The sequence below is a fragment of the Ipomoea nil genome, unplaced genomic scaffold, assembly GCF_001879475.1.
Source record: "Ipomoea nil cultivar Tokyo-kokei standard unplaced genomic scaffold, Asagao_1.1 scaffold1562, whole genome shotgun sequence".
NCBI classification, from domain to species: Eukaryota; Viridiplantae; Streptophyta; class Magnoliopsida; order Solanales; family Convolvulaceae; genus Ipomoea; species Ipomoea nil.
The window spans coordinates 1,472,565-1,544,653 of NW_017617990.1; the positions used below are offsets into that span (position 1 = coordinate 1,472,565).

The window sequence follows — 72,089 nt, forward strand, 5'->3', positions numbered from 1 at the left end:
TTATTTTTTTTTATTTTTACATTCAGATTTCACTATAATGATATATAGAGATTTCTATTTATAAATTAAAGGTAAAAATATAATTATATAATCTTGAGGTAATTTTGTGTCCAAATTTAATTCATTTGAATTTCAAGTTATTGTATTTTATAACAAAAAAAATGTAACAAAAAATTTATGTCAAAATATACTGCATGAAAATTCAACAAAGAAGACAATGTAATTCAAAATTTAATTTAAAAGTCTCATTTTTTGTGTATATTTAAATGCAAAATTACTCACTAAAATTTCAATTTCAATTCATTCAAAATTTTTATTTTCAATTATAATTAAGACTAATTTATAAAAATTTAAAAAATAATTATCAAGTATATAAAAATAATGAATTATCTATAATTTTCTTTTTCTTTTTTTTTTTTTTAAATAGGGCCTCCAAAAATTAGGGGCACTGTGTCATCGTATTCCATGAATTAACATTTACGAAAGGCATTCTCTCATCCCTTGCCCAAAGCAAACGCTGACAAGTGTGTCCAAATTATACCGTGCTATGAACGGTACGTAGTGCTGTACTCAATTTGATGAAAGTGACTTAGACTTATTTTTAATTTTTTAAAGACAAATTATTTAATGCGTTAGAATCTACAATATGTTTCTCCCTCCCTTGCCCTAAGTAGACGTTATGTTTACAATGATGTTCACGTTATACTATCATTTCTATCTCAGTTTTATTATCCAATATATTTTTTTTTGGTAGGGGAGTTTTATTATCCAATATATTAATGTATGCTAATACATACTATGCTACATTAATTATGGTCATTATTATGCATGTGGCATAGGTAGAATCGTAAAAATTGGCTTAACTTGTCGTGCTAATTCGTCGTCTCGCCCTGTCTTTTTCTTTGAATTTTATGACTTGTATTTTGACAGAATTTTATGGCTGTTATTTTGACAAGCTTTTTGACCCTACTAAAGTTACGTTGGTGATAATTATGAAACTGTCACCACGTTTTTTTTTTTTTTTAAAATCAAATCTAATGCGTTCAATTTTCCAGTTGTAAGATTGTGATTTGTTTTTAATTTTCCTACGGACTTGTTCTCGATCCAATATTTACAATGCAACATAAACCCTGATCTATGGTATAATTTGTGATGAAGAACAAGTTTAGAAGTATGTCGAAATTATAGTATGGAGTGCACACACTACTGGAAATTATGAAATTTCCAACCACCTGAAAGTGATCTTAAATCAAGTTGAAAGTAAAAAGTGATTGGAAATAGCAACAAAGGTTTTTCTGGATACCAAAAATGGTTGAAACAAAACTTTCGACTTGATTTAAGATAATTTTTAAGTGGTCGAAAATTCCATAATTTCCGGTAGTGACATTAACAGTCCTTATATTACTTTTACTCCCAATTCAATGGTCCACTGTCGTGTGAATTTGTCAGAGAAGAAAGTTTTGCATTGACTCCACTTCAGTTGTGTACTATAGCATTTTCCAAGAAGCTTGTATGATATTTCTAATAGCTCGCTAAATAATGGTCTTAGAGCAACATCAATAGTTGAGATTTTTCGTTATTTTTTTGTGGTTCCTATCCACTTCATTATCTATTATCTCACTCAATCTTAAAAATTATTCTCTCCCCTACTCAAGCACAAAGAGTCAATATTGTCCTCATTGGAGATCGAATCCATGACCTCCCATTTGAGAGTCACTTCGTGCTACTAGACCACACAATCATTGACAATTATTTTTTATTTATTATCATTATAAAAATTATAATTACAATTATTATATTATTATTTTTATTATATGTGAATTAATCATGTCAAAATTAAAACAAATATATAATTATAAAATTTCAATTCAAATAATATGGTATCTGTTGTAATGTTGTTGCTTGTGCTCGTTGGCCTATAGCTCCTAACCGGTGAGTTTCAGGATTGAATCAACAATAAGAAGTAATAGACAAAGAGAAGGGAGTGATATGATTTCATTTCCATGGCTTCCTCTTACAAAAGGATTACACACATATATAATATAGAATAATAATGGCATACATAATGAGACATTAATATGTCTGTTACAAAATAATGGCCACCATTAATATTTAATTACAACACTCCCCCTTGGACATTATTTGTCCATGATCTTGTCTCGTTAAAAACTTGCTAGGAAAACCCGGTGGGAAAAACCTATACAAGAAAAGAGTACAAGATATAGTATATTTAAATATATTCATGCCTCGTTAAAAACTTCACTAGGAAAACCACATGGAAAAAATCTAGTTTGAAGAAAAGAGTACATGATATTTATAAACTCATATATTGTACTGATTGCCTCGTTAAAAACCTTAACTTAAGAAAACCTCGTGGGAAAAACTTAGTTAAGGGAAAAATAGCACAATTGTAAGCCTTCAAGGCATAATCTTCAGGATATTTGGGGTTTGTTTACTTAAGTATTTATATACAACTTCCCCATTAATATACCTCATTAAAAACCACATGGTATGTATATGCTGCAAAAGTATAACTATTAGTCATTTTAAGACCCAATCTACAGGATTGACTCAATTGAATATATACGCTGCAAAAAGTGCAACTATTAGTCTTTTTAAGACCCAATCTACGGGATTGACTCGAGTGAATGTACTTCATGTCTCCCCCTGAAGATAACAATCTTAAAATATTCTACATTGCCTGTAAAATCATTGTTTCTAAAGGGATTAGAGAAGGGATATGGTACAATTTTCAGGATTGTCATTAGAATTTATCATATTTTCTCATGATTATCTGGACCAATAAAATTATTTATAGTTTATATTTTTTTGCTCCCCCTAAATATAATAATTTTTCTTTATCTACACATATCAATCTTATGGATATTTTGTAGGTATATATTTGCTAACTTGTCAATGGAGCAAACCTTCTGAACAAATATTTTTTTCACTCTTCTAGAGTTCATGTGGATCAAGGTATTTTATATCATGAAAAACTATATACATTTTTATCTGTAACAAGTATGATGACTTCATGCCAAAAAGCATCAATAAGAGTATTTGTACCTTGATTTACTGTTCGTTATCTTATCTCATAACTTAACATCATCAAGCTCTTTATATATTTCATTGATGTTTACACCATAAATATTGACTGAGATAATAAATAAGTCCATTATCAACTCTTTATTGAGCACATAATGGTACATATTATTCCTTCTATATGAGGATAATAATCTCATTCGCAACTCTTTAAAGAGTAAATAATGACACTTAAATAAATCCTCATTTCGGAAATTATAAATCCATTAGGGATTTTTCAAGATGAACTAGAGGATATATTTAGGATATTTTCAAGAGGAAACAATATTTAAGTTTCCTAATCACATATAACATTACTAGGCATGTTTATGATAATATGTTTTCATAATTTGTTATGGGGGAGAAAATACCTTTAGTCAATTTATTTACTATAAGAAAGATCATAGTTAGTAACTTACTAACTTTTATACTTCTTATTTTGTGATTTTCATTCATCACATTTTAAGAAAATCCATCAAGGATTTTAAATATAAGTAACAAGTTACCCATATAATTATGTGATAACTATAACTATTAGCTACATATCTAATTTATTTACTGCTAGTTGTATTGAATAGCGGAATATAAAGTCATGACTAATATTGGGTCTCTGCGAAAACCCTCAACTCGCCTTTTATTAGCGAGTTTTGATTTGTATGCTTTAATTGCTCTTTTCTATCAAAACAGTTAGCACGTTGCAGACGTTATGCTACTGTTTTCATTTCTGGATCCAAATTTAAGTATTTATGAGCAATAGAGGCAAAATATGTTGTCGACAACTGTAACAGCTTTGTAAATATCTTTTATACACATGACAATTTTGTATCAACCAAATATATGGCATTTCCCAAGAGTATTTGGATTTGGTTATTCCGCTTCACCAGTATTTTAGTTGTTTGGTGCACCTACAATTTTACTGGGGGTTTTCGCCTTCTAGACGAATATCTTCAGGATAAAATTTCTATATTTCTGGAGTGACGAAATTTATATACTAGATCTAGTTTTGTAAATTCTTAAACCAATATATGCTTCCTGCATAATGGTAGAAATATTTAGTCCTAGTTGGGGATTTCAACTCTTAATATATATGAAATATTTTCTATGGACTTAGTCACTCTTTGAGATTTCTAGCAGATAATTTGTTTAATGTCTGAACTTCTGGTTCTATAAGGCTAGTACATGGGTTTGAAGATTTTTACCAATTTCTCGGCATTTAATTAATTAGAAATTTCAAATCTCCCCCTAATGTCGAGAAAAGATCTTAAAATGCAACCAACATCATTGTTGATTTCTCATGATGGGATATAGCTAGAAGGGTTGCATACTAAAAACAATTGAACGCAGATAGGGAAATGCATCTTGTACTAGCGTATGTGATATGTAGTGGATCAGGATATTGGTTATTCAATTTTTGAAGGTCCCCAAAAAAAATATTTCCTCCAAAAATGCTTAATTTGCTTTCCGAACAAAACTCTATTAAGATTTAGAGCTTTGGTTAAAAAATATGATATTGTTTATCTTAAATATTTGTTTCATGAAAATTAGAGAAACAAGTGGAGTACTCAACATACTATGTAGTATGGAGTGAACTAATCAAGATAACATGTCATAATTTCGTCTATGGATCATGTTTTTTTATCAATTTGGATTCATGACAAATATCTTTTTGACAATTTGTCATAGTAAAATATCACAGTGATATACACATGCATACAATTGCCAATATAAGAGAATTATAAAATATTGTCTTTTGAGAAAAAAAACACTTATCTGGTTTGTTTTAGAATACTGTTTGACAATTGTATGGCCATCGCATGATCTCTTCTAATGTTGGTAATTGCCAATGTTGCTTCTTACATGTTTGATAAGGATAATCAAACTATCATAGATTGTTATTACGATAAACATTGCAATCAAAATGAAATGTGCCAATTATTAATCTTGGAGTCTTTATGAACGTACATGACTCCAATTTCGCAATATAGTTTCTTAAACAAATTGCCATAGTAAAATAATGCATTTGTTATCTTCAAAAGAAAAACCTTATCTAGGCTCATCCAGGGTGTTATGCTAGTAAAGCATAGAGTACAATCAGCTCATATCCAAATAAATTGTATAACATAATCACAATTTGATGTCTGAACATATTCAATAATTTGAATGACAAATATAATATTTACCAAACTAAATTGCAGGCCCAAGACATAACAATAACATGATCGAATCATTATTGATCTTATAGTTATTTAAAGAACAGGCCAAAAAAAAACATGTATATGATTTTAGTCCATTGTAATAAAGATGGTCCAACAAAATAAGCCTAACACATTTTTTTTTTAATTTTTACAAAATAGGCCTAACACATTTTTTTTTTAAAATTTTTATAGTGGACCAGGTCTGGCAGAATTGGGCCAGACCCGGCTCAACACAAATCCATCTCAAAAAGACTCATCAGTCAATTCCATCAAAACCTAGCTGCTACACCCGTCGCCAGAGCTTCGCAGCCAGACAAGGGCAAAGACAGAGAGAATAGCGCCACCGTCCCCAGAACACATATCGGAGCAGATCGGGGACAAAACGTGGGCGGGATCCACCGTCTCCACAGCCTCCCTGAGCCGCAAGATTGTGAACGGTAGCGGAAACCTCGCGGAGGAGCGTCGTCGATTGTTGTCCTCCGCCCAATCGCCGCCGCCTGCCTTCTCCAACCGAGCTACGACCACCCGGGACGCAGATCGAAGGCGGATAACGGCGACCAAAAAACGAAACAGGTTTTTGTTTTACACATTTTTTTTTTTAAAATTATGTATGCCGAAATATAAATATATATGAATTTCTCCATTCTTGTACTGACGATGGTTTGTATAGACAAGATTTCAAGTTCCTTCTTACTATTCACAGAGAATACATACAGGATAATATATGTATATTATAATATAAAATAAATTCGGTTTTTATTTTTGAAAAAAAAAATTGTATGCAAAAAAAACCAGTTTATGCTGTCAAAATTGCGCACTGAATAATGTTTCCAATATGCTAGAATGAACAATGCATATGTAAATTGCAGAGCAAGCATACAAGTCTGACTTAATACAGAAGAACTAGATGGAGAATTATATGTAAGCATTGGTATCATGTATGCCCAAAATTTACTACTAAAAGGTCTCATGCATTGTATTATTCCTGCTAAATTATTTTAAACAGCAATTCGAGATAGTAATAATAAAAAAAAAAAATCCCGAACGCCAAATACTAATATAATATGCATAAAAAAAATGCATAAAATTATCGTTCACCGCTGATAACGTGTTGTAATGTTGTTGTTTGTGCCCGTTGGCCTATAGCTCCTAACCGGTGAGTTTCAGCAGGATTGAATCAACAATAAGAAGTAATAGACAAAGAGAAGGGAGTGATATGATTTCATTTCCATGGCTTCCTCTTACAAAAACGATTACACACATATATAATATAGAATAATAATGGCATACATAATGAGACATTAATATGACTCAGTGACGGAGCCACATCCAACTTGCAGGGGGACCTTGCCCTCCCAACCATTTTTTTTCTTTTTTTTATAATTAGTATTGTAGTTTTTTTTTTTGCCCCCCACACTAAATATTTATTATTTTGCCCCCCTCCAAGCAAGCTTCTAGAATAACTTTGTGGATTGTTAATTTGTTATCTAGTTAGTTTTTTTAATTTGTAAATGAAATACAATCCAGTTGTGTTTATTATAATAATAAATTATCATTTTGTTACCAAAATCTTTAAATTTCTGCTACTTTAATCTTTGTCTTTTTAATTTGCAAATGAAATACATTGCAATTGTGTTTATTATAATAATAAATTGTCATTTGACTACCAAAATCTTTAAATTTCTACCACTTTAACCTTTGTCTTTTTTTTTTTTTTTTAATTTACAAATGAAATACATTGCAATTGTGTTTATTATAATAATTAATAAATTGTCATTTTGCTACCAAAATTTTAAAATTTCTACTACTTTAATCTTTGTCTATTTTTTTTTTCCAGTTTTTAGTTAATTCAATTGATTTGTAACAAAAAAAAAAAGAAAAAAAAATTAACACTGTGAACATCGGAAGTTTGAGTTGAAATGAAAAAAGACACAAATAATTTGTTGGAAAAATTAGCTTAAAATGGCATATTAAGTGGCTATTTTGTGGTACAATTATCAGTGGGGTCCACTTCCGATTTGGGTCGGGTCAAAGTGGATTCGGATTCTTCGTAGTAAGACGAAGAGATTGATATATTGTACGCTCAAAACGGATAATGGGTGAATGAGATATTGATTCTCAAAGTAGACCCATTTAAGTTGGGAAATGAAGGGAAAATGTAGGATTTTGTCCCACATTGGTTTGGAAACAAGATTTGCCCCCCTTATATACATGAGCTCTTTTCAAGCTTGTAGAATTGTATAGCATAGAGGCTCTCTCGCGCGGGGGGGGGGGGGGGGGGGGGGGTGCAAATCAAAATCCAACTATAGGACCCGAGCTCGCGTGCGCCGGCACCTGCGGGCACGAATGTCGTCCGGAAATGGGCTGGCCTTGCGGGCTGAGTTATGCCTAACTTCGGTATCATTTTCCATCTGTTATAGTCACTTGGCTCGGCCAAAACCGAGAACACCACTCTCGTGCTACAGAGAGCACGAGAGGTTGTGGTGCACCGAGAGCAAAACTCTCGTGCAACGGTGAACACGAGAGGTGTACTCTCGTATTGCACCATAGCACGAGAGGTGTACTCTCGTGGTGTACCACAGCACGAGAGTTCACCCCAACGGTCTGAAACCCGAAAGTGCAGAAGATTAAACTCATCTGTTACGGAATTAATACTGTTTTAATTCCAATTTTAAATTCTGAGTTTAATCCTACTTAGTGGTGACCGTTACAGGTGTTACACAATTGGTTTTAACACCAATTTAATGGCCATGTTGAATGCTATCACTCCAACATCCCTATATAAAAAGAGGTAGAGCAGTAGCATTTTACACACAGTGAGAAACAAAGGAATTCCAGTAGCTTTTCATCTCAAAACTCTGCTTCTACTCTCTTCTTTTAGCCAACCAGTGTTCTAAGCTTTGCTTTGTTTGCCGGGTTCCTTGTTTAGGTGCTTAAACAAGGAATCGTAGCACGTTTTATCCTGGGAAACCTAGGCTACAACGCTCCTAGCACTTGTGGGAGGTAGCAAATAAGGTTTTAAGGAAAAGAACCTTGTGTTCGAACTCGTGCTAAACCTATACCCCAAACACTCAACATTTTCCTTCCCAATTCTTTCTGTTTTCCCATATAATATTAATCTTTTCGTAGGATTATTATTTTTGGGATTTACAACCATATTACCCAACAATCTTAAAACCTTATATCCGTTTCCCGTCGGTTGTTTATCTCTAATTTCCTAGAAGAAATGGAGAATCCAGTTTTGCCAGCTCTCGGGGAGGAGAATGTTGTTGAGAACAACAGTGGTGGGAATGGCAATAATGTTGCTAATTCCCAGGCTACACCAGTGAACGTTGGTTCACAAGATGGTGGGAGCACCGAGGGATATATTCCCATGACTCGGGTACCTACGGTACCGAGTGGTTCGGCCGAAAGACCGGAGAAATTCACCGGTATTGGATCGAATTTCAAAAGGTGGCAACAAAAGAGGTTGTTCTACCTAGCAACTCTCGACTTGGCGAGATTTTTGACCGCGAAGGTTCCCGAACTAAGGGAACAGGATGCCCAATCCGTGATGGCAGTTGGCTATTGGAAGGATTCGGACTTCCTATGCCGAAACTACATCCTAAATGGATTGTGTGATGCGTTATACGATGTATATCGCAAGATTGGCACAGCGAAAACGCTGTGGGAAGCTTTGGATCATAAATACCGAAGTGAGGATGCCGGCGCAAAGAAATTTGTGGTTGGCCGATTCCTTGACTTCAAAATGGTTGATTCCAAAACCGTGCTAAGTCAGGTTGAAGATTTACAACTAATCTTTGATGAAATCCGTGACGAAGGCATGACGTTGAGTGAAGCCTTCCTAGTGGGATCTGTTATCCACTTACTGCCTCCAGGGTGGAAGGACTTCAGAATTACCTTAAGCATAAGCGAAAGGAAATGAACCTGGAGGACCTGATCCAGCGACTCCGAATTGAGGAGGGGAACAGGACGAATGATGGAAGAAATTCTGTCACTATTGGTGCTAAAGCCAATGTTGTGGAGCATGCTAAAAACTCCAAGAAGAACAAGAAGGACAAGCAAAAGCTAGGTCCGAAATGAGGCATTACCAAGAAGAAATTTCATGGAAAATGCTTCAATTGTGGCAAGACTGGCCACAAGTCCTCTGAGTGCAAAGTTCCAAAGAAGAAGAACAAGAGTTCTGAAGCCAACATGGTTGAGGAAAGCAATCAGAAGGAGGTCGAGATTAGCCTTTCGGCTATGGTGACCGAGGTGAACCTCGTGGACTCTAACCCACGAGAGTGGTTCATCGACACTGGTGCAACAAGGCACTTGTGTTGCAACCGAGAAATGTTCAACACCTTTGAGACCGTTGAGGGCGAGAAGGTTTGGATGGGAAACTCTGCTCAGTCTGCTGTGGAAGGCGTGGGCAAGGTGGTTCTGAAGATGACTTCCGGGAAGGAACTGACGTTGAACAACGTGCTGTATGTTCCAGAGCTGAGGAAGAATCTGGTGTCTGGCTCACTGTTGAACAAGCATGGCTTTCGCATGGTGTTCGAGTCAGACAAGGTTGTTTTGTCTAAGTTAGGAATGTTTGTAGGCAAAGGATATGTAACTGATGGGCTTTTTAAGCTCAATGCAATGCCTATAATCATGAATAAAAGCAAAGTTACTTCCGTTTACTTGCTTGAGTCTTCCAATTTGTGGCATGGTAGACTAGGTCACGTTAATTATAATTCTATGCGTAGATTAATTAACATGAACCTTATTCCTAATTTTCAAATTAACACAAATAACAAGTGTGAAATTTGTGTTGAGGCAAAATTAACGAAAGTACCTTTCAAATCGGTTGAAAGGGAAACTGAACCACTAGAATTAATCCATAGTGATTTGTGCGATTTTAGATCGATACAAACTAGAGGTGGTATTAAATATTTTATCACGTTTATCGACGATAGCACACGTTATTGCTATGTGTATTTGCTTAAAAGCAAAGACGAAGCCTTGGAAAAATTCATTCTTTATAAGAATGAAGTTGAAAACCAACTTAATCGTAAGATTAAGAAAGTTAGAAGCGATCGAGGTGGTGAGTACGAAGCACCTATTGGTGACTTCTGTGCGAGTATAGGTATAATACACGAGCGTACTGCACCTTACTCACCTCAATCGAACGGTGTTGCCGAACGAAAGAATCGTACATTGAAAGATATGATGAATGCGATGCTTATAAGTTCGGGCCTACCTCAAGACGCGTGGGGTGAGGCTATTTTGACAAGTAACTACCTTTTAAATAAGGTACCCCACAAGAAGCTTGATAAGACTCCTTATGAGCTGTGGAACGGTAGGAAACCTTCCTACCGGTACCTGAAAGTGTGGGGGTGTCTTGCCAAAGTTTTGGTGCCAACACCTAAGAAAGTAAAGATAGGTCCTAAGACGGTGGACTGTATCTTTATTGGCTATGCACATAATAGTAGTGCTTATCGGTTCTTAGTACACGAGTCCCATAATCCGGACGTATACGAGAACACGATAATAGAATCAAGGAATGCATCTTTCTTTGAAAATGTATTTCCTTGTAGGTCCAATGAGGGACCGAGTTCGTCAAAACGAACGTTTGACGAAGCTATGGATAATGATAGTGGGGAATCCGAGAGAGAAGCCGAGCTCGAGCCAAGACGCAGTAAGCGGGCGAGAGTTGGAAAATCATTTGGTCCTGATTTTCTAACTTACTTGTTGGAGTACGATTCTAGTACTCTAACTTGTCTATTAGAAAATGAACCCGATTTTCTATCTTGTTTGATAGAAAACGAGCCTCGGACGTACGGAGAAGCCGTGACTTCTACAGAAGGACCAATGTGGAAAGAGGCTATTAAAAGTGAAGTGGATTCTATTTTACAGAATCACACTTGGGAACTTGTTGATCTTCCTCCGGGTAGTAAACCCTTAGGATCCAAGTGGGTCTTTAAAAGGAAGATGAAACCCGATGGTTCCATCGAGAAGTATAAGGCTAGGCTTGTAATCAAGGGTTACAGGCAACGCGAGGGCCTTGATTACTTCGACACGTATTCTCCCGTGACGAGAATAAATTCCATTAGAATGATACTTGCTATAGCCGCGCTGCGAAATTTGGAAGTTCATCAAATGGACGTTAAAACCGCTTTCCTAAATGGCGAACTAGATGAGGAAATCTATATGGAACAACCCGAAGGGTTCGTGGTTCCGGGCCAAGAAAGGAAAGTGTGTAAGTTGGTTAAATCGCTATATGGTTTAAAACAAGCGCCTAAGCAATGGCACGAGAAGTTTGACCATGCGATGTTAACTAATGGGTTTAAAATAAACGAAAGTGACAAATGTGTCTACGTTAAAGAAACGATAGACGGTTATGTCATTCTTTGTTTATACGTAGATGACATGCTCATCGTTGGTAGTAACGATCGAATGATCAAGTCTACCAAAAACATGTTAAATACGAGATTTGACATGAAGGATATATGGGTTTGGCTGATTTAATCCTCGGGATTAGAATCATTAGAAGACCTGATGGTCTGGTGTTAAGCCAATCACATTATATTGATAAAATCCTTGAAAAATTTAACAAGGATAATCATCAAGGGACTAGGACGCCATTAGATCGAAGCGTTCATCTAACCAAGAACCACGGAGAGTGTATTTCTCAAGTAGAATATGCTCGGGTTATTGGTAGTTTGTTGTATCTAATGAGCTGTACTAGACCGGATATTGCCTTTGCGGTTAGTAAACTCAGTAGATATACGAGTAACCCCGGTGCCATGCACTGGACGGCAATAGTGAAGGTTCTGAGATACTTAAGGTATACTCGAGACCTTGGACTGCACTATGGGAGATATCCTGCTGTACTTGAAGGGTATAGCGACGCTAGCTGGATATCCGATATTAAGGACTCCAAGTCCACAAGTGGCTACGTGTTTACACTAGTCGGTGCAGCCGTTGCATGGAAATCCTCTAAACAGACCGTGATAGCTAGATCCACGATGGAATCTGAGCTGATAGCCTTGGACAAATGTTGTGAAGAGGCTGAATGGCTACGCCATTTTTTAGAGGATATTCCTAATTGGGAAAGACCTGTACCTCAAATGTGTGTGCATTGCGATAGTCAAGCTGCAATTGGACGAGTACAGAATCATATGTATAATGGTAAGTCTAGACATGTGCGTCGTAGACATAATACCATTAGACAACTTCTCACAACTGGTGTTGTCTCGATTGACATAGCGGATCCGCTAACCAAAGGGTTATGTAGAGTAGCTGTGGAGAAGTTGAGACGAGGAATGGGTCTAAAGCCCTTGGTATAAAGTTCTATAGTGGACACCCAACCTAGCTGGCACCTAGGTTCAATGGGACAACTAAATTATGGAACGGAGCGTGTCACTGTGGGGGTCTCGGATTCCCTACCACTCCTCGTTAGAAATAGTGGCTCCCGCACAAGGTTAGCATGTTAAATGCTTTAGTGATTCGAATGTCGGTTGACATATGTGAGTATGCGGGATACTCGAGAAAGAATCACCTATGTGAGAGAGAAGTGAGGGTCACTTCAAAGGAGAATTGACGGGCACAATTCTTCACAAACTCTTGCAGAACCAAGAATGGTGACCCACGACCAAAATGGGCACAATCATGAGAACAAAGCATGGTTGGGAGGTTCCTGTGTGAGATATGTCATCGTCTACACAAACGGCAGTCGGTTCAAAGACATCGCGTTCTACCGTACAGTCAGTAGAGTAAATGTATCTTCACGAGGGAAGGTTCAAAGGGTGTGACCCTACCTATCCTATGCAGGGATCGACCGTTGTACACAGTTGTTTCCGTTTTAAAACTACCCCCGAAAATCAATTTTCATTCATGTGGGGGATTGTTGGAAAAATTAGCTTAAAATGGCATAAAATGGCATATTAAGTGGCTATTTTGTGATACAATTATCAGTGGGGTCCACTTCCGATTTGGGTCGGGTCAAAGTGGATTCAGATTCTTCGTAGTAAGACGAAGAGATTGATATATTGTACGCTCAAAACGGATAATGGGTGAATGAGATATTGATTCTTAAAGTAGACCCATTTAAGTTGGGAAATGAAGGGAAAATGTAGGACTTTGTCCCACATTGGTTTGGAAACAAGATTTGCCCCCCTTATATACATGAGCTCTTTTCAAGCTTGTAGAATTGTATAGCATAGAGGACATGAAAATCAAAATCCAACTAGAGGACATGAAAAAGGCTTGAAATCAAGCCCGAGCTCGCGTGCGCCGGCACTTGCGGGCACGAATGTCGTCTGGAAATGGGCTGGCCTTGCGGGCTAACTTATGCCTAACTTCGGTATCATTTTCCATCTGTTATAGTCACTTGGCTCGGCCAAAACCGAGAACACCACTCTCGTGCTACAGAGAGCACGAGAGGTTGTGGTGCATGGCTCGGCCAAAACCGAGAACACCACTCTCGTGCTACAGAGAGCACGAGAGGTTGTGGTGCACCGAGAGCAAAACTCTCGTGCAACGGTGAACACGAGAGGTGTACTCTCGTATTGCACCATAGCACGAGAGGTGTACTCTCGTGGTGTACCACAGCACGAGAGTTCACCCCAACGGTCTGAAACCCGAAAGTGCAGAAGATTAAACTCATCTGTTACGGAATTAATACTGTTTTAATTCCAATTTTAAATTTTGAGTTTAATCCTACTTAGTGGTGACCGTTACAGGTGTTACACAATTGGTTTTAACACCAATTTAATGGCCATGTTGAATGCTATCACTCCAACATCCCTATATAAAAAGAGGTAGAGCAGTAGCATTTTACACACAGTGAGAAACAAAGGAATTCCAGTAGCTTTTCATCTCAAAACTCTGCTTCTACTCTCTTCTTTTAGCCAACCAGTGTTCTAAGCTTTGCTTTGTTTGCCGGGTTCCTTGTTTAGGTGCTTAAACAAGGAATCGTAGCACGTTTTATCCTGGGAAACCTAGGCTACAACGCTCCTAGCACTTGTGGGGGGTAGCAAATAAGGTTTTAAGGAAAAGAACCTTGTGTTCGAACTCGTGCTAAACCTATACCCCAAACACTCAACCTTTTCCTTCCCAATTCTTTCTGTTTTCCCATATAATATTAATCTTTTCGTAGGATTATTATTTTTGGGATTTACAACCATATTACCCAACATAATTGATCAATTGTGTTTATTATAATAATAAATTGTCATTTTACTACCAAAATCTTTAAATTTCTACTACTTTAACATGTCTTTTTTTTTTTTTTTTTTTTTTTTTAAAATTTACAAATGAAATACATTGTAATTGTGTTTATTATAATAATAAATTGTCATTTTGCTACCAAAATCTTTAAATTTCTGCTACTTTAATCTTTGTCTATTTATTCTTTTTTTTTTTTAAAAAAAAAGTTTTAGTTAATTCAATTGATTTGTCAAAAAAAAAAAAAAAAAAAAAAACACTGTGAACATCAGAGGTTTGAGTTGAAATGAAAAAGACACAAAGAATTGATCTTTTCTTTAAAAGAAAGAATTCTGAAATTCAACATCTCAAGTAAATTCATTTACAAGTATTGAACCATTATTGAATTCTGGAAGACATCTCAAATTTTAGTAGATTTGTAATATAATGATGTATTTTGAAAGATGTTAAGTAAATATTAATATATTTTATTATTCTCTCTTCAAATTGTGATTGGCCTCCCGCACCCCAAAATCCTGGCTCCGCCCCTGATATGACTGTTACAAACGTTACAAAATAATGACCACCATTAATATTTAATTACAACAGTATCAAACTTATATACTACATTTATATTTATATTGCATGAATTCTAAAAGTTTAACAACAAATTTAATCTAAACATGTTTTAGAAAAGAGAGAGAGAGAGATTGTCTTTTGCAAAGCAACAGGCAAAAGAAAAAAATAAAAATAAAATAAAACACAAAGACAACCATTATTTCAGAGTGGCCGCCAGCTAATGGCCCTAGCAACACATGCATCCGCTAGTTGGCTCGTGGGAGGCCGACGTGAGTCTACATTTTTTTTTAATCTCATGTTTTTGCTAGAGGAAAATCCAACAAAAAATCAGCCTCCACATTAGTTGAAAACAAACACAATAATTTTTTATTATACAAAAAATTATCAAAGATTTTCTATTGCGGTTGCTCTTATTTGACAATTAATTGATAGTAGTTAATGAATTATGTTAGTGGTTAACTATTAGCTGATTGTGTTAACTAGTTTAACCAGCTAGTTGTAATAGATGTTTGTGAAGAAGTATTTGATAAAATTAATTGTTAATTATATTTAGAGTTAATTCCACCATAGGTCCTTTGTGTTTGGTGGCAATTCCAAATTTTGTCCCATACTATCGTTTTTGCCATTTAACATCCCAGACTCATTTTTGGACACTTTTAGTCGTCATGACTTGTCCTATTTTTAATAAAGGCATTTTTGTCTCTTCATATTATTTTTTGTTATTTTTTCAGTGTCAACCGGTTTAATTGATTTAGGACTTTAGATTAATTCCACGCGGGCTCTAATTGTTGGGATTCAAATGAAGATTCAATAGTCACTCAACTTCATCTGCTTCACCGCTCCTTCACAGGTTCACCAGGCGAAGAACGAGAGTATCGTCATATATTTTATCTCTGCAGTGAGGTTAACTTTTTAGACAAATGATTCTTATGCACTCAATGGATGATCTTTCAAAAATTTGTTAGGAATACGATGGTACTCTCGTTCTACGCTTGTTGAACTTGTGAAGGAGTGATGAATTGAAGTTGAGTGACTTGAGTCTTCAATTGAATCCTAACAATTAGAACTCGCATGGAATTAATCTAAAGTCCTAGATCATCAATTAAACCGGTTGAAACTGAAAATAATAATAATAATAATAATAATAATAATAATAATATGAAGAGACAAAAGTGCTCTTAACGCTCGACTTGGGTCTATACGTTGTTATGACTTTTTAAACAATGTGATTGTGTGGATTATATTATGAAATAAACTTGGAGCCCTAATGCAAGACTATTAATACAATCCTAATAGAGTGAAGATGAAGGAAGCTAGCTAAATTAGGAGACAACAATTAGCTAATAATGCTTGTAAGAGTGTTATTAGAAATTAAAGATTCAGTGTACATGATACGTCAATAGGTCATATAGAGGTGGAATTTGTCACGAGAGATCAATGATTGAGTCTCATTAACGATATGTGAAAATAACCTCTCAACTGAGGGGACTCCTTGCGCACGGTGAACAAAAATATAACCTGATCAGTTGAGTCAACATGATTTATGTGGACGCCCGCGTTTCAACCTTTGTGTCACAAAAAAATTTATGGACCTAAAACCAAATCAGTCTCCATTGCATAACAAATTTCCATTAATTACGGATGACTTCTTTGCATTATATTGACTTGACTTATATCATGGAAATTAAACATACATATAGCGCAACTTCTAGTCAAGTTTACCAGACATTTAGCTTAATATATAATCACATGGTTACATTATATTGACTTGACTATCCATAAAAGCTATCTAAAAGCTATCTATTAGCCTTCTTGATTTGAACTGGTTAATAATAAGTAACATAGCTTAGATTCGTTTACTTTCTTGTAGACTTTTGTCAGCTAAAATTACAAAACATGCTTTACTTAAAGTACACATTCGAATAATAGTTGTGAACTTTTCTATGAATCGGACCAAATAGTTTACAACCAATATAATATTCTAACCATATTTTTCATCAATTCCATCAATTAACTAATCAACTTGGAGGGTGTGATTGAGTGGAAGGGACTCATCCATTCTTAACCAAAAATTAAAGGTTCGATCCTTGACTTTGAGAATGATGAAGCAACTTTAACTCTACAATTCTCATTGTGTCTGACGGTAAAAACCTTGGGTATAATCAATTCACCAATTCTACTCATGACTTCATTTAAATTTGTCTATGCTTGACTTGGAGTCACTTGTCATAACTTTTTTAAACAGTATAAGTGGGTAGATTATGAAATTAATTACCTTAAGAGTCAATTTAGACAAGTTGTTCCATGAATTAATTTCTACAAAAGACATTCTCCCTCCCTTACCCAAAGTAGACGTACGTTTACAAGTATGTCCAAATTATACTAGACTTTTATATAACACTATATTCTATGAACAATAGTACTACACTCAATTTGATGAGAAGTTGAGAACCGAGGGACTTGGAATGAATTTTAAATTTTAAAAATAAATAATTTTATAAGTTAGGTTTAACTTTGCTATACATATGTTTCCCCACCTTTGCCCAAATTACAAGCTACGTTTACAAGTATCTTCAAATTATATCATCATTATTTCCATCTCATTTTACGATCTCAATTTTAATAGCTAAGATTAACTCAACCTTTTTCACAATTGAATTTTATATTAATTAGGAGTTAATTTCATTTTTTTGTCATAAATTTATAAGTGACAGTCCATTTTAGTCATTTTTTTATTTAGAATATTCACTTTTAGTCCTAGTATTATTGTGACATGACTATTTTTTGTTCTCTATCAACAAAACAGTTTAAATGTTGTTAAATATAAGAACATTTCGGTCTTCAATTTTGGATTTTTTTCAAAAAAATAACATTAAAAAATAGGGGGTCAACCTACTTTGTATAAAAAGATCGAAATGTTATTGTTGTATTTAACGGCATTTCAATGTTGTTGTTGACTGGGGATAAAAAATGGTTATATCACAATAATACTACGACCAAATAAGGATGTTATGATAAAAAAATGACTAAAAGTAGACTGTCACCTAAAAATCTTGGACCAAAAAATGGAATTAGCTCATTATTTAATTTACGGGGCGTTTGGTTAGAGCCTTAGAGGGAATTGCAATTTCATTCCCACCTAATTCCTACATATATAATCCGAAGGCAAACAAATTCTTTTATTTGGTTGGAGGGATTTGCAATTCCTCGAAATTGAAATTTCCTTATTTTCATGAAAGTAGTATCCTAGCCCCCATTGATATTTTAATTTCATGGATTTTAGGAAGGAAAAAAAAAAAAAAAAAACTTTGACACAAAATTACCCCCTTTTTTCAAAACATAAAATTGATGTTTGTCCTCTCTTTTTCTATTATAGCGTGTCTTCTTCTTCTATTATCAACACAGAACGTCAATCAGTATGTCAACCTCATCAATCAAATATGTTTTCTCAAAACTCTTTTTATCTATTTTATTGCTTTCAATTTGTTATGCAATTCTAAGATTTATTTATACCATGTTACATAAATTTTCAAAAGTAAAATTTAATTTGATCATTTAGGATTTATAATAATGATGATGATTATTATTTTTTATAATTCTTTATCAATTATCGTTACAATATAATATTTTTTTTTAAAATGTTACTGGCTCTATTACATTGTAATATGTGTTCATATACTTTCTCAATCTACTGAAACACAAAGAACCAATAACGCCTTCACTGATGCTCGAACTCACAACCTTCCAAATGGAAGTTCAACCCGGATACCATTAGACCACATAGTTTGGGTCAATATAATATTTATTTAGTACATACTTTTAGAAAATAATTGTGAATTTTCTTCGGTTACTAAAAAAATTACTTATAGTATGGAGTGCATGTTACGTCTCCTAATATTACTTTAGTCACAATGCAATGGACCAATGTCATGTGATTATATGAGATATGATATTATTTGCATTGACTCCACTTTTGTTGTGTAATCTATTATTTTCCTAGAAGCTTCTATGAAATTTCTCATAGTTTGCTAAACAATATTGTCCTTGCTTGGCAATTTTCTGTTTGTGTTAAATTGTTACCGAATTATGTTATCGGTTAACAATTGATTGTGTTAGCTATTAACCAATTGGCAGTATTAGATGCGGGTAAATTTTCCTATGAAATTGTTTCACGAATCTTCAATGGTAAGACAGATTGAATTTTTGATAAGTATTATATTTTCTCACATAAGTATTATATTTCAATTTAAAAGTACTAAATTATTTTTCATCAAAAGTATAAAACTTTTCATCATAACTATTACATTTTCTCTCATACTTAAGTAACAATAAAAAAATGTATCCATTAGTAGTACACTGCTGGAAATTATAGAATTTTCGACCACCTGAAAGTAATCTTATATAATGTCGAAAGCAAAAAGTGGTCGGAAATAGCAACAAAGTTTTTTTCGGATACCAAAAGTGGTCGGAACAAGACTTTTGACTTATTTAAGATCATTTTCAGGTGGTCGGAAATTTCATAATTTTCAGCAGTGGTATTACATTTTTTTTTCATAAGTAACTATTCAACTCTAAATATTACATTTTTTTTCTTCAAAACTATAACACTATTCATTATAAGTAACAAGCAATTGTTTTAAAAAAATAAATTATTCTTGATTATTATTACATTTTCTAGCATAAGTATTGCATTTCCATTATCACTCGACACGCCTCAAAGACAGTCTCACAAGAGACTCACTATTAAGTGCTAATTAATTTTAGATGATAACATATAAAATGACATTTAAAAACATGAATGTATTTTATAACAATAATTTATTAATTATTATTAATAATTATATATAAATAAAAATATCTTAATAAAAATATTATTTTGACTATTTCTCATAAGCAAGCACATTAAAATTTAAAATAAAATAAAAATCTGTGGGGTAAAATAAAAAGTTCATAAAAGGTTATAATAATAAATAGATATGACACCAAAAAAAAAAAAAAGATATGACACAAAAAAAAAAAAAACTAAAAAAAATTAGATATGATACAATTTTTTTTCTTATTTAAAAAATAATGATTTTTAATTGATCAAACTCACCATAAAATCAGGTTAATATAATAATAAAAAAAAGGTGTGAATTTAAAGTGATTATCAATTAATAAAGTCCTAAACTCTTAGAAATATTGTAAATGAGTTACAAGAGGTTTAAATGAATAAAAGAGTGAATCAGTAGTACTCAAAAAAATGAATAAAAGAGCGAACTTGGCCCAAGTGTGCCAATTTATAAGCCTAATCAATTGATTGATCAACTATTACGGCAATTTATATCCTACACCACAGCGCGCGTTGCACTATGCGCCCAGATGCAAAACGACGTCGTTTTAATTTTTTTTTTTTTTTTTTTTTTTTTTGAAATTTCCCGCCCCAGTGAATGACAGTAGTTTTTTCTTAAAAAAAAAAAAAACCCGCTGTTCAAGAATGTACATAATGTTATACTAGAATACACATAATTGTATACATGAATGTACATAATTGTATAACAAAATATACATACTCTTTTTAAAAGATAATACACATAATCTAACATAATACATAATAAACATAAACTTTTAACATAATACACATCAACTATTAACATAATACACACAAATTTTCTGATTCGGATGTACATAATTGTATAAAAAGAATGTACATAATTGTATAAAAAATGTACATAACTGTATGAACCAATACACATAACTGTATGAACAAATACACATAATCCCAGCAACTTCCTACAACGCCTCCCAAAACGACCCCAAAATGATGTTGTTTTGGGAGGCGCGCGGCGCACAGTGCTATGTGCGCCGTGGTGTAGGGTATAACGATTGAACTATTACAGACTGATTTTGAACAATAAGTGCTAATGACGGACTAAACAGTTGACCAGATGAAGAAGTCAAGGAAAAGAAGCAAAGAGCTTGATGATTGTGTTTACAACCAATAGGGGGAGAGAAGTTAGCTTGATGCATGCTACAAGACACAGATTTGTGGCTTTAATTTGTGCCTCTGTAGTCTGTACCCATCATCTTTGTGCAATTGCTCCAAAGTGCAAAGTGATAATGGTAAAGCCAATGTACCCCTGCCACTTCTAATTCATAACTTCATCCCAGTACCCCTGCCATAGCCAAATTAAAGTACAATGGTAAAAGCCACTGTACATTAAATCACTTAGAGATGTTTATTCAAATTATTTTTAAATGAATGAATAGGAAGGCAATATTGTTGTTACCTGGAGTGAGTATTTCAACTGCAGCAAATGTTGTAAAGGCTTCAAAGATTTTAAGCTTATTGCATGCCAATATCCAAACCAAGCAAACAACTCCGATCAGTGACTTTACCAATTCTTCAAACTTTTTATAATTGTAAAAAGCAACACCACACTCTAATTTGAAATTTTATTAAGTAAAAAACAAACTACAAGCATAATTATAATAGTGGAAGAAGGAAGATATGTGAAAGGTCTAAAATACCCTTATTATTTTAACTGTTAAAATTTTCCGGCGAAATTTGGCCGGCAATTTGACTGGAGTGATCAAAATTGATAAAAATTTCATAGTCAAGGTACTAAATTGACACTTTTAAAAGTCAGATGCTGAAATTAACAAAGCCCCTATAGTCATATGACCAAAATTGAAATTTTCTCGTTATAATAATAAATAGATATGACACCCAAAAAAAAAAAAAAACTAAAAAAAAAAAGATATGTCACAAATTTTTTTCTTATTTCAAAAATATGATAATTTTTAATTGATCAAACCACCATAAAATCATATTAATATCAGGAAATGGGTGGGAAAGTGATAATCAATTAATAAAGCTTAAAACCTTTGAAATATTGTAAATGAGTTACAAAAGTTTAATGAATAAAAGAGCGATGGCCAAAGTGTGCCAATTTACAAGCCCAATCAATTGATTGGTGAACTATTACAGACAGACTGACTGAAAAATAAGTGCCAATGACGGACTAAAAAGTTGACGAGATGTAGAAGTGAAGTAAAAGAAGCAAAGAGCTTGATGATTGTTTTTACTGCCAATAGGGGGAGAGAAGTTAGCAGCCTTGATGCTACACACACAGATTTGTGGCTTTGTGCCTCTGTACCCATCATCTTTGTGCAATTGCTCCAAAGTGACAATGGAAAGCCAAGGTACCCCTACCCCCTTCTCATTCATAGCATCATCCAAGTAATCCTGCAACAACCAAAGTACAATATAATGGTAAAGCCACTGTACATCAGATTACATAGAGATGTTTATTCAAATTATTTTAAATGAATGAATAGGCCGGAAGGGCAATATTGTTGTTACCTGGAGTGAGTATTTCAACAGCACCAACTTTAAAGGCTTCACTGATTTTAAGCTTATTGCCAATATCCAACCCAAGCAAACAACTCCGTGACTTAACCAATTCTTCAAACTTTTTATAATTGTAAAAGCAACACCACACTATAATTTGAAATTTTATTAAGTAAAAAACAAACTAAAAGTATAATCGTAATAACAGTACACCTTAGAAATTAAAATATTGTAAAAGAACAAAAAAACCGATATATAAAAGAGAATCCAAACTAGCATGTAGCAATAAAACAAACACAACTCACATTATTCATGATACAGAGAAAGTGAAATCTTCCTTCCTTTGTAAAACTTCAATGCCTTCGACCATATCTTCTTGGCCTTGAGACGCTCCTGCTTTTGTTGCCTCCATAGAAATTAACAAACCATTCTGGCTTTCCAATTCGAGACATGAGATTTTCAATTAAGATTCCAAATACTAGCCCACAACCAAACCCAATCACTACAGCTTTCCAAGTAAATCCACTCAAGAAATCTGACTTTTCTTCTTGCTCAACATATTGGCGGGGCTCAAGTGATCTACCGTTGCCATTGCATCCCTTTGACAATGGAAATCCACATAAGTTGAGGTTTCCTCCATATGAGTCATTTTCAAAAGTATTAAATTGTTTGCCAGTAGGAATGGGTCCAACCAAATGGTTTTGTGATAAGTTTAAGACCTCAAGAAATGTCAAGTTTGTGAGTTGCTCTGGAATTTTCCCAGTCAGTTGGTTCCAAGAGATGTCCAAAGATTCAAGCAACCTAATATCTCCTAATTGGTGTGGAATGCTTCCATTGAAGCAGTTGTGTGATAAGTTGAGAAGCCGTAATGAATTCAAATTTCCAATAAACATGGAAATCTCCCCTTCAATTTGATTGCTTGATAAATCAATTGTAGTTAAAATGGTCAATACTCTTTCGAGTTGAATATCTTGACCTTTAATAACTAAATTGATTGAAATGTTATAAGATGCACCCGTTGTTGTCTCCAAATAACTGGGTACTTTTTCGCTTTCATCCACATTGATCATAGCTTTGAAGTAATTGAAAAAAATATTTTGGAAGGATACCACTAAAGCCATTACAGGATAGATCAAGGATCCGTAGCTTGGGATACCAAAGCATGAAATCTGGCAAGGTTATGGGTCCATATAGTTTATTTGAACTCAATATTAGAACCTGTAAGTTTTGAAGATATCCAAGCCACTTGGGAAAAGTATCATTTAGCTTATTATTCCCAAAATCAAGGACCTCTAGTCGTGCGCAATTGACCAAAGATCTTGGAATTGATCCTCGAAGTTGATTCCCATTCAAAGCTATAATTGCTAAAATATTGTTCTTTGCAAACATGGTTGGAGAAATGGCATTGAAGTTGTTCATTGCCAAGTCCAACACAGAAAGTTCATAAAGTTCACCCAAGCAATCTGGAATTGTGCCATTGAACTTGTTGCATCTTAAGTTCAAAAATTGAAGCTGGCTCGAGTTGCAGATATTGACGGTTAAAGGTCCTTGGAGCTGATTGGAATGAAGATCTAGATAACCTAAAAGTGGGATCCACAATTGGTTAATGCCACCTATAAGATGGTTTTGGGAAAGATCCAAAGAGTACATATTTCTCCAATACACAGATGCAAACCAATTTGGAATTTGTCCTTCCAATTTATTGTTTGACAGATCTAGGCTCTCTAGGGATGTTAAGTTTCTTATGAAGTCCGGAAACTTTCTAATCTCACAAGAGGATAACCGTAAGTCTCTTATTGGAAGATCACTTATATTTACTTCAGGCATCCTCCAATCATTACTCCATGAAAAAAGATTAAAAGAAAGATCAAGCTCTTCAAGTTTAAAAAATGTAGGAGGGATTTGTCCATCTAGCCGATTATGAGACAAATTAGCAAAGCTTAAGGATTTGCTTGAAATCTCGGGAAGTTGCCCCATGAATTGATTTTGGCTAAGGTCCAAATGGGTTAAGAAAGGACTGCTAAAAATCCAGGGAGGTATTTTTCCAATGAGTGCATTCCTAGACAAGGATAGTGTCTGGAGAGTTTGGAATCCACTCGCAACAGATGGGAGGGAGCCAATGAGTGAATATCCTTCTAAATTCAAATCTTCAAGTAGAGACAAGTTTACAATTGAAGAAGGAAAACACCCAGTGAAATTGTTCCCATATAGACCTAAAACTGTAACCTCTTGTAGGTTAGAAAAGGCATCTGGAATTTCTCCTTCAAAATGGTTGCTTGAAAGGTCTAATGTGGTTAGTTGGTTCAAATTTGAGATTGTGAATGGCACACTACCCTTGAATTCATTGGAATCTAAACTCAACTCTTTCAGGTGTGTTAGGTTGCCTATTGAATCATGAATAACACCAAAAAACCTACACTTAGAGAGTCTGAAATAGTTTAAGGACCTGAAATTGCCAATTGAATTTGACAACTCTCCAAAAATACCCGTTTCACTAAGATGTAAGATTTTCAGGGTATGATTGCTTCTCCAGCCAAACTTTGGCAATGAACTGACCAGATCTACATTCCCGTGTAGATCAAGTGATTTTAATTCAGATAACTGGGAAATGCTATCTGGAATGGGGCCAATTATATTGTTGTCTGAAAGATCTATATCTTGCAATGAAGCAGATATGTTTCCCGGTATGGTACTTGAAATACTATTTTCAGACAAAAAAAGTACCTCAAGCTTGGTGAAGTTTTGAAGAAATAGTAACCTCGAAACATTGCCATCAAAATTAAAAGAAAGATCAAGATAAACTAACTTGGACAAATGCGACATTTCAAATGGGATGCTTCCCGATAGACGAGAATATGAAAGGTCGAGGTAAGTCAAGTGAGTCAAACTACCAATCTCATTTGGGAGAGGGCTGAAGCCGAAATTATTCATGGCAAGATTGAGTTTCTGAAGATGTTGAAGTTGAAAAAGGGTGCTATTACGATGGATGGATCCTTTGAGCCCGTTGCAGTAAAGATCCAAACCAATGACATGACCAGTGGAAGTATCACAGGTAACACCTTCCCATTGGCAACAGTCAGAGCTCTCATCCCAAGATAACTTCTCTTCCATCCCATAACCTCCATGGCACAAGAATTGATCAGCTTCGTGTATCTCAAAGTGTTTTATGAATTGTAGTAGCAGAAGGGAATCACCTTGATCACATAGGTAGTTCTTCTTAGAAGAATTAGTAGAAGAGACACCGATACCAAATAACAAGGCCAAGTAGAGCAAAGAAAAGAGCAAATGGCTTCTTTTCATTTTTTTTTTTTTTTCTCTTTTCTGATTCTTAATTTGCAAGCTAGATTGAAATTCTGTTATAATAAACAAATAATAGAGGGCTTGCTTCTATTTATAATTAGTTTAGTTGAGTCCCAATAATGCAATGGTCCACTATTCCTCCATTAATGCATTGACTTGTCTTCTACTGTAGCGTACTCCATGGGCGCCATAAACGTGTCCTAAGTGTCGCTAAATCAGAGGTAGAGGTAAATCGTGAGTGTTTTAAAAAATTATTGAAGGAGGAGATAAATTATGAGCCGTTCAAGTATCTCTGTTCAAGAAGGATTAAAAGAGGTAAATCAAGAACCAATAACCTCTCAGTCGATCAGTCCTAGCATCAAACCCCACCCTACTCTAAAGTTGTGACTTTAGATCAAGTGATCTAACCTCACGGGACACGTACCGTTTCATATGCATCATTTCAATATGATCTTCTAAGTTATTTCATTATATTTTTCTTATTAATTAACCAAACCCACACAAACTCGAATTTTTTGAATTGATAGTTCGAATGAAAACAGTAAATGATAGCACAAAAGAGATGCTGAATTAATTTAAATTACACATAACTAACTGGTTCAAATGACGCTTCTGGTGGAAGTTTAACTTGTAATTTTGTGATCAACTTAATAATTATTTACTCATCAATTCCATGTGTATCGTTTTTTTTTTTTTTTTAAATAATATATGCTATAAAGCTTAGCTTTACAGACTAGGGTGGCATTTAGTTAGAGACTTTTGTACTATATTATGGTATTTGATACTACTTTTCCACTTTCAAAACTAAACCCTACTATAATATCATCTTATTTAATTGTAATTGATTCGTTATCGTCTCCATATCTTTGCAATTTAACTCACTTTCAATAATAATATAATTAAAAATGATAATTAATTAATTAATCAGAGGTCCACTTTGAGAATTTAATCGTAAAACAAATAAGATAATAGATTCCTTATGTCGGGAAGATAGTATTTGCATTGACTTGACTTCAGTTGCGTACTCCACAAGCACAGAAATTTATCTGTAATTTCATATATGATTTCCTTAGTCTCCATTCTGTAATTATAGCAGCAGCTATCCTTTGCATTAACTTGATTTCTATTGCGTACTACATGGGATATATGAAAAATGTATGATCATGTTTGGTAATATAGTTAGTTTATCAGTTAATTTTAATTTATTTGATCATTATTAGTTTTTTTTTTTTTTTTTTTTTTTTTATTTTATCATTATTAGTTATTTGATTTAGTTAAACAATATTTGGATTCTAGGAGTCATAGTCTTTGTGTAACTCTTTAGTTATTAATTAGTCAGTCTTATTTATCATTGTATGTATATTCATTATTGTTGAATTATTGAATACACTTCAGACTATTAACTCTCATTTGGTATCAGATAGCTCTAGGTTTCTCTTTCCTGATGACGTCTAATGTTGCGGCAGATAGTACGACCGACGGCCAACGCAAGCCACACCTGCCGCGATGTGGTACGACCGACGACCAAATACGTGACCTTCTCCGATAGGGAAGAGACCAGCATGGACAACAGGGACTGGTCCTGACGAAACCAAGCGGAAAACTATGGATTAGGAAGAGCTAGAGAGTCGTCGTCCTCATTAACAATTAATATAAGTGTTTGATTAGTTAGCTTTTTGTAACCGCTCATTGCTTCAAAATACTAAAATTCAAAAAGCTATTTTGAGTAGTTTTTTCGAACAAGCTAAGTATTTTTAAAAAGTCATTTTACATTTAATCATTCTATTAATTATTAACAACTAATTTAACAAATATCTTTATACAATCAGCTAATACTATTAACTATTCAAACTTACTAACTTAATTAGCTAACAGCTATCTATCAAACATCTCTTATATGTAATTTCATTTTCTTCGATAATTGTTTACTCATCAATTGCTCAAAAGACCCCAGGGTAACGGTCCCATGTCCCCATCAATATTCTATGAACTATACGTAGTACTATACTCAACTTGATGAGTTGTAGATTTTAAAGACATAATTTCATAAATTAGTTTCTACTATACGATGCATATGTTCCATCCTCCCTTGCCCAAAGTACAAGCTAAGTTTACAAGTACGTTCAAAATATACCATCATTTCCATCTCAATTTTAATAAAATAATGAAATGCCATATATAATGCTTAATTGAGAGTGACTTATATCAAATATAAATGAAAATTATATTATAAGTTGAGAAATAAAATTAAAGATTGTTGGAGTTGCAGATAATGGGAGTTAAAGGTGTTTAATTTGAAGTTGGTTAGAGTGAAGATGACTGAAGCTAAATTAGGAGACAACAGTTAGCTAGTAATGCTTATAAGAGTTTTATCAGAATTAAAGATTCAGTCCACATGGATACGTCAATTGGTCATAGAGGTAAAATTTGTCACAAATGATCAATGAATGAGTTTCGCGCCAACGATAGTGTAAGAATTGAATAACCTCTCAAATGAGGGGATTCTTTGTACACATCACACGATGAACAAAAATCTAACATGATCAGTTGAGTCAATAATTCCTGTGAAAACCCATGAAGGCGTTTCCACCTTTTTGTCACAAAAAATTTGAAGACCCAAAACCAAATCAGTCTCCATTGCAACACAAATTTCCATTAATTACGGATCACTTCGCTTATGCGTTATATTGACTTGACTTATATCATGCATAGAAATTAAACATACATATAGCACAATTTCTAATTAAGTTCGTCAGACAGTTAGTTTAAAGATTGATTATCCATAAGAGCTGTCTATTTATTCTATTAGCTCTCTTAGTTTGAACCGATTATAGTAATGGGTAACCATTGCTTATATGATTACTTTCTTGTGATCTTTTATCGACTAAAGTTGCAAAACAGGCTTTATTATTCAAATTACACATTCGAATAGTAGTTGTGGACTTTCTTAGGGACCAAATAATTTACCATCAATAGTATTCTAATCATATTTTTTTGTCAATTCCATCAATTAACTAATCCTACTCACGACTTCATTTAAATTTGTCTATGCTTGTGGACCATAATGCTTGACTTGGAGTCACTTGTCATAACTTTTTAAACAGTATAAGTGGGTAGATTATGAAATTAATTAACTTGGAGTCAATTTTAATTTAACCTTTATAGACAAGTTGTTCCATGAATTAATTTCTACAAAAGACATTCTCCCTCCCTTGCCCAAAGTAGACGTTTACAAGTATGTCCAAATTATCCTTAGACTTTATATAACACTATATTCTATGAACAATAGTACTACACTCAATTTGATGAGAACCGAAGGACTTGGAATGAATTAAATTTTTAAAATAAATAATTTTATAAGTTAGGTTCTACTTTGCGATACATATGTTTCCCCACCTTTGCCCAAATTACAAGCTACGTTTACAAGTATCTTCAAATTGTATCATTTCCATCTCATTTTATGATCTCAATTTTAATACGGAGTAGCAAAGATTAACTCAACCATTTTCATAATTCAATTTTTATATTAATAAAGAGTTAATTTCATTTTTTATTCTAGATTTATTAGTGACAGTTCACGTTTAGTCTTTTTTTTTTTTTTTTTTTTTTTAATTTCAAAACATCCACTTTTGGTCTTAGTATTATTATGACATGATCGTTTTTTGTCATCTATCAACAAAACAGTTTAAATGTCGTTAAATACAAGGGTATTTCGGTATTCAATTTTATATCTTTAAAAAAAAAATAAACATAATAAATATAGCAGGTCAACGTACTTTGTATTAACCGAAGGCGGTTTGGCTCTCTAATTTCTCCAAAAAAATGTTTCTTTTGCTCTTAATTTTAATTTTTTATGTATTTAGATTGTTTCAACAACATTCAAAACGATTTTACAACCATTTACGTAAATAATTTGTAACAAAAAATTATAGGAACCTTATATTTTACTATTGAATTTTAAAGGAAAAAGTGTCAAATTGGCCCCCTAAGTCGAGTGGATAGTGCAATTGGGTCACCTAAGTGAAAAAAGCTCCATTCATGTCCCCTAAACCGGTAAAATTGTTCAATTAAGTCCAAGTTGACTTGTTTATCAGGTTAAATGCATATGGTGTTGACATGTGTCTTTATTTTATTTTATTTTATTAAAAATATTATTTATTATAAATTAATTAAAATAATAATAATAATAATAATAATAATAATAATAATAATAATAACTTAAAAAAAAAAAAAAAAAAGAGCCACCGGCTGTCTTCCTTCTTCAAGGACAGCCGCAGCCGCTGTTTTTTTTTTTTTTTTTTTTTAATTCTTTTTAATTATTATTATCTTAATTAATTTATAATAAATAATATTTTTAATAAAAAAATAAAATAAGGACACGTGTCAACACCGTATGCATTTAACCTGATAAACAAGTCAACTTGGACATAATTGAACAATTTTACAGGTTTAGGAGACCTGAATGGAGCTTTTTTCACTTAGGGGACCTAATTGCACTATCCACTCGACTTAGGGGGTCAATTTGACACTTTTTCCAATTTTAAAATTTTTAGTTTAAATTTTATTATTATTATTTGTGTTTTAAATAAAAAAAATTTTTTTAAAAAAAAATTGGCGCCTAGGGGGCGCCTAACGTTTTTTGCAACCTTGGGTTTATTTATGAGCAAATACTAATTTTGATCCCACGAGTATTAGCAAAATGACGGTTTTGGTCCGCATGTTTAATTCCTACCAATTTTCATCCATGACTATTGTTTTAGTACCAATTTTCATTCATGACTATTTTTTAGTATCAAAATTCATCACGCTGGTCACTCCTCCAATTAAGACATGTTGAAATCTAAAAAATTTAAGGGCATTTTCGTCCTTTCAACTTAAGATTCCAATTTGGGTATGAATCAATGTTGCAAAAAATGTTAGGCGCCGATTTTTTATTTTTATTTTTATTTTTTTAATTAAAAAAATTAAAATTAAAAATTATCAAAATTCACTAATAAAACATAAGGTTCTCATAGTTATTTCTTAGAAACTATTTACATAAGTGGTTGTAAAATTGTTCAAAAGATTGTTTAAACCATCTAAATACATAAAAAACTGAAATTAAGAGCTAAAGAAGCATTTTTTGGAGAAATTAGTGGGTCAAACCGCCTACGGCGATTTGAAAATTTTTTTTGTCCAAAATGAACAACCGAATCAAAGTTATGCATTCCCGAACTTTTTCCACTTTACAACGCAATAAATAAATAAATAAATAAAATATTAAACGCCGGTTCAGCCGGCTTGGCGGTCTAGGCAGTCGCCTAGCCGGCCGGCCGCGGAAGAGGCCGATTCAGGCCTTCCTCGCGGCGGCCCGCGGCCGCCTTGCGCCTAGGCGCAATTTTTGCAACACTGGTATGAATAAAGGGATTTAAGTCCTAATATCGATCCAATTTGCGGTTCTCCTCCTCATCCTACCTTAATGTGAGGAGGAAAACTACAAATTGGGATATATTTTAGGGCTTAAATCATTTTATTTATGCTCAAATTGGGTTACTAATTTGAAAAGGACGAAATACCCTTAATAATTTCATATTTCAGCATGTCTTAAACGAAGGGGTGATCGGTGTGATGAATTTTGGCACTAAAACAATAGTCGTGGATGAAAATTGGTATTAAAATAATAGTTTATTTATACTACTTATTGCCTTTTAATTTTCATGTATATCCAAAATTGAAATTGAAATTACCAATAACTCTATTTCTACAAGCCAAACACTGAAATTTAAATTACCACTTTATTCTCATATTATTCATCTCCCATGAAATTGTAATTCTCTCATAAAATTGTAATCACTTCTCTACTTAATTTCCTCTCTCCAATCAAACGCCTCGTTCGTTACTGACTTACAGCACGTTTGGTTCACGGAATGAATTTGGAGGGAATAGGAATGCTATTCCATAGGGAATGGAATAGGTAAGGAATAGAATAGGAATTGTACTTTGTTGTTTGGTTGGCTGAAGGAATAGACTTTAGTAATTGTATTCCAGTGTTTGGTTGGTTAAAGGAATAGAAATGGAATAGGTTTTAAAGACAGAAATACCCTTATACAAAATAATAATAATAATAATAATAATAATAATAATAATAATAATAATAATAATAATAATAATAATAATAATAATAATAATAATAATAATAATAATAATAATAATAATAATCTAACTCTATAATAAAGCAAGAAGTTTTGCCAATCATTGTTTCCCGCTCAATTGAAACTACGCCGTTTTGCTTTAGTATTGTTCCATGATCGAATTGCTTATTCATTGTGCGCGTGTAAGTTGATTCCGCATTGGTAATATGCCTAGCCGTTCTTATTATTATACAATCCTTGGTTCCCAAGGAGTTCAATTAATGTAGAACTCTTGGTATTGTAAACAAGTTGATTAATATTAATATCAAAGCATAAAGAACTGATCCGGCCTACAAGAAAGAATCTTATATATTACATAGATTACATAGAATATGCAGAGTTGCAATTTTCAAATTCACATTAATTGAGATGTGCGATTTCCAAAACATTGGCTCCTGGTATCTTCTTTTTTTTTTGAATTTTCAATATGTATAAATACCCGACTTCTTCATGCCAAAACACTTCGCAAAATCAGATCACTTTACTACCTTTTCGAAAGCATTTTTGGGTGTTTCAACATGCCTTCCATGTTCATTGCTGTCAAAAACATAAAGCCGGAACACCAGCTCCGGGCAATCAGAGTGAGAGCAGTACGTGTCTATGAAGTTCCTGAGAAAAGGTGAGAGGGGCAGGCCAGTAAGAGCATGGAAATATTGTTCCATGATGAAGAGGTACTTTTATCTATTTGCCAATCTGATTTTATCTACTACTTTCATGCCATGTTATCTAATTTTTTTTGCTGTTTATAATTTTTTTCTATTGTATTCGCAGGGAGACTACATTCATGCGAGTATTATTAAAAAAGACATTGGAAAGTATAGAGATACAATAAAGGAAGGGAAAGTGTTTGAAATCAAGAACTTCATGGCTTCTACAAACTACTATGTCTACAAGATTACAGAGCATGGTTTCATGCTTAAATTCAACTACAGAACACAAGTGAAGGAAATACATTCTAATGGCTTTCCTTGCAAAATGTTTAGATTAAAGATTTTTTTGGCTTTGAAAGATCCTGATGATGTGAATGACAAGGAACTGATTGGTACTAACTTTACCTTTCCTAACTGCTAATATCTTTTTTATTATACTTTCAGTACTTCTTTCTAATATTTTGTTCATTTTGCAGATGTTATTGGAAGGGTAATTGAGATTTACAATCCTGTGGACAAGATTATAGGGGGAAAGGCCACCAAACTAATCGACTTTCAAATTGAAGACAATGCGTAAGTTTTTGAAAATGAACTTTGATTACATTAGAAAATGATGCAGTGGTTTTTTTTTTTTAATACTTTTCTATTATTTTTCTGTTTCTAATCCAGTGAGAACACCATGATGTGTACACTCTGGAATGAGCATGTATCTTCCCTTATGCCTTTTTACAATAGTGATTCGAAAGAACCACTAATTGTTGTCATTCAATGCTGTAGGGCTAAAGTTGTGGGTGGTGAGTTTCTCTACTGTTTTCTGTTATAATCTATTGATCAATCCACCTTTTTACTTTTTATTATGGATTGTTTAAACACATGATCCTCTATTTTCTAAAAACAGAGTATCTATAAATAAGTGCATCTATTTGTATCAATTTTTTTAGGTGAAGTGAGAATAACCAGTTCGTATGATGCTACGAAGCTTTGGTTCAATGAGGATTTTGAAGAATTTCAAGAGTTTAAGTCAAAGTAAGTTAATCTTTTATATTTCTCATATTTTTTTTATTTATCTTTATTAATATATGCTCTACTCTGTACTTATGATTGTAGACAAGCTATATATTTGTTTTTAACATCTGTGTACTGGATTCAAAAAAAGAAATACATTGAACTCTGTATATATGAAGTTAATCTCTTATATTTCTCCTATTTTTTTTATTTATCTTTATTAATGTATGCTCTACTCTGTACTTATGATTGTAGACAAGCTATATATATATTTTTAACATCTGTGTACTGGATCCAAAAAAAAAAAATACATTGTACTCTGTATATATATTGAAGTACCATGATGTACAGTGTATGCATTTCTTTAACTTTAGCTATTTTAAATGTTGTCTACTGTATTGTTGTTAGGTTGTTTAAACACATATGTAAAAAAGTTTCTAATATTTTTGAAGGTTGAAAGCTGAGGGTACTCCAATGAGAAGTCTTAGTACTGGCACACTACATTCAAACTCTACAGGCATTAGTGAGTTTAATAATGCTTCTGTTATTGTAACTAACTGCCATGATATTAAGAAGGTTAGAGAGGTAATCAACACACTAAGCTAGCAATTCTTTCTTTTATTTGATGTAACTGATTTTGTTAAGTGCTATATATACTTATAAAATTATTTGTATACTATAGGATGGGGAATACTATGTGGCTGCTGAGATTCTTGGGTTAGATTTTGAGGATGATTGGTACTACTTATCATGCCTGAAACTTGGATGTAATAAGAAACTAAAAGAACAGGAAGGAACACTTTTTTGTACTAAGTGTAAAAAGACTTGTATGATGGGTACAGTTAGATATAAAGTAGTTGTTATTGCTCTTGACAAATCTGGAGATGCTCCAATGTTGCTTTGGGATAGAGAAGTGGCAGAGCTTGTGGGTATTCCTACCTCTATTTTGTATGCAAAATACAAGGAGGTAAATTCTTCTAATTGTCTCTCACCCTTTTTTTCCTATACTGTATTTTCTAAGTTTTTAATTAGGTTATTTATCACCTACCTAAACAGCTTGATGTTGAAGTGCCACCTGAGTTGGATGCTATAGTTGGAATGAAGATGCTGTTTAAGATCAACTTCAAGCTGGCTCAAAAGATGGGTCCCAATTACCCATTCAATGTTGTGAGGGTTGTCAGGGATGAGCAATTGTTGAAAACCTATAGTGACAGGTTTGTGGAGCATCAAGAGCAAAACTTAATCTCTAGAATGATTGAGGAGGAAACTAACACCGATGCAATTTCTGAAGTAAGAATTTGAAACCCTAAGCTCTATGATTTTTTAAAATGATGGTTACTAATAGGGTTTACTGCTTTTCTTAATAACAGGAAGACTCGATTGCAGTTGAAGTGAATAGTCCTGCCACTGTCCAGCCCTCGCAAAAGGAAGGAGAAGACAATGCTGAAAATACTGGGGCTATTAAAAGGTCACTTTTGGATGAGTTTTCATCATCCAAAAGTAGGAAGAAGTTGACTGACTCAGAAATCAAAAAGGAAAAAATGTAATTGAGATTCATGGTTGGAAGTGATTGTTGTTAGCCTGCTACTATCCAGACATATTTACTTTTTTTTTTTCCTAATCCTGTGGTGTGACACTTATTAAATTTTAGTTTTTTGGAGTTTTTATAAGTTTTAACTACTGTTTTGAGTGATTGCCTAACTGTTTATTACAATTAATTGGTGTATCTACTGCTATTAGAACCTGTTTTGCAGTTTTTCTAATCTTCCTTTCAGGTTATTCAGAGTAAGGATGATAGGTGGCCAAGGTTAGCAAGGATGCTAGGTGGCCAAGGTTTTAAAATGCAGACAGAATGGAAATAGTTTTGGAAGAAACTGACACTTTGTAGTTGTAGTTTTGTATAGGTTCAATTACATGTTTAACTACTACTATAAAAGACTATATATGTAAGTTGCTAAAAATATTTAATCATGACAGTTATTTGCAAATAATATTCCAATTCTAAACTGTTATATGTAAATACCTTGTGCCTAAAAAATAGAGTTAGTTTCACTTACCTATTTGCAAAATCTTCTTTTACTCTGTTTGCAACTCTCCAAAGCACTTGATGTCCAAGCTGGTATCCATCAAAATTTGCTAGCACATTTAAAAAGAAATTAGATAACAGCACCTAAATTCAATATTTGTAAAGTAATTAACATTACTGTGTTAACTAAAAAACTGAGAATCTCCTTTAATTAGAAAAATTATTTGATCCTACACAAATCTGACTTCTATACTGATATAGAATAAAACAAAACAACAAAGTCAAACCAAAAAATTGAAAACTATTGCATTCCTGGTATACTCATACAGATATCAAAGACACTGGAAATAAAATTAGATGAACTGGGTCGATACTCGAGGACCATTTGTTGAAAAAAGTCATTTTATTCAATGTGTCTATTATTAATAAAACAAAGTTGTTGCTTCCAATAAAACACATTTAAAGAATATTATGACACAGTAGAGGAACATTATACCAGTTTTAACCAAAGAGAAAAAAAAAATAAGTACTTAACATTACCGTGTTAACTAATAAACTGAGAATCGACCTTAATTAGAAAAATAATTTGATCCTACACAAATCTAACTTATATACTGATATAGAATAAAACAATGTACCAAAGTCAAACAAAAAAATTGAAAACTTTTTGCATTCGTGTTATACTCATCCAGATATCAAACACACTAGAAATAAGGGAAGATGAACTGGGTCGATACTCGAGGACCATTTGTTGAAAAAAGTCTTTTTTTATTCAATGTGTCTATTGCCTTACAAATTAAAGTGAACAAACTTCCAAACTATGCAAGTATATGCATACAAACTAATCTAAAGACAGGCAAATAAAGATAAAGTCTTAACCTATTTGCTTATATGACCATATTGCTTTTAGTGATCTTTGATTGATGTGTTATTTTCTGCTTGATGCTCTTCAATTGATCCAGAGCTAGGATTATTTCATTCTAAAAAGAATAACAACAAAAAAAAAGGTTAGAATTTGTGTTCAGAATATTTAATAACAAGACCAAGAGGAAAAGGATACACTGGCATAACAGAGAATTGAAGATTAGTATAACCAAATAATCAATGTGTGTGTTCAATGTTCTTACAACTTATCAAAAGAAATTGACAACAATGGAAGTAAAAACAGATGGACTTGGTCTATACTTGAAGACCATTTGTTGAAAAAAGTATTTTTAATTCAAAGTGTCTATTGCCTTACAAAGTAAAGTGAACAAACTTACAAACTATGCAAGTATAACAATACAAACTCATCTAAAGTAAGGCAAATCAAGATAGAGTCTTAACCTATTTGCTTATATGACCATAGTGCTTTTATTGGTCTTTGATTGAACGCTTATTTTCTGCTTGCTGCTCTTCAATTACTCCAGAGCTTGGATTATTTCATTCTAAAAAGAATAAGAAGAAAAAAAAAGGTTAGAATTTGTGTTCAGAATAAATAATAACAACACCAAGAGGAAAAGGATACACTGGCATAACAAAGAATTGAATAGTTTTAGAAGCAAAGAATCAATGTGTGTGTTCCATGTTCTTACAACTTATCTAAAGAAATTGAATACAATGGAATTATTGGCATGTGAAGTAAAAGTTAATCATTCTTAGGGAAAGAAACACATTCCCTAAACATTAAATATAATTGATGGCCAGCTATCATTACTATTAAGAGAAAACCCTTCAGTTCCAGTCCTATTTTCAAAATCAAGGCAAAAGTTAAATAAACTACAATGAACCCATCTAAAGAAAGATGCCCAATCTAACTCCCAACACAGTTCTCCAGTTTCAGACCTCAGCCAAATAGACAATTCACATCTACATTTTCAACTACACACAATAGACAGTACAATGAGGAAAATCACTAAGTCAACAATTATAGGCATCAAAAGGAAACCAAGTGAGGAAAATAAAGGTAATTTCGAAACTTATCTTTTTCATACTTGAAATGAAGCTGCATTGGAGCATCCCTCTTGCTGTGCGATTCTGTTTATGCTCTCCATCTCCTCAAATAATTCCAGTATGTCCATAAAAAACAACATGATAAAGTCGATTAGAGGTTAGGATTTGTGTGAAAATAATATAGCTATAGCATTTTGAACATGATATTTACACAGTTAACAGTAATCTCAATTGGGTGTTTTTAGAGCAACACTATAAAGAATACGATTTAGAACCCTAATTGCTATGAATCATACAAATATGAAATTAAGAGATTTTATGTAGGATTGTCGATCTGCATGCTTACATCCAGAAAAATAGATCAAGTTTAGAATGGACAACAGTGATAAATAGGAAACCCTAAACAAATTGACTGCAAATTTAACACATACTAACCTTATTAGTTGAAAATTAGCTTCACTGCATCGCGATTTCCACCATTGACTGTTATTGAACACCACGATCTTTCACAGAAATGAAAGATCGCTATTATGTACTGAGAATCGGGCGATGCTCATCTAGACCCGAGTACAATTTCTGCGGAAACAATGTTCAATAAGAACAGTTGAATCCGAGATAACGAGTAAGGGCCGATCTAGATTTAGGCTTGACAGAGAGAGATCGGAACATCGTTTTGAGATTGTGAAGAACAGATTTGTTCAGACATGCGAAGGAGAAGGGTGCACCCGTCTTCCTCATCTCAAAAGATTCCGACCGAACAAACATATAAAATTATATATATATATATATATATATATATATATATATATATATATATATATATATATATATATATATATATAAATTGTTTGCATATATTCATTTCTGTATATATATAATTATATGCAAACAATTTATATATTTATATATATATATATATATATATATATATATATATATATATAATTATATATATAGACATAGTATTATTTAATTTTGAATTGTTATGTGTAATTAATTAGATATATTATTTTTCATTGTAATGGTATTTATTGTGCACACAATTTTGTGGACCATGTTATACCTAATAATTTGTCCACTAAACTGTAATATTTGTTTATAGCAATTACAATTTCAGGTTATAGGCTAGCATAATTAGATTATCCGTTAGGTGTGTTTAGTGTCACAACAACTACTTTCGACATAAATGTTAGGCAAATCTTTAACAATTACAAATTAATGTTGTAATGTTAACTATGTTATGTGTAATTTATTTTTACGATTTTTTATTATTTGAATTATTTTTTATTTTAATGTTATATTTTATATCACAGAAAATGAATTGGGCAACTCATCATCAAGGAATAATTATGCTCAAAGGAAAACAGCAACCTCCGGCAATAAATCCTTCCCGCATTCCTTTTGGAGGGTGTTTGTCTCAAAACATCACACCATTAAGTAACATTGCTAACGGTAAATCCCCTAAGTTGAATTGATATACCTTCATTGTGATTTTTAAAAACCTTATATTTTTAATTATGGAAAAAATGTCTGTAAAATTAAATTGTACAATTATAATTTAAGTAATGGACCATACCACTTTGCATGGAATACTTTAGTATTACAATAATACTTTGATTGGTATTAATGATATATACTTTCTAATTAATGGTATTTATTGTTCACAAAATTTTGTGGACCATGGTCTACCTAATAATTGGTCCACTTATTAGGTAACCCTTATTTATAGCAATTACAATTTCAAATTATAGGCTAACATAATTAATAGCGTTAGGTGTGATTAATTTATAAAATTTAAACTGCTGTAATTACTGTTGTTATTATAGTCTTCTAATTTTTTTATTTTACATCACAGCAAATTATTTTGGCAACTCATCATTAAGGACTAATGTTGGTCAAGGTAAAGAGCAACATACGCCAACTAATCCTTCCAAAATTCCTTTGGGAGGTGGTTTGTCTCAAGATATCACACCATTCAGTAACATCAGTAACGGTAAATCCCCTAGGATTAATTGATATACATTCATTGTGAATTTAAATATCCTTATAGTTTTAATTGTTAAACGATGTTTGTCAAATTAAATGTTATAATTATAATGTAATTTATGTTTAATATCAATTTCTAATTTTTCTTTACAATAGTTAAATTTCTTTTGTTATGTGTAATTAATTTATTAGATTGTACTTAATGATATATACTTTTTCATTCTAATTCTATTTAGGGTGCACAAATTTCTGTGGACCATGGTCAACGTAATTCTATTCGATTACATATTAATGTTGTGCAATTGAAAAAATATTTACGTTATGTGTAATGAATTGTTTCGAGTTATAATTATTGAAATTATTTCTTAATTTAATGTTATATTTTATATCACAACAAATTATTTCGGCAACTCATCTCTTACGAATAATGCTGCTCAAGCTAAAGACCAACGTACGACAACTAATCCTTCCAGAATTTCCCTTGGAGGATGTTTGTCTGAAAATATCACACCATTGAGTAACATCACTAACGGTAAATCCCCTAAGATGAATTGATATACATTCATTGTGAATTTAATTATAATGTAACTCATGGTCCATAGAACTCTGTGTGGAATTGTAATTTCACTAATTTGTCTTCATATGATTTACTTTTTAATATCAATTTCTAATTTTTCGTTACAATAGTTAAATTTCTTTTGTTATGTGTAATTAATTTGTTAGATGGTACTTATTGAAATATACTTTTTCATTATAATTCTATTTAGGATGCACAGATTTTTGTGGACCATGGTCTACCTAATAATTTTTCCACTAAAATATAATACTTATACATTGAAATTACTATTTCATATTCTAGGCTAGCATAAGTAATAATGTTAGTTGTACAAAATTTATAATATTAAGACTTCTATAATTTATTTTGTTATTATGTGCTACCAACTATTTTTTTAATAGTCCCCTAAAATGTAGGGTTTAAATTAATTGTGACTTTAAATATTGTTATACTTTAAATTTGTCTAATATTACGTATGTGTACAGTACGTTCGTCCAATACACAAATAAGTGCAAGCAATTGCCAGCCATTTGTTTTTGGAGATAAACAAAATCCTGCATCGACGATAACACAAGATGAATTTGCAATGCGTAAACCATTACATAAATATGCAATTGTCGAAGACCATGTAACAACAAGAGACTTGCTATCTGCCTTTGAAGATGAATGTAACCCTACAATGATCGACGCCCCAAATCAGTACATAGCAGGTAATAAGATACTCTCCTGGTTTTTGAAACAACTATAAGTAAAGTACATATGCAAACCTTCAACTTTTAAAATTGATTTTTAAATGTATTTTTAATTTCAGATGCGGATATATCGAGTAACGATGTTAGGCAGACCTCGGATATTGGGACATCCTCTGGTCCACAACATGGTATGTATATTTGTTTTATAACTGCATAAAATATCAATCAGTATTTCATTTTGTATATATTTGGTTTCAGGTCAATACTGCGATTTTGGTGATGTAACAAATAAATGCGTCCATTGTGGGGCTTTGTTTTGGTTTGAAGAAAGGAAGAAGAATTTGTCAACAAAAGCATCGCCACTGTTTATGCTGTGTTGCAACAATGGGAAGATCAAGTTGCCGGAGAATAAGTTGCCACCAAAAGGTATATTTGATCTCTTTTTCGGCAATGACGAATTATCAAAAGAATTTTTACACAACATTAGGACATATAACAACATGTTCTGCTTCACATCCACGGGAGGAAAAATTGACAAGAACGTGAACAAGGGGGGCGCACCGCCAATTTTTCGATTAAGTGGTCAAAACTATCACCTAATGGGCACTCTACTTCCAGAACAAGGCAAAGAACCTCATTTTGCCCAGTTATACATATACGACACGGCAAATGAAAAAATCAACCGTATAAATGCTGTGAGGTAAACATGTTTGCATAATTACACATTAAATACTATTTTTTATCTAAATAAATATCAATGTCAAGTTTATGTTGTTGTAGGGGTAGTGGTGAGCAAGATGACATTCATGTAGAAATAGTGAATGTCATTCAGAAAGACCTCGATGAAAATAATGTTTTGGTTAAGTCTTTTCGGATGGCTATGTCTGAGCTGGATATTAATCCATGCGCCGAAGTCAAAATAAAGTTGTTGGGAAAACGAACTAGAGATGAGAGGACATATAATCTGCCGCAAGTTTCTGAAGTAGTAGCTTTAATTGTGGGAGATCTGGATACCAGTATTGGAGAGCGTGATATTATTGTTCAATCGAAGGGTGGCCACCTACAGAGGATAAGTGAATTAAATCCTTCATACTTACCACTGCAATACCCTATTTTGTTTCCATATGGCGAAGACGGTTATCGGGAAGACATTGCATTCGCGAACGTAGTAGGCAAGCGCTCTTCAGGTGGTAGACAGAGGATTAGTCCCAGGGAGTTTTTTTGCTACCGCATACAGTCTAGACAGTTAGCTCCGAGTACCATATTATTTGCAAAGCGGTTGTTCTAACAGTTTGTTGTAGATGGCTACACAATGGTTGAGTCTGGAAGACTAATTTATATAAGGACACACCAAAAAAGCCTACGGTGTGAGAGTTATAGTGGATTGACTGATGCTTTGACAAGGGGTGAATTAAGCCCTGCAACCCAAGGTCGCAGAATAATACTACCTTCAAGTTTTACGGGTGGTGCTAGATACATGATACAAAACTACCAAGATGCAATGGCAATATGTAGATGGATTGGATACCTAGATTTATTTATAACCTTTACATGCAATCCGAAGTGGCCTGAGGTGCAACGCTTTTTAAAAGATCAAAGGTTGAAGCCAGAAGATCGGCCGGACATAATATGCCGGTTATTCAAGATTAAGTTGGATGCTTTGATAGCTGATTGTCGAAAGAATAAACTATTTGGCCCTGTGGCTGGAGGTAATATTTGTTATTTTATTTTAAATCAATTTTGTTACAATTTTATGTAATTACTTAACCTTATGATGTTTATGTCTATGTTGTTGCAGTCATATATACAATTGAGTTTCAAAAGCGAGGTCTTCCGCATGCTCATTTATTACTTTTTTTGGAGAAAAGTAAAGAAGTTAGGCAAGTTCTTACTCTAGACAACATAATTTGCGCAGAGATTCCAGATGAAAAGAAAGATGCAGAGTATTACCAAGCGGTAGAGGAATTTATGATGCATGGTCCATGTGGAAAAGCGAGGACTAATTCTCCATGTATGGTAAATGCGCGATGCTCTAAACATTTTCCCTAAGAGATTTGTTGAGAGTTCTACATTTGATGAAGATGGTTACCCGGTATATAGAAGGAGAGACAATGGCAGTGTAGTTACAAAGAACGGGATCGCCTTGGACAACAGGTATGTGGTACCGCACAATAGATATTTATTGCTCAAGTACAAGGCTCATATAAATGTCGAGTGGTGCAACCAGTCACGGTCAATCAAGTACCTGTTCAAGTATGTTAACAAGGGTCATGATCGGGTGACCGCCGAATTTTACAAAACAGGCAATGATGACGAGAATGGCAAAGCAATAGATGAGATAAATATATACTATGACTGTAGGTACATATCCCCGTGTGAAGCGGCTTGGCGTCTGTTTGGTTTTGATATACAACTTCGGGCGCCTTCAGTGGAAAGGTTAAGCTTTCACCTTCCTAATCAACAGAGTGTGATATTTGCAGATGATGATGCTGTTGAGAACATTGTGAATAGACCTACGATAGCACAGAGCATGTTTTTGGAATGGTTTGAAGTAAATAAAACATACCCCGATGCGAGAGAACTTACTTATGTTGAGATGCCAACACGATTCGTTTGGAAGAAAGACCTTAGAAAATGGCAGCCACGAAAGAAAGGGTTCAGAATAGGACGTATATTCTATGTCCCGCCAGCTACTGGTGAAATTTTCTATTTGAGGTGTTTGCTGAACAAAATCCGTGGCCCTAAAAGTTATGAAGATATTAGGACTGTAAATGGGGTGCAATATGACTCATTTCGAGATGCGTGTTATGCAAGGGGTTTAGTTGATGATGATAACGAATATGTTGATGCAATAGATGAACCCAGTCACTGGGCGTTAGCAGATCAATTGAGGAGATTGTTTGTGACATTGCTAATGAGCAATTGCATGAGGAAACTGGAAATAGTTTGGCATGCTGTGTGGCAACATCTATCAGACGATGCACAATTCAACGTCCGTAAACAACTGCAGAACAGAGGTAATCGTACATTTTAAAAAAAATATTAAGTCAAGTTTAACGTAGTTGTGTTATAACACCAAATTTTAATATATATTTATGCAGATTTTGTGTTGACCGATTCGCACAAAATGAACTTTGCTTTAGTAGAGATTGAGAAGCTATTATCTAATCATGGTAAGAGTTTGAAGGACTATCCTGAAATGCCAACGGCAAATTTTGGTGCCTTAAACGTTATTGCAAATAGGTTTATTCAAGAAGAATTGGCATACGATTGTGGCGAACAGGAGAAAGAGAATCAAGAATTGGTAAGGCAGTTAACAGACGAACAAAAGGCAATATACAATGAAGTGTTAACTGACCTTGATCGCCAGGAAGGGGGGTTATTTTTTGTTTTTGGTTATGGAGGGACCGGTATGACTTTCTTGTGGCGAGCACTTTCTTCCGCATTAAGGTCTAAGAGTCAAATAGTGTTAAATGTTGCTTCTAGCGGCATAGCTTCGCTTTTATTACCTGGTGGGAGGACGGCACATTCTCGGTTTGCTATACCGATAGCTGTTAATGAAGATTCCACATGCAACATACGTAACGGCAGTGAACTGGCAGAACTACTTGTGCAAACCAAGTTGATAATATGGGATGAAGCCCCAATGATGCATAAATTCTGCTTTGAAGCTCTTGACCGAACTATACGGGATTTGATGCGCTTCATAAATCCAAGGAGTTCTGATATGACATTTGGTGGTAAAACAGTTGTTTTGGGGGGCGATTTCAGGCAAATTTTACCAGTCATTCCAAAGGGTACTAGACCGGATATAGTTCGAGCAAGCATTAGCTCATCCTATCTCTGGAAATCCTGTAAAGTCCTAAGGCTTACTAAGAATCTACATTTGAAAAGTGTTCAATCAGAAAACGAGTGCAAGGAGATCGAGGAATTTGCAAAATGGATAACTAATATAGGTGACGGAATTATTGGGTGTAAACTTGATGGGGAGTCCGAGATTACTGTTCCAGAAGATTTGTTGTTGAAGTGCGTAGATGACCCTATTGCTACAATTGTTGATAGCACTTTCCCTAATTTCCGACTGGGAATTGCCGATTTGTCATATCTTAATCATAGTGCAATTTTAGCTCCAACATTGGATGTGGTAGATGCCGTTAACCAATACATGAATGATCATAATCCGGCTGAGGGTAAGACATACTTGAGTTGTGATTCTGTGTGTAAGTCAGATGCAAATGTTGACATGTTAGCGGATTTGCACACTCCCGAATTCTTGAATGCCTTGAGATGTTCTGGAGTACCAAATCATGCTTTGACATTGAAAGTTGGATCACCTGTTATGCTATTGCGAAATATTGATCACACACTAGGATTATGCAACGGTACAAGGTTGATTGTTACAAGGTTGGCTGACCATGTGTTGGAAGGCCAAATCATGTGCGGTACAAATGCAGGAACCAAAGTATTGATTCCTAGGATGTCACTTACACCGTCAGATCCAAGATTGCCTTTTCAAATTTCAACGAAAGCAATTTCCTTTGATGCTATCCTATGCCATGACAATCAACAAAAGTCAAGGACAAACGCTTGCTAAAGTTGGGTTGTTGTTGAAAAAACCTGTCTTTAACCATGGACAACTATACGTAGCTGTTTCAAGAGTTAGTAACCCCAGGGGTTTGAAAATTTTGATTTGCGGGGAAAGTGTACCATGTCTTAGTACGACTAAAAATGTTGTGTACAAAGAAGTCTTCAATAATGTATAATAACATTCCAGAATTTATTATTTAAAATTTAGTATTTTTTTTAAATAATAGGTTTCTTATTATTATTATATTATACATAATATTCTATGTACTATATAGGTAGCCATGCATCACATTATTTCAACAATGAAGTCTTCAACAATGTATAATAAAATTACTATATTCATCAATGTGTAATAAAATCACAAGTTTTCATTTCAAATTTTGTAAGGTTCAAATAACTATATTCTATACTGCATATATATCATACTATATATATAGTCGCGCATCGCGCGGGTGCACCTACTAGTAATAATAATAATAATAATAATAATAATAATAATAATAATAATAATAATAATAATAATAATAATAATAATAATAATAATAATAATAATAATAATAATGAATATGATTATGATATACTGAATGAAATATATATATATATATATATATATATATATATATATATATATATATATATATATATATATATATATATATATAATTATATTTATATTTATATATTTATTTATTGATTTATTTATATTTATATTTATATACATGTATATGCATGTGTGTGTGAGAGAGAGAATAACAATAATAATAATAATAAGTATTATTATTATTATTATTATTATTATTATTATTATTATTATTATTATTATTATTATTATTATTATTATTATTATTATTATTATTATTATTATTATTATTATTATTATTATTATTATTATTATACAAATACATATTTTTATTTAAATTTATTTTCCCACTTATCCTACATCTGTTGGAGAAGTAAGGAAGGGAGCCTTGAGGCTCTTATAAAAGGAGCTTCAAGGCTCCATAATTAAAGAGTCTTATATAGTTATTAATTTTTTTATTTACATATATATATATATATATATATATATATATATATATATATATATATATATATATATATATATATATATATATATATATATATAGATTGATGGATAAAAATTATAATTAATTAAATATATACATTTATATAATACATTATATTTATTAAATAAATATAAATATTATATAATGTGCAAAGGGTATTTTTGGTGGCTCAAGTGCCAAATAGCACCATGAACCAACTACGAAATGTCATCCCGCACCCTAAACTTATATAAGTGTTTATTCGATTCTCAAACCAAAAAAATTTGTTCACCTAGCATTTTTTACAGGTTACCCTGTTACCTAGATGACATGGCTCCGGTTAAAATTGACGTGGCAGCTGATTAAAATTTTTATTTCGAATTTGACTTATTTATAATGTATTCATCTTCTCCCTATCGCAGCCCTTGTAGACGACAGACACATCTTCTCCCCTTGGCAGCCCTAGGTTTTCCGACGATAAGCCAGAGATCTCCAAGATGTCATCTTCTTCAACTTCATCACGGGTTAGAGTAAACATGGAGTACGAGCCAAGTGTATATTGTAATTGTGGATTGAAAGGTCCAATTTGCACAAGTAGAGAATCGGGAAAGCAATTCTTTGGGTGTCAAAGATGGAAGGTATGTATTTATTGAAATTTTGTATGAATTTTGAGTTTATTAAAGCTAGGGTTCGTCGTTTTTTGGGTATTTTATTTGGTTGTTGATTTTGGTAATTTTTTACTTTTTTATGGGTAATTTGTTTAATTGAGTTGTATAGGATGGCAATGGTTGTGGCTTCTTCCTTTGGAAGGATCACAATGCAAGGAGGAGTGGAGATGAGCATGAAGACCTAAAGAAGATGGTGGGGTCTTTGAGGAGTGAAATCGAAATTGTTAAAGAATTAATTGTAAATGAGTATTGTGGTATGAAAAAAGAAAACAAAGTGTTGAGGATCAAGTGTGTTGTTCTCCTAGTTGTAATTGTGGTGCTTCTAGCAAAAATTTTTAGTTAGAAATTGTAATGGTTTGGCATTGTAATGAAAAAAATGGTATTTTGCAATTTAAGTTTCCAGTTTTCAATTTGAATTTCCAGATTTAAGCTTGCATTGAATTCCAGTTTATAGATTACAGATTGCAATTCCAGTTTATAGATTCCAGATTCCAGTTTTAAGCTTCATGGATCAATGCTTCTTGAATAGATTACAGATGACAGATTTCAGTCCACCAATTCAAGTTTCTTGCCTTAAATACAGTGAACCAGGTTAATAATCAGCTGTAGAAGGTTAACCACATCAACAACCAGCTGTAACAATCATGCCCCATCTAAAATAGTTAAATAATGAACACCTTCAGGCAAGTTAACCACATCAAAGGGCTATGGAGAACAAAGTGATTTGAAACCACCACTTAAATGGCTATAGAGAACAATCAACTAAAATCAATGACTGTATTTTACAGAGAATGTGCAGCTACTGAACCAGGTTTATAAGACTAGCTGATTACATAAGTCATACTACATTGGCAATTACATAAGCCAATAAGTTAGATTTACATATAATACATAAGCCAAAACAGTCTATTGATGTCTTCATCTTGCCAAAAGAGTCAATGGATGTCGTCAAAACAGTCATTAAGCATTCACTTTATCTTGCCAAAATAGTCACTTGATGTCTTCAAAATAGTCATTAAGCATTCACTTTATCTTGCCAAAACAGTCACTTGATGTCCTCAATTTTCAGTGCACTCTACAAGCATAAACAAAAACAAAATATTAGTATCATAATCTAACACTTATAGGAAAAATATAAATAAACTTTTGTATCATTACCTGACATTCCAATGTAGCTTTCTTGAGATAACAAGCCACTATCAACATTAGCAGCATCTCTTCCACCACTTCCAGCAGCCCTTCCACCACTTCCAGCAGCTCTTCCACCACTTCCAGCAGCTCTTCCACCACTTCCAGCAGCCCTTCCTCTACCTCTACCTCTTCCTCTGACAACTTGTTCTTGTTGGGTAGGACAATATCGTTTGTTGTGCCCCTTCCCCTTGCATAACTGACATGTCATTATCCTTCCCTTCCTTGACAGCTTTCTAACTTCTTCACTCATTTTGTTTTTGTCCTTGTTCTTTTCATCATGTTCAAGCTTTCTTTTTTTCTTGGGCCTGCCGGTCATCTTCCTTGGAACTGGAGCCTGTAACTCATCACCTTCAGTCCTTGGCCAAAATTGTTCTCCATTCATGGGTTGTATTACATGCTCATATGTCTTCATGTAAATCTCTTTACTGTAACATATATGTATGTACTGATCTGGCTGATCCCCCTTATGAAAGATTGCACAAACGGAATGAGGACATGGCAAACCAGTCAACTGCCACATTCTACACGAACAAGTTCTCGAATCTAAATTGACTTTGAACTGAAACCTTCCCTTTTTCACCTCATATCCATCAACTCCATTGAACACCACCTCCCAATCTGTACTCCCAATAATGTTTTCATTCAACATCTTCAAAATAATTGGGCCATAATTCCCATTCCATCTTTCACCAAGTGCTTTCTTCTTTGCAACCCTCTTCATCATTGCAACTCTTATGTCCTCTAGCATTGGAATGATATTCTTACTCCTGGCATTCAACAATGTCTTGTTGAATGCTTCACTCAAATTATTATCTACCATGTCGCATTTCACTTCCTCTTTGAAAAAAGCCTTGCACCATAGTTTCATAGGATACTTGTTGAGATCCTGAAGAGCTGCAACATCTGCCTTCTCTAAAGCTTTTAACTTGTCTGTAAGTAGTGCTTGGTTAGGGGTTTTTGCAATCTGCCAGAACAGTCCCTTGAGAACCTTCCCTCTGTGAGTCTTACTCCAATTGGCATGGACATGCCTAGCACAATTTCTGTGCTCACAACCAGGGAATAATTCCTGAATTACATTAGATAACCCCTGCAAATATTGAAGACAGATTATATATTGAATGCAATAAACAGATTATATAAACCAGATAATATAAGCAGATTAGTCAGTGATGATGAGCAGCAAACAGATTTTCCTTTAGTCAGTGATGATGAGCAGCAAACAGATCTTCCATTTATTATTTACTTCTATTCTTTGAGACCTTTATAATGTGTGTGGAAAGAAATATACTTCTCATACAAAATGAAAACTTCTACAGTAGCAGCAGTGTCACTAACAAGATTATAGAAACCAGAATTAAAGAAAGCAGATTACAGATTATAGAAAGCAGATTACAGATTATAGCAGCAGTGTCACTAACAAAAAAATAACACTTCAATCTGTTTTGTAGGTCTAATGGCAGATTAACGAAAGCAGATTACAGATTATAGAAACCATAATTAAAGAAAGCAGATTACAGATACAGATTACTATATGCAGTGTGAAACAGATTATAGAAACCAGAATGCAGAAACCATAAACATAATTACCTTCTGCTGATCACTCATTAAAGTCCATTGAGTGTTGTCCTCAATCTCCAAGTCAGTCTTCAAAAGCTTTAGAAACCAACTCCATGATGAGTTATTCTCAATCTCTACCACAGCCCAGGCAATTGGGTACATTTGATTGTTCCCATCTCTGCCCACAACTGATAGGATCTCACCTTTCAATTTACCTTTCAGAAAGCAGCCATCCAGTCCAATAAACCTTCTACAACCCCCTAGAAAACCCTTCTTGATTGCATTGAAACACACATATATCCTCTGAAATATCACGGGTGAATTAGGAACAGTGCTAGTTGTTGCAATCTTCACAGTAGAGCCTGGGTTAGAATCCAAACATTCTTGTGCATAATCCCTAAGTCTTTTAAACTGGCTCTCATACCCTATGTCAAGCTTCTTCAAAATCCCAGTAATTGCCCTTCTACACATACTAATAGTGACATTGAGGTTCAACTCAGACTTTATATCTTTGCTCAACTCAGAATACCCAATAGTTGGATTCTGCCTAACCTTGTCTTCATATTTCCATTCCAACCATTTTTGACTAACAATGCCTAAGGTGAATTGAGTGTTGCATTTATGATCCAAATTAATAGCTTTCAACTGAAAACACTTTGTTCTTTCCTCCCACCCTGCACTCACATGGAATTCACACCCCTTTCCAAGACATTCCACTCTAACATACTTTAAACTATTCTTCTTCCAAAATAAATCCCTCTTGGTGTGTATAGCATAACTTATCATGGCAAGTTTGAACTGCACATTATCATCAAAATACATGCCTAATTCAAGAAAGGGTGGATCAGATTTAGCATTGTATTTAGGGTACTTATCATTGTACCTTGATTGAACCTCATTCCCATCCTCATTATCCAAGTCTTCTTCAACAGTTGGTGGATCTTGTGAATCATAGTACACTGAATCTACCTCATCTATTACAAGATTTTCAGCTTGTGGTATAGGTTCAGCTTGTATTCCTATTTTCCTTTTCCTCTTATCTTGACCCTCATTGCCACTACTTATATGCTCACTGCCACTACTTATATGCTCACTGTCACTCCCAACATCATAATCACCATCTGCTTCACTCCCTTCTTCCTCACCAAGTTCTTCATCTTCTCCTTCCACTTCCTCACCCAATACTTCATCTTCTGAAGCTTCTGCCCCTAATCTCTCACCCAATATATCAGCTTCTGCCTCCCTCTCCTCACCCACTAATCCAGCTACATTCCCATCATCCTCAGGCCCAGGTAAACATAAACCAACCACCTCAGGCTCATCTACCCCATGCTCAACATATATCTCAACCTTTTTATTTTCACGAGCAATCTGAGCTAAATGTAGACTACTAGCATCATTATTTAACAGTTTTAAAGCTGTAAAGGGTTCAGAGGTCAACTTATAGGTAAGTGAGACTATGTTGCCATACCTTTGGGATGCTATATATTTCATTAAGTGGGGATAGCATATTAAGTCAGGGTCCAAATCCACTACCTCTATCTCACCATTCACATATTTAAACCTAGGGGATTTGACAAAATTACCACCATGATGAATGATTAAATCCACAGTATCAGTCATCCTGACAAAAAAGAAATGCAAAACACACTTTAAACGCTTTACACTATACAAACTAGAGCAGCAATACAATATACACTTTATACTTTATCAATTTACACTTTACACTAAACAAACTAGAGCATGGATGGTATCAATTTACACTTTACACTTCACAGGCATATTTAACCTTAACAGTTTACTAGAATAATGCAGAGAACATATTTAAACTTAACAGTTTTGAAGTATACTTATTAGTACATCACAGTATAATTGCAGGATGATTTAAGTCCAATGGAAATCAGTTTGTTATTTGTTATTCCCCTAAATCTGTATGTGACAAAATTGGTCCCCCACCCAGCATCATATTCAAAGCATATAAAGTAGGACCCCACTGCATCACAGTATCATATTCAAAGCATATAAAGTAGGACCCCACTGCATCACAGTATATACATACATATATTCAAAGCATATGGTCCCCCACCCAGCATCATATTCAAAGCATATATAGTAGGACCCCACCCCACTGCATCACAGTATATACAAACATATATTCAAAGCATATGGTCCCCCACCCAGCATCATATTCAAAGCATATATAGTAGCACCCACCCCACTGCATCACAGTATATACAAACATATATTCACAACAGCATTGAAAGAGTGTTCTACATACCTGACTCGGTTTGAGGTTTGAAACTGATTTCCAATCTTCTTTCCAGTCTTCTCGGTTCAGTTCCTCACTTCTCGGATTAGGGATTTACGGTGTCGAATAACAAATTCAGATTAGGGCTTAGGGCTTAAGCTAGGCGATTTGGGTTTGCGATTTCGGATATCGGTTTGCGATTAACCATTTGGTATCAAGTCACCATTTGGGATTGCGATTCTGATTTTGAGAAGGAGATTTTCAGACATTCAAAGGGAGTGCGATTATGAATTTTAGGTTTATTTCGCCTATATTATTACATTAAAGAGATGAATGGATGCCACATCAATACACGTCTCTGCCACATATACTAAATACGACACGTCGCACCCAAGTCAGCGCCACATCACCAACTTATAACCTTTAACTTGAGGGTAACCTGTAAAAAATGCTAGGTGAACAAATTTTTTTGGTTTGAGAATCGAATAAACACTTATATAAGTTTAGGGTGCGGGATGACATTTCGTAGTTGGTTCATGGTGCTATTTGGCACTTGAGCCTATTTTTGGTATTTGTGATATAAAAGCTATTCCCAAGGGCATGGGAATAGCTAATACCAAGGGCCCCCCCCCCCCCCCCCTAGGAATGGCTATTCCTCTTGCGAAGGTAATAACTCATTCGTAGGCATATTATTCCCATGACAAAATGATTCAACCAAACGATGAAATATGTCTATTCTAAGGAATGTTATTCCATTCCTGACCTATTCCATGAACCAAACATGCCATTAATGTTTATAGATAGGTGATAGAAAGGGAGAGGGCAGAGGGGTAGAGACATTTTGGTCAATTAACTCATTTAAAAAGTAATAGATAAAATCAAATAACTCATTGCCCACAAATAAATCTTTATCAATTTTTCTCAATTTTTTTTTTATTTTCAAAAAAAAAAGTATATATATTTTTAGGATGATTTGATTAATCGACACGGTAAATTTATTACGTAGTATATACCATCAATGTGGCGATGTATCAATATTAATAATTATAGTATTATACTAATGGCATAATTCACCAGCGGCAGTGTGGGAGCTATCTTTCAAAGTGAGGGGGTTCCTTGTGCGCAGTGAGCATGTCTAGCCTCTGTGATTAATGCTCAGTTGAGATACCAGGATTTACATCCTCCCAAATGCTCTGTCGGGTCGAAGTGTGGGAGACCCTTAGGGTTAGGGTTCAACGTTTTGGATGAATATTAATAATTATAGTATTATACTAATGGTATAATTGACCGCCGTAAATTTATTATATACCGTTGCAACTACATGTGTACCCTTTTCTCTTTTTTTTTTTTTCTTTTTTTTTTTCTTTTTAAATAATTTACGAATATAAGATGCCTATTAAAAGCATAAAATTATTACAAAAACATGTGTAAAACTAATTGCAAAAACAAATATTGTGTGAGATATATGTGTGTATGCATTAACAGTACAAAGCTCATTTATTGGTTAATATCCATGCAAGCTATGTACAGCTGAAGCCATAAGCCCATAACCAACCAAAAAGGTCACCATAGCTTCGTCAAAGTACTATAAAGTCCTTGTACTATATTGTTTTGTTCAATTTAGCCCTTGTACCTTTATTCTGTTCAATTTAGTCTCTCTACTTTAAAAAGTGATAAAACTAAGGATAATTGTCCAAATCTCATTACGAACATGGTCGTAATTATTTATTTTGGACATGCTAATTTAATTTATTGGTGGTACAAATAATAACTTTTAAATATTTATAAAGTAATATATGAGTATGAATATAAATATCATCAGCGCCATGTAACCTAAGTTAACGATAATATTAACATCGTTAACTATTGCCTTAATTGCACCACTTTTGAAAGTACAGGGATTAAATTGAACAAAATAAAAGTATAAGGACTAAATTGAACAAAACGCTATAGTACAAGGACCTCGTAAGTACTTTAACCTCATGGCTTCAACTCACCTTTAACTATTCAGCTCAAAGCAGCATTTACATTTACTTCTCTTTATATTAGAATAGCTTCTATTACTGTTAGTTTGTTGCAAGTTAGTTAATCCGTTAGATTAGTTTTGTAACTACCAGCTAGTCTCTTTCTTTGTCTGTTAGGTCCTATAAGCACTGTTCTATTAAGTCTCTGTACAGTTGTTGGTTATCTCATCAATTCGAATACACAAAGCCTCTTCTTTCTTTCTGTTCTCAAACTTCATATTGTGATATGGTATCAGAGCTTTAAGCTGTGTTCATGGCGTGGAATGGTAATAGACCGAATGCGTCGTCAACAGCTGCACCGGTTGCAGCTCCACCGGCAGCTCCATCTATTCCGGCGACGGGCAACTCCAATGTTGCAGGAGTGACCTTCAATCCCAACGATGCCGCCAGTCCATTTTTCTTGCATCTAAACGAAAATCCCTCATTGACTCTCGTCTCTACGCTGTTGGATGGTCGGAATTACCACCCCGAGGCCAGGGCGATGGAAATGTCGCTACTGTCGAAGAATAAATTAGGGTTCGTCTATGGCACAATCTCAATGCCAAATGTGGGAGAAGTCAAATATCCCTACTGGAAAAGGTGCAATAACATGGTAGCGACGTGGATTATGCGATCCGTCTCCCCTGATATCGCTCAGACAGTCCTATGGGTGGGAACGGCGGAAAGGATATGGAACACCTTGAAGGCAAGGTTTAGCGAAGCAGACATCTTCAGGATCTCGGATCTTCATGCTGAAATACCAAACAAGGCAAGGAGACCTAACTGTAAGTGCCTACTTTGCTAAGTTGAAGGTTTTGTGGGATGAACTTCAGGTCATAAGACCTTTACCAGTCTGTAAATGTGAAAGAAGATGTGAATGTGGCTTACTACAAACTCTTGAATAGCAATTAGAAAGTGACAATCTCTCAATCTTCTTGAGGGGACTCAATGACACTTATGCTTCCGTTCAATCACAAATAATGATGACAAAGCCCCTCCCCTCTGTTGATGAAGCCTTTATGATGATCCAACAACAAGAAATAAGGTTCAACAATGTAGGAGGAGGTTTACCAATTCAAGAAACAGGCAGTATCATGTTTACCCAAGGCAATAGCACGAAATATCCCTCCAATAATAACAATAAGAGACCTGTCTGCTCTTATTGTGGATATACTAGGCATACTGCAGAGAAATGCTACAAGAAACATGGCTATCCACTAGGGTGGAAGCCAAGAAATAAGGTTGCTGGTTCTGCTAATCAAATGCAACTCAACTCAGAAGAACAGCCTCTCAGTGGGAACTCTGGTTCTGTTACTTTGAGCCAGGATGAGTATAAGCTACTCAGGCAACTTCTGCACAAAGACAACATAGTTCACAACTTTTCACCCCTAAGTGAAGTTGGAGGGGTGACACCACATGCCAATATGAGTGCTGCTAGCTTTGCTCCGGCATCTGCCTCTCAGGTTGAAGGTACTTATTCTAAACCTTCTCTTAATAGCAGGGCTAGTTGGATACGAGATAGTGGGGCCACACATCATGTTGTGTGTGATCATAGCCTCCTAACAGATGCAAAAAAGGTCCAAGGCATGTTTCTAGAACTACCAAATAGTAATAGAGCTGATATCTCACATATAGGGACCATACACACTGACAGTTTGATCCTATAGAATGTTTTTTGTGTGCCTGCCTTTCATTACAATTTGGTTTCTGTTAGTGAGCTGATTAAAACATCCAAATGCAAGCTACTTTTGTATTTTGATCTTTGCATTATACAGGATCTGGATTATGGGAGGATGATTGGCTTGGCTAGCTTGCAGAGAGGTTTATATCACCTTGTAAAACCTAAGTTTTTTGTTCTAAATAAATTAGAACACATTAGGGCTAATGCCTGTAATACTAGCAACATTTGGCATGCTAGGTTAGGACACTGTTCATATGAGAAATTGAAACAGTTGCCATTGATTGATGTAAATCTGAAAATAAATAAAACAGATGCTTGCAATGTTTGCCATCTAGCCAAACAGAAAAGGTTGTCATTCAATACTAGTTCCAGTGCTTCCAGAGCTTGTTTTGACCTTGTCCACATTGATATCTGGGGACCATATCATGTGCATATTATCTATGGACACAAGTTTTTCCTAACCATTGTGGATGATTTTAGCAGGGCTACATGGGTTTACCTGATGAGAAGTAAAGATGAGGTTAGGACCTTGGTCAAGGATTTCTGTGCTTTGACAGAGACACAATTTGAGAAAAGAATTAAGTGCATAAGGACAGATAATGGGCAAGAATTCAAGATGGACAGTTTCTTCCAAGAAAAGGGGATTGTTCACCAGTCAACTTGCACCTATACCTCACAGCAAAATGGTGTGGTTGAAAGGAAGCATGGACATATCCTGGCAGTTGCAAGAGCTCTAAAATTTCAAGTAGGGTTGTCAGATGGTTTTTGGGGGGACTGTGTTTTACATGCAGTATATGTTATCAACAGGTTGCCATCAACAGCATTGTAGGGTCAGATTCCTCATCAAGTTCTCTTGAACAAAGCCACACAATATTCTCATTTAAGGGTATTTGGGTGCCTAGCTTATGCCATTCTACACAAAGGCCATCAGACAAAATTCTCACCCAGGGCTAGGAAATGCTTATTTCTTGGCTATCCTAATGGGGTAAAAGGGTACAAGTTGTTTGATTTAAATTACAGAGAGGTGTTTATATCAAGGGATGTGGTGTTTTATGAGAGTGTGTTCCCTTACAAAGTAGAAGGACAGCCAAGCAAGCCACAATTACATCAGATGCCCATTTTACCAAGTGACAGCAGCATTATGGAAGATATCACAATACAAAGGAGTGTTGGAAGACCAGTGGGGTCAGACACTATCAATTCTTATGATCCCAGTTCTGAACCCACTCATGATAGCCCCATCATAGAGCAATCTCAGCCTGACCATGTTCCAATTCCAGTGGAACCTAGAAGATCAAGCAGGCAAGTGTCAGTGCCTAGTTACCTTAAGGATTATGACTGCAATCTGCCAATCACAAGGACTTCCCCTCATGCTCTTTCAGCTGTGATGACATACAAAAAGGTATCTTCCAGTTTTAAGGCCTTTGCCACCAACATTCTTAATGTTCAAGAGCCTAAGTCCTACAATGAAGCCATTAATCATGAGTGCTGGAAGGTTGCTATGCAAGCAGAAATAGATGCACTGCAGGCCAACAACACTTGGGAACTGACCACCCTTCCTCAGTCCAAGCAACCAATAGGGTGTAGATGGGTTTACAAAGTGAAGTATAAGGCTGATGGAACAGTGGAAAGGTGCAAGGCCAGACTAGTTGCAAAAGGGCATACCCAAACATGTGGAATAGACTATGTTGACACATTTAGTCCAGTGGCTAAGGTCACTACTATTAGAATTCTACTCACTGTAGCAGCTGCAAAAGATTGGCAGTTACATCAACTTGATGTTAACAATGCCTTTCTCCATGGAGATCTTAAAGAAGATGTTACATGGTCCTCCCCCCAGGGTTCCTTCCCACACAACCAGGGCAAGTGTGCAAGTTAAAGAGGTCACTATATAGTTTAAAACAGGCAAGCAGGCAATGGAATGCTAAGCTAACCACTGAATTGGTCAACATGGGATTCAAGCAAGCCACCTGTGACAATTCTTTATTCACCAGAGGATCAGGTGAAAATTTCCTTGCTCTTCTTGTATATGTTGATGATGTAATTCTGGCTAGTAGTGATGAAAGTCAGATACAGCAAGTGAAGGATCATCTACATTCAGTATTTCAAATTAAAGACCTAGGAAAGCTGAGGTTTTTTCTAGGATTTGAAATTGCTAGAAGTAATAAAGGGATTGTCATGACACAAAGAAAATATGCACTAGATCTTCTACAGGATGCAGGCTTTCTTGAGAGCAAACCTGCAAAGTGCCCTATGGTTCAATCAAACAAACTCTCCAAAACTGATGGTGCAGCTCTGGAAAATAACTCCACGTACAGAAGGTTAATAGGAAAGCTCCTATATTTGACAGTCACAAGGCCTGACATTAGCTTTGCTGTACAACAACTCTCTCAATTTTTGGACAGTCCTACTACCACTCACATGCAAGCAGCACACAGAGTTTTGAGATACATCAAGGGCAACCCTGGACAAGGACTATTTTTTCCTGCAAATTCAGACCTTAAACTCAGTGGCTTTGCTGATTCAGACTGGGCTTCATGTCCTGACACAAGAAAGTCTGTAACTGGATTCTGTATTTTCTTAGGAGGAGCCCTGATATCCTGGAAATCTAAGAAACAAAACACAGTCTCAAGATCTTCATCTGAGGCTGAATATAGAGCCATTGCCCTTGCCTCATGTGAGATATAGTGGCTATCATATCTACTTGAGGTCCTTGGAGTCCACTTAAAGGATGCAGCAGCACTGTTTTCTGATAGCAAGTCTGCTATTGCTATAGCAGAGAACCCTGTGTTTCATGAGAAGACTAAGCATATCGAGATCGATTGTCACCTAATAAGAGAGAAAGTACAGAAGGGAATCATCAGACTCCTTCATGTTTCTACAGAGAATCAGATAGCAGACATCCTTACAAAACCTTTACAACCTATGCTGTTTCAGAAGTTTGTTTCCAAGCTAGGACTCTATTCCATATATAGTCTAGCTTGCGGGGGGATATTAGAATAGCTTCTGTTACTGTTAGTTTGTTGCAAGTTAGTTAATCCGTTAGATTAGTTTTGTAACAACCAGCTAGTCTCTTTCTTTGTCTGTTAGGTCCTATAAGCACTGTTCTATTAAGTCTCTGTACAGTTGTTGGTTATCTCATCAATTCGAATACACAGAGCCTCTTCTTTCTTTCTGTTCTCAAACTTCATATTGTGATACTTTATAACTCTAGCCATATTAACAAAGGTTGAAGGTTGATTGCCTGTCGTCCATAGAAATCCCAACCATATGATCGAATTTCATCCTACGAGTTTTCTTGCTTCATTTTTCTCAATACTGGGTTATCATCATCCAGTATGTCTTCATCATCGTCATCGTCATCAAGTTCATCCAACTCATCTAAGACTGATTGGTTCAGCCTCTTAGAGATTGTCTCCTGTGCTTCTTTGGTTCTAAGCGCGGTTCAGCTTGCATAAGACCTTTGTCTCCTACTTTATACCTGAAACAACAAAACACGAAATACGAAAACAAAAAAGGTAGTAAGAGGCCGGGCCAAGTTTAGAACCCGGTGGCTAGGGGATTGTTGGGCAAAGGCCTGAAGGGCCAAGTCCAGCGTCCAGCTTCTTGAAAATGTATGGCGGTATAACGAAATAAAGTTGCCCCTTTGCTACGAGCTATATCTTTCGGCGTAGTGATAAACGCTTAATCCTAACAAGTTGGTATCAGAGTCAAGTCATAGAGGTCTGAAGGGCCAAGTCCAGCACCCTGTCTCTCGAAAATAAAGTTGTGCCTTCGCTACGAGCTATAGCTTTTGGCGTAGCGGTAAGCATTTGATCTTAACAGGCAACTATCAATTTGTTTTCTTTTAGCTAGATAAGAAACATACCTCACATCACTTTCTCGTTTAATCCCCACTACCCTAAGCTGAAACTCCTCTCTGATTTTGATTTCATCAAGCAACTGAAGGTAGTATGGGTATCTTTCCCAGTCTCCTCCTACAAGGCACCCCGGTTCACCAAGATGTAAGCAGTTGCTGAAAGAACACTTTGCTGCTTCTTTTTCTTTAAGCATTTTTTGGATCTGATGAGAAAATAATGATTCAGCTGTTTGGTTATTTAAAAGGATAAATAAAGGTTAATCCTCGAAAACCAACCTCGGGAAAATGTTCTGCGAGAGATTGCTTTGTCACTTTCATCAAACTAGGATGGCAGAATCCCGGAGTATCTGCGAGATACCCTCCTTCAGATCAGATAGTGGAAGTAAAGAAACGTTCCTAGTGGTATGTTTCCCTCTTCCACTTCTTGAAGACACTTCACCAACACGTTGTTCTTCAAACCATTTGCTATCCAGAATCTGATAAGATGATCCAGGAAACAAGATGTTAGAGGTGAAAAATAACAGTCTAAACGAAATGAAGTCATTATAAGTATTTCAAATAACACTGATGTCTGATAGTACTCTGATCATAAATATTTAAAGACTAATTATCATATTCAAGAAGATGCAAACCTCTTCAGGAACAAGTTCACACTTGTTCAATGCAAGAGTAAAAGGAATTTCGATCCAGTTGACTCAGCCTCAATAAGGAACCTAGTGAGAGAAATTAAAAGGGCTCAAGTTTTGGTTGCTCCATTAAAAACACTAGCAAATGATCCACAGGAGGGTCCAAAATCTCGCACTTCCTCTCAAACACATTTTCTATCATTCCCCGTCTGTCCACCCAATCAATCGAACCTACTAAAACCTTATCCCCAACCAACACTCTCCTCTTCATCTTCTTCAACACCGCCTTCACCGCCTTCACCAGACATGCATAGTAGTTCCACTCCAACTCCCGGAGTATCAGTGAAACCTTCTACCATCTAGTCAAACTTATAAATAGTCATGTCACAATAATACTAGAACCAAATTAGGATGCTATGATAAAAAAGACTAACAGGGCGTTTGGTTGGGAGTAAGGAATTAGGGTGGAAAGGAATTACAATTCGGTGGGAAAAGAATAAGGTGGGAATAAAGTAGGAATTCAAATTACATTGTTTGTATGGGATGAATAGAATTATTGGGTAGGGAATGAAAGAAGTGATATAAAGACTAAAATGTCCTTGTGTAATAATAATAGTAGTAATAATTAAGGGTACTTTTGTCATTTCATTCCTTTTTCCTTTTCCCACAACCACCGAATTGCAATTCATAGGGGGGTGCCCATGAATTGCAATTCAGCAAAAGGAGGGAATTGCAATTCTGTGGAATTGCAATTCCCTCCAACCAAACAACGTAATTGTAGCTTCCACTGAATTGCAATTCAACTACAGCCAAATTACCCCCAACCAAACATGCCATAAAAGTGTAAGAGGCTAAACATTTGAGAGGGTGAGACTTGATCCATGGTCATTCTTTTCAACTTTTACCTCTATGACCAGTTGAGCTGCCCATGCAGACAAAAAATTCTCTAATTTTCATGGAATTAAAATCTAATGCCCCCTTGATATTTCAACTCCATTGATTTTAGGAAGAAAAAAAAATAACTTTGAGACAAAATTACCCCTCTTTTTAAACCTAAATTAAAATTGATGTTATTTGACCTCTCTTTTTAGATTATAGAGTGCCTTCTTTTTCTTCTTCTTCTTCTTCTTCTTCTTCTTCTTCTATTCTCAATATAGAATGGCAACCATTAAACCAACCTCAATCAAATATGTTCTCTCAAAACTCCCTTATCTATTTTATTTCTTTTATTATGCAATTCTAAGTTTATTTATAGCATGTTACATAAATGTTCAAATGCAAAATTTGAATTTGGTCATTTAGAATTTATAATAATAATAATAATAATAATAAAGTATGGCATTTTGGACTTTGTACTACTTATTCCCTTTAAATTCTCATGTATACCAAACATTAGAATTGAAATTACCATTAATTCTATTTCTGCAAACAAAACACTGGAATTTAAATTACCACTTTCTCCCACATTATTTATCTCCCATGGAATTATAATTCTCCCATGAAATTGTAATTCACTTCTCACATAATTTCCTTCCTCCAATCAAACGCTCCATTAGTGTTTATAGATATAGGTGATAGAAAGGGAGAGGGCTTTCGGTCAATTTTCTCATTTAAAAACATAGATAAAATCAAATAACACTAGTACAGAATCAGTCATTTGCGTCCGAGGAAATGTACAATACGAGTCCGAAGTTGCTTGGCCGCATATGTAGGAGACGCAGATTGTATGACCTCGGATGCACATAGTAGACTATATGCGTCCGAAGTTTAAAAATACTATATGCGTCCGAGTTTTATAAACTTCGGATGCATATAGTGTTTATTATTTTTAAAAAATACTATATGTGTCCGAAGTTCCTCGCATATTATAAATTTTTTTATTTTATATTTATTTGATAAAATTTTCACTTTTTATCGGTACAAAATACATTATTCACACTATCATGTACATTCACGGCCACTGCCACTTCAAAGCTTTCAACAAAACTTCAATACATTCAAAGTTCTAAAATCTTCAAAGTTCTCAAGTTACATTCACAACATACATTATTACCAACACTTTACCACTTTAATACATTCACAACAATATCAAAACTTCAAAGTTCTCAACACATACATGTAATAAACTAGCTAAGTACCAACACATCATTCAAATTAGAGAAAAGGTACAAATAGGCCATTGAACTATTTGGGGGATAGCAATTAAGTCATCGAACTCGAATAAGCTCCAAATTGATCCATGAACCTACAAAAAATGTGCAATTAGTATTTTTAGTAGGTTACCAACAAGTTTGTGATGATTAGGATGCCATGTGTACTTTTTATTTATTTATTTATTATTATTATTATTATTATTATTATTATTATTATTATTATTATTATTATTATTATTATTATTATTATTATTATTATTATTATTATTATCCTATTAAGCATTTGACCCAAAAAAAAAAAAAACTAAATTAGTGTAGTTTTTAGTTTAAAAAATTAAAATTATAAGATTTAATTTAAATTATATATATATATATATATATATATATATATATATATATATATATATATATATATATATAAAGCCCAGTAGCATTACGTTATATATATGCATATAAATATTTATTTATTTATTTATATTTATTTAGTTATTTATTTATTTATCTATATTTAATGGAATGACATCAGTGCTAAATAGGGATGGTAATTTGTCTCGTGCCCGACGGAAACAGGGATGGAAAAAATTTTCGGAGAACGAAAATAAGGAGGGGATATCACTCCCAGCTCTGTCCCCGAATAATTACTATAATTAAAAATAAATAAATAAATAAATAAATAAATAATATATATATATATATATATATATATATATATATATATATATATATATATATATATATATATATATATATATATATATATATATATATATATATATATATATATATATGATGAGTGAGAGAATTCACGTAATCAGATTAACTGAACTGAGAAGAACCAATAATACAAGCTAAGGAGATAGAGCTAACGTAATCTACTCCTATAGTCTAGGATAGCTAAGTCAAACTAAATGCTATCCACATACAATATTATGTACAGAAATATAACATTAATTCACACACCCCCTCAAGCACAAGGTTGGAGGGCGACAACATTGAGCTTGTCACGTAAAGTTCCGAAGCGCGCAGCGGGTAAGGGTTTAGTGAAGATATCGGCCAGCTGGTTCTTGGTTGAGACAAAATTTACCAGGAAATCACCAGATGCCACCTTGTCCCGTACGAAGTGGTAGTCAATCTCTACATGTTTGGTCCGTGCGTGAAACACCAGATTGGCGCAGAGATGCGTGGCCCCGAGATTGTCACACCATAGAGTAGCCGGGTTGGCGGAGTGAAGACCAAGCTCACGGAGCAGAGAGATTATCCAAGTGACCTCAGCTGAGACGTCGGCCAGACCCTTGTACTCTGCCTCGGTTGATGATCGAGCCACTGTCCGTTGCTTGCGGGAGACCCAAGACACGAGGTTGGTCCCGATGAACACAGCGTAACCACTGGTTGACTTCCGATCAATCGGACAGCCAGCCCAGTCTGAGTTGGAGAAGGCGTGTATGTCGGTGGACTCGGAATGTGATAAGCGGAGGCCGTGGTCTTGAGATCCCTTGACATACCGAAGGACCCGCTTCAGAAGACCCCAGTGCTCATCAGTCGGTGCATGCATAAACTGGCAAAGCCGATTCACAGAGTATGATAAGTCCGGACGCGTGATGGTTAAATACTGTAAGGCACCAACCAGACGCCGGTACTGTGTAGGGTTCTCAAAGGGTTGAGTCGGTGGAGAGACGGGTTGAGTGACAGCAGCTGGAGTTTCTAGTGGCTTACATTCTTTCATACCTGCTCGTTTCAAGAGATCCCCCATATACCGCCGCTGAGAGAGTATAAGAGAGTCGCATGCCTTGATTGTTTCAATACCCCGGAAAAAACTCAGTGTACTAAGTCCCTGATTTTGAAAGCCGTAGATAAACGCTGCAGGAGAGTGTCAACTAGAGAGGCGTTGTTACCCATCATAATGATATCGTCCACATAGACGAGTAGAAACACACGTGACTCACCACTAGTGTAGTGGAAAAGAGAGACGTCTGTTTTGGAGGCACAAAACCCTGTAGATAATAAGAAATCATGTAGACGTTTAAACCATGCCCGTGGGGCCTGTTTTAACCCATACAGGGATCGCTGAAGGTGACAGACATGATCAGGGTTGGTTGTATCCTCATATCCTGGAGGTTGCCGCATATACACAGTCTCAGCCAGGTGCCCGTTCAGAAAGGCATTGTGGACGTCAAGCTGTCGTAGAGTCCAGTTGCGAGAAACTGCAAAGGAAAAGAGCATGCGTACTGTAGTCGGTTTGACTACAGGACTAAAGGTATCAAAAAAGTCTTCTCCTGCTACCTGATTGAACCCTTTGGCTACCAGGCGTGCTTTATAGCATCCAATCGAGCCATTTGCCTTCCGTTTAGTACGGTAGACCCATTTACATCCAATGATGTTCATGGCGGGTTTAGCGGGTACTAGCTGCCAAGTGTTGTTGTGTAATAGGGCGTTGAACTCTTGATCCATAGCGTCACGCCACTGTGGGTGACCTACGGCTTGAGAGTAACACGTTGGATCAGCAACTGCGGTGAGGGCTTACAACTGTTCTCCGGTGCCACGTGTCATGTGACACAGCCGCATGACGTGGTCATTGGACTGGATGGCAAGAACACGCGGGGCCCGTGCCCGAGTACCACGGCCACGTGCAGGACGTCCTCGAGCCACAGGCGGTGCTTCGATCCGAGCCAGTGGAACCTCATTTAGAGGTGATTCTGGACCGATCAATGGCACGGGTGAAGCCTGGGGTGCGAGTGGTGGCCCACTATATGGCACAATTGGCCCTGCGGCCCATGGTGTGGTCCCCGTGTCACAACCGGGTACTTATGTAGGAGCACCTGTAGCAAAGGGAAAACAACTCTCGTCAAAGTGCACAAGGCGACAGATAAATGTCTTCCCAGTAGTAAGGTTCATGCACCTATACCCCCTAAAAGATACGGGGTAACCTAGGAAGACACATGGGGCTGATCGGAACTCAATTTTGTGACGGTTATAGGGGACAGAGGTAAGGGTAGCAGCAACAGCCAAAAACCCTTAGAAACGTGTATGACGGTGGAGTGTTAAACAACTTGTAATGCGGACTCTGAAACTGCAGAACAGAAGAAGGAAGTCAATTTATAAGATAGGTGGCGGTTTCAAAGGCAAAGTCCCAATATTTTAACGGGACAGAGCCAGCCGCTAGTAGAGTTAAACCGGTTTTAACGATGTGTCGATTCCGGCGCTCCACTCGACTATTCTGTTCGTGCGTGTAGGCACAAGATTGCCTATGCACTATACCGAGAGACTCAAAAATTGTGTGTAGACGACGGTATTCACCCCCTAGATCAAATTGGATAGATTTTATAGAACGCGAAAACAAGCGTTCAACCATCACACGAAAGGAATCAAACACTTTATATATATCGGACTTTACACGCAGCGGATAAAACCAAGTGAACCGTGAACAAACGTCCACAAATAAAACAAAGTATCTAAACCCAGAATCAGAAATAACGGGAGAGGGCCCCCAAATGTCCGTATAGACTAGATCTAATACATTATTGCTAGCGTGATCTAATCTATCAAGCGGAAACCGATACGACTTTCCCATGTGACATGCGGAACAAGTCTTTGACGAACTGAATTTATTTGACTCAACGGGGCAATCCGGAAGCACACGACGCAACACTTGATCGTGAGGGTGGCCTAACCGCTTATGCCAAACAGTAGATGACGCTCGAGCACTCAAAAAATCTAGATGTGACCGGGGAACCGTAAGTTTGTATAAGCCACCCGAACTCGGCCCTTTAAGAATTACCGCTTTGGTTATGGAGTCCTTCACAATAAAACAAGTTGGGTGAAATTCAAAGTACACATTATTTTCAGCAGTAAATTGTTGAACTGATAATAATGAAACTGACAAATCGGGAACGTGTAACACATTTGACAGATTTAATGATTTAGACGGAGTGGGAATAGACGCATGACCAACACTGGAAATAATCAAACCTGTACCATTTCCCACGCGAAGCACCTCACCACCCGTATAGTCCTCGGAATGAGTCAACACGGTGAAGTCCGGCGTCGCATGTGACGTCGCGCCGGTGTCGGGATACCACGCCTCAGCCTCCGGAGCCGCAACGCCATCTCCGGCCACTGCCACATTTGCGGCCGGTTGTCCAGTATACCGCCGGTAGCAGTAAATCGCGGTGTGCCCATGCGATCTACAGATTTGGCATCGAGGGGAACCACCTCTGCCTCGGTTATTGCCGCCTCGTCCGCGATTGTTGTCGCGACCGGAACCACCACGGCCACGGCCATTGCTGCCGTCTTCGGTATTTCGCCGCCCACGCCCAACAACCATGGCAGTCGGCACATCTCCAGGGAAAGCTGAGCCTCCCGCCGTGAAGTCATCTGCAAAGATAAATTGTTGTGCCTGTAGGAAGTCCGCCAGCTGCGGAATAGTCACGGGTTCGCCGGAAACTGCAAGAGACTCCGCCATTGCACGGTATTCTGGACGCAACCCCCTAAACACGTAGAGGTTCTGATCGTCCAGGGAGATTGGCCGGCCGGCCAATGAGAGGTCCTCGACAATGAGTTGTGCCCTGCCGAGGTATTCCGCTGGCGAGCTATCCCCTTGCCAGAGGGATTGAAACTGGGCTAGAAGGTTGAGGCAGCGTGCACGAGTAGAGGACCCCAACGCCGCCATGATGGACAGCCACATCTCCCGTGATGTTGTGCGGCCGACGACGAGGTACATTACCTCGTCGGACAAGGAGGAAATGAGAAGAGACAAGATCGATTGATCTTGTTGTATCCAAGCGCCATGAGCTGGGTTTGGCGTGACGCCGGTGGAGGCTGATGCGTCGGACGGAGCTGCTGCCGGGATGACTGCCGGTGGGCATGGGTGTTCTCCGTCGACATAGCCCAGTAGACCTTGGCCATGGAGGAACGGCACAAGTTGTGTTCGCCAAAAAAGAAAATTCTGTGACGTCAGCTTGATCGACAAGAAATGGTGGGCTGATGAGAGAGGGTTGGTGGTGATCGGAGATGCAGCGGTGGTGGTGGTCACCGTGCGCTCAAATGAGTTGGTCGACATTTTTGCGATAGGGGGAGAAAAACCAGGAATCCTAACGCTAAGCTGATACCAGATGAGAGAGAGAATTCACATAATTAGATTAACTGAACTGAGAAGAACCAATAATACAAACTAAGGAGATAGAGCTAACGTAATCTACTCCTATAGTCTAGGATAGCTAAGTCAAACTAAATACTATCCACATACAATATTATGTACAGAAATATAACATTATTCACACACACACACACACACACACAGATATATATATATATATATATATATATATATATATATATATATATATATATATATATATATATATATATATATATATATTATTTAAATTAAAACTTAAGTTTTTAATTTTTAAAATTAAAAACTGCACTAAATTTTTTTTTTGTCAAATGCTTAGTAGGATAATAATAATAATAAACTAAAAAAATAAAAAAAATACACATGACATCCTAATCATCACAAACTTGTTGGTAACATACTAAAAATGCTAATTGCACTTTTTTTACAGGTTCATGGATCAATTTGGACCATTTGTACCATTTCCCTTTAAATTAATTAAATAAGAGTTCAACAATATCTAAAGCAACACGTTTATCGGCCTACAAAAATTTATTAGTATTTTTCAGTAAAATATTTGGACCAAACTAACGAATCTCATCAATTTGTTCTTTTTGAATAAAAATTTGCCTCAAATGGGGCCTACAAAAATTTAAAATAATCAAATAATTAGTTTTAACATTAATAAAGTACGTATAATTTAAAAGTATTTAGTTTTAATAAATTTTACATATCGTTTCTAAATGTTTAAATTCATAATATAGAATGCATATCTCATACATGTATCTCAACAGATAATACTCGCACTCCACATCACCCGGTTGTCGATGAGACTACAAAATTTTAGTTTTTATGTATATATATATATATATATATATATATATATATATATATATATATATATATATATATATATTAGTAAGTTAAACAATAAAAACACTACTAACAAAATTGTAAAAAAATATTAATACTCTAATTTTGATATATACCTCAATTTCCTCCCAATCAACGTTGTTTTTACCTCTTTTCCCTTGTAAATTTACAACTGATCGAAATGCCCTATAATATACACTCATAAATAATTTATAAACAATAATGGTTAATAATTATCTGTGTGTGTGTGCATGCGTGCACGCGCTTAATCTCTAAGTCGCAATTACATGCAAGGGGTCTAATACATAAACTTTTTTTGATTCAATACAAATAACTAGAAGCATCCAATGATTTCTACGGTATTTAAAAATAAATAAATATGTTAAACGTTATTCACAAATAATTCAATTAAGTTATATAAATAATAATAAAAAAAAGAGTTAATACCTCCAATGGTCCTCCGAGTATTCACGTTTTACCAGGTGTGTTCATCCGACTTTTAAACGACCACGAGACGTCCTCTATCTTTTCAAAAATAATCACCCGTGGTCCTCCAGTTATATTTGCTGTCAAATGGCGGTTAAGTGTGAGGACAAACTTGTCATTTCTCCTATATTAACTCAAAATCCAATCAAAATTAGACCCATTGGTTATCTCGGTCCCTTCGTGGACATGGCTAGCGGTAGATACGTTTGGAGGCATTCTGCACCCCTCTCTCTCTCTCTAAAACTATACATGTATGTATCAGTTCATATATACGTATATGAATCATATATAATTCACACACAAATTTGAATTACAGGGAGGAGAGACGGTGGGACCTTCGTGGACATCCGTGCGCCACACCTTGTGGTTAGGGTGGAAGCTGGTGATCGCTGCGTCTTTCTTTCTCTGTATCTTAGCTTTCCTTAGGCTCCAGCACTAAGTGCCGTTCCAATAAAAATTGGGGTCCTATACAATATTTTGATTTTGACCCCCTTTTTCAACTAATTTTTATATATAAATAATAATTGTTCAAAAAGTTGTGTTAAAAATTTAAAATATAAATTTTGTATAAAAAAATACATCTAAAATTTCATATAAAAAGTAACATGCGTCCTGTCCTGCACACTTAGATGCAAAATCATTCACCAAACTTTTGATATCAACGTCTTCCAAAATGTCATTTTCAATAGAGATTAAAGCTAATCCATTGTTACGGTGGGAGCGTTATGCCCTGGACCCGTGTCCACCATGTGCATGGTGGACACGCTATACATTCATAATTTTTATACTGTAGATTCATAATTTCTATACTGTAGATTCATAATTTTATACTGTAGATTCATAAAATTTATAATGTAGATTCATAATTTCTATAATGCACATTCATAATTTCTGTAGTGTAGATTCATAATTTCTATACTGCACATTCATAATTTCTGTACTGTAGATTCATAATTTCTATACTGTAGATTCATAAATTTATAATGTAGATTCATAATTTCTATACTGCACATTCATAATTTCTGTACTGTAGATTCATAATTTGATAACTATGTGTTCATAATTTGATAACTATACAGTTTAGAAATTATGAATCTACATTACAGAAATTATGAATCTACAGTACAGAAATTATGAATGTGCAGTATAGAAATTATGAATCTACATTATAAATTTTATGAATCTACAATTTAAAAATTATGAATCTACATTATAGAAATTATAAATGTACAGTATATAAATTATGAATGTATAGCGTGTCCATCATGCACATAGTAGACACGGGTCCATAGCATAATTTTCCGATACGGTGTATGTCTTTGTTTTTTTTAAGAAAGGTTTATGAGCTTTGGGCTTTTTTTGAAGAAAGGTTTATGAACTTTAATTTGGACTTTGTTTGTAGTCTTCCGCATTGAAGCCTAAACTGCCTAATACTATGTTTTTTTTTTTTAATTAAGGGGCCTCCAAAATTTGGGGGCCTGTGCGGCCGCCCTGGGCAGACTTGCCCAGGGACGGCCCTGCCAGCACTATTCTCTCTCTCTCTCTGATTCCGACCTCATCCCTGCTCCAGAAACCATACTTTCAGTTTCCCGTAACTATAAACCTTCCAACGACAACTTTCCCGGCAACCCCAAGGTAGCTTTCTTGTTCCTAGCTCGGAGAAATTTGCCTCTGGATTTTCCTTGGAGAAGCTTCTTCTAGGATGCTGATTCTGCCAATTTCTCTCTATATACATACACTTGGAGCCAGGGTTTGTATTTGATGAGTCTACTACAAGTTCCCCATTCTTTTACAACCGGTAGCTTGGGGAGAATCAAGCATGATCGAAGCTAAGCATAGAGGTTATTACTTAATGCAGCTCTTGAAGATCTAGCAAATCAAAGATTTTTTCTGTTATCGGAAAGTTGTGTACCTTTATACAACTTCAGCTATGTATACACATATTTGATGGCTTCTCCAAGGAGTTTTTTGGATGAAAGTGAAAAAGAAAAAGAAAGCCGCTACAACCCGAGGATGATACCGAAGAGCAAATGGCGGAAAGGATCACTTTAATTCGAAAACATGTGGTCGTTGTTGCAGATGATGATGAAGTTGTATTACCAGTTTTCAAGAAGTTTTGCAAGTGGCGTCCACCGATTCCGAACCTTAACCTTCAAAAACAGCATAACTGTATCCCCGATGAACACTATGTGCAGACATTACTTGAAATGCATGAACTCGGAGGTGAACTGGAACGCAGAACAGTAACTTACACGGTATGGAACCAATCTTCAAGAAATATGGAACCTATGAGATTTACTTATGCCGATGCGGATCATTATGCCATGGAACCGTACACGGTTCCAACGGTGTTAGTACGCGGTTATCTTTTTTTTCTTTTTTCTTTTTTCTTTTTCTTTTTTTTTTTTTCTTTTTTTTTCTTAATTAATTGCGTGACTTTTCTTCTTCATTTTCACATTTCGCGGTTTCACTTTAATTTGAGGTGAGCAATGATTTCGGACATTCATAAATTATGAATTCATGCCTGCACATTCACTTTGGACCCATGCCTACACATTCCAGTTCGAAATCACGGACATTCATAAATTATGAATCAATGCCTGCACATTCACTTTGGAACCATGCCTACACATTCACTTTGGAACCATGAGATTATGAGTTTTCTGTTATGAGATTATGAATTTTTAGTTATGAGATTATGAATTTTCTGTTATGAAATTATGAATTTTCTGTTATGAAATTATGAATTTACATTACATTCATAATCTCATAACAGAAAATTCATAATTTAATAAATATTTTACTTTTATGCGATTATGAATTTTCTGTTATGAGATTATGAATTTACATTACATTCATAATCTCATAACAGAAAATTCATAATTTAATCAGACGCGCGCCGTTAACTCCACATCTATGATTTTTTTTTTCGCGTAAAAACGACGTCGTTTGGACTTGTGTTCACTATTCTGGGTGAACACGTTTCCAGGGCATAATTTGCCTGCCGATGCAGGACCCAAAAAAATTAAAAGAATAAAGGCTATCCGCAATGTATACTACTACAAAACCAAGGACAGAACAGAGTGGTGAAGTAATAACTCCACGTTCATCCCCTGCTTTCTCTTGCGAGGAAGTTCTCCCGAGCAGCAGCAATGTGGATTCTGAGAGAAGTAGGGGGAGCTCGGTTTGATCTCTCTGCTCTCATGGATCCACCAACGTGATTTTGTGCGTGCTCAACATATCAACCAACTGTGCATTCTCATCTCCCAAAGCCCAACGAGGCGATTCCCATGACACATTCAATCCTGACATAGATAAACCGATC

At 35.0% G+C, this 72,089-nt stretch overlaps 5 protein-coding genes, 2 long non-coding RNA genes and 1 pseudogene across 7 annotated transcripts; 5 read left to right on the top strand and 3 right to left on the bottom strand.

Annotated features, from left to right (window-relative positions):
• Positions 1-21,217: 21,217 nt before the first annotated feature.
• LOC109189711 (receptor-like protein 12) lies at positions 21,218-23,518 on the bottom strand. Its single transcript, XM_019340319.1, has 2 exons — positions 22,665-23,518; positions 21,218-21,334 (listed from the first exon to the last, which is right to left on the bottom strand). Exon 1 carries the CDS (start codon positions 23,478-23,480, stop codon positions 22,713-22,715), a length of 768 nt encoding a protein of 255 aa, XP_019195864.1. The 5' UTR covers positions 23,481-23,518; the 3' UTR covers positions 21,218-21,334; positions 22,665-22,712.
• Positions 23,519-23,570: 52 nt separating this feature from the next.
• Positions 23,571-25,659, bottom strand: LOC109189677 (receptor-like protein 12). Its single transcript, XM_019340289.1, has 2 exons — positions 23,747-25,659; positions 23,571-23,577 (listed from the first exon to the last, which is right to left on the bottom strand). Exons 1-2 carry the CDS (start codon positions 25,657-25,659, stop codon positions 23,571-23,573), a joined length of 1,920 nt encoding a protein of 639 aa, XP_019195834.1.
• Positions 25,660-33,253: 7,594 nt separating this feature from the next.
• Positions 33,254-34,048, top strand: LOC109189733. Its single transcript, XR_002055615.1, has 3 exons — positions 33,254-33,273; positions 33,421-33,505; positions 33,937-34,048. It is a non-coding gene; the product is annotated as an uncharacterized LOC109189733 (long non-coding RNA).
• Positions 34,049-36,705: 2,657 nt separating this feature from the next.
• LOC109189732 lies at positions 36,706-37,560 on the bottom strand. The gene is made up of 2 exons (XR_002055614.1): positions 37,484-37,560; positions 36,706-36,937 (listed from the first exon to the last, which is right to left on the bottom strand). It is a non-coding gene; the product is annotated as an uncharacterized LOC109189732 (long non-coding RNA).
• Positions 37,561-40,570: 3,010 nt separating this feature from the next.
• LOC109189678 lies at positions 40,571-46,675 on the top strand. Its single transcript, XM_019340290.1, has 9 exons — positions 40,571-40,694; positions 40,796-40,864; positions 40,935-41,376; positions 41,457-41,841; positions 42,241-42,385; positions 42,475-42,632; positions 42,727-43,693; positions 43,778-45,080; positions 46,618-46,675. The coding sequence occupies exons 1-9, from the start codon at positions 40,571-40,573 to the stop codon at positions 46,673-46,675; spliced, it is 3,651 nt and encodes a 1,216-aa protein (XP_019195835.1).
• A 7,575-nt stretch (positions 46,676-54,250) lies between these two features.
• LOC109189679 lies at positions 54,251-54,781 on the top strand. Its single transcript, XM_019340291.1, has one exon. It carries the CDS (start codon positions 54,251-54,253, stop codon positions 54,779-54,781), a length of 531 nt encoding a protein of 176 aa, XP_019195836.1.
• Positions 54,782-57,607: 2,826 nt separating this feature from the next.
• Positions 57,608-58,345, top strand: LOC109189680 (uncharacterized mitochondrial protein AtMg00810-like). The gene has a single exon (XM_019340293.1). It carries the CDS (start codon positions 57,608-57,610, stop codon positions 58,343-58,345), a length of 738 nt encoding a protein of 245 aa, XP_019195838.1.
• Positions 58,346-68,851: 10,506 nt separating this feature from the next.
• The window catches only part of LOC109189681, a 3,405-nt pseudogene continuing 167 nt past the window's right edge, over positions 68,852-72,089 (top strand).

Coding starts and splice junctions, on each gene's coding strand:
- LOC109189711 (XM_019340319.1), bottom strand. CDS start 23,480: ATGGCTTTAGTGGTATCCTTCCAAAATATTTTTTTCAATTACTTCAAA.
- LOC109189677 (XM_019340289.1), bottom strand. CDS start 25,659: ATGAAAAGAAGCCATTTGCTCTTTTCTTTGCTCTACTTGGCCTTGTTA.
- LOC109189678 (XM_019340290.1), top strand. CDS start 40,571: ATGCGTAAACCATTACATAAATATGCAATTGTCGAAGACCATGTAACA. Junction 41,842..42,240: donor AAGACATTGCATTCGCGAAC/GTAGTAGGCAAG, acceptor TGCAATCCGAAG/TGGCCTGAGGTGCAACGCTT. Junction 43,694..43,777: donor TAAACAACTGCAGAACAGAG/GTAATCGTACAT, acceptor ATATTTATGCAG/ATTTTGTGTTGACCGATTCG.
- LOC109189679 (XM_019340291.1), top strand. CDS start 54,251: ATGGCGTGGAATGGTAATAGACCGAATGCGTCGTCAACAGCTGCACCG.
- LOC109189680 (XM_019340293.1), top strand. CDS start 57,608: ATGGGATTCAAGCAAGCCACCTGTGACAATTCTTTATTCACCAGAGGA.